The 72,089-nt window shown below is 38.2% G+C and overlaps 1 protein-coding gene across 3 annotated transcripts; it reads left to right on the forward strand.

The window, feature by feature from the left end:
* Positions 1 to 12,444: 12,444 nt before the first annotated feature.
* On the forward strand, positions 12,445 to 25,533 carry ARL14EP (ADP ribosylation factor like GTPase 14 effector protein). Of its 3 annotated transcripts, none has more exons than XM_003773660.4 (4): positions 12,445 to 12,616; positions 19,767 to 20,279; positions 21,743 to 21,864; positions 22,941 to 25,533. In XM_003773660.4, the coding sequence occupies exons 2-4, from the start codon at positions 19,857 to 19,859 to the stop codon at positions 23,167 to 23,169; spliced, it is 774 nt and encodes a 257-aa protein (XP_003773708.1). In that variant the 5' UTR covers positions 12,445 to 12,616; positions 19,767 to 19,856; the 3' UTR covers positions 23,170 to 25,533. The 3 variants fall into 3 exon arrangements, with proteins under 3 accessions (XP_003773708.1, XP_031799643.1, XP_012408005.1); XM_031943783.1 differs by having other exon boundaries at positions 12,468 to 12,646; XM_012552551.3 differs by lacking the exon at positions 12,445 to 12,616 and adding an exon at positions 12,857 to 12,939.
* Positions 25,534 to 72,089: the final 46,556 nt, after the last annotated feature.

The raw sequence follows: 72,089 nt of genomic DNA on the forward strand, positions 1-72,089 counted from the left end.
TTTCGGTGCTTTCACCTCCTTCTCTGAGAAGTTGGAGGCTGTGATCACCTCCCTTGAGGGGCTCTGACCTCCCTGAGGAGTCAGGGATGGCATGACCACCTGTGTTCTAAAATAAAAGCGGAGATGTAATGGGCTGAGGTTTGATTGATGCACTGAGGTCCCAAGTACGTGAGGCTAAATAGTAATTGGGCTATACTCTATTAATATACATGATTGGATAAAGAATGGTCCCTGCCCACTCTCTGTGCAAGTCCTGATGTGTTGTATAGGAAATGACGATTTTGGTGGGTGGAGGCAGAGAGAGACAGGAAGAGAAGCTGGGAGAGATTGGGCCTGGGTTCGAGACTCAGAGCTGCTGGTTGGTGCTGGTCGAGCTAGCTTCTTGACTCAGCTGCATACATTGCTATCGCCGATTCTCTTCCACCTCCGATCCTTCTTCACTGAGAATAAAGACTGACGGTTTTCCCCTAACCTGAATTCCTGACTCCTGCTGATTTAAAAATACACGATCTTCACATATCAGTTTCATCTTTCTGTCCTGGTGGTCCATATCAGCTTTGATGATATTCCTTTTGTTCCTGTTTCCAGGTATTTTTATTCAACTGCTCTCCACCATGTTTCTCCAGTCTGGTTTCTGGACTTGCTCACAGGTATATATTTTCTTAAAACATAATGCTCCTCACTGTACTCTTTTATTTATAATGTTGCTTTGAATAAGCCAATTTTGACACTTAATTTGCTTTGTTGAACTAAGATATCTATTTCATTGTTCTTGGGGTTTTGTATAGATTCATCCATCAGATATGTTTCTGCCTCCCTTCTTGGATTTTGCCTTTCTATGCATATTGACCAGACTTCTTACATTGTAGTTCTTACCTACACTATACAACTTGGTGAATATACTCCAGCACATCTTGCCCCCTTTTCAATGAGAAATCGTTTTCATGATCTTTTAGACTCTAGGAAAATACTTTTTTTTTAAATTATCCCTTATTAAGTGCACTGCTTCTCTGACTACCAGCCAGGCATTCCTATATCATAAGTTGTGATTCAGAAATCCAAATTCTGTTTTTAGATACCATCTTCTTAACTAATTATTGTCTTACCAAATCTACCTTTCTCTTGAAATCCTTGCCTTCAACTTGCAAAAGGTCTGAAAACACATGATTGCTAGAAGGTCTTCAGCTTCTTACCTTAAGTTTTATCATCCTTTGTATATATTTCTGGATTCCCTCTAGCAAGATAATCTTTGCCTTGAGAACCATTAGATTTGGGCAGCATTCATGTAACAGGAAAAGCTGGGATCCCCACATACAGACCCAAGACAGTAGTCATTAGATTTGACAAACCTACAGGAATGCTCTATCACATTCTTGCTCCAAGAGGAGAGTAGACCTCTATATTGTTATGTAAAAATCAGAAAAATTCAATTCAAATCCTGGCTTTGCCACTTATTACTTCCACAATCTTGGGCAAATTTCTGCTCCTCTCTGCTCTCAGATTTCTTATTTTAAAAAAATTAAGAGGTAGAAAGGCAGCATGAAAGGCAGATTCCAGAAAAACCTGGAAAGACTTGCACAAATTGATGCTGAATGAGATGAGAAGAATCAGGAAAACATAGTACTTAGTAACAACAAGATTGGGTAATGATCAGATATGGTCACCTCAGCTCTTCTAAGCAATAGTATGTTCTAAGACAATTCCGAAAGACTTGTGATGGAAAATGGGATCCACACCCAGAGAAAGAACTATGGAGTCTGAATGAAGATCAAAATATACTATTTTCATTATTTTGTTTTCATCATTTTCCCCTTTTCTTTCTGCTTTTAAAACATGGTTATTGTGGAAATGTGTTTAACATGACTGCACATGTATTACTTATTGCTTGTTGTTTTGGGGTGAGGAAGAGGAGGGAAGAAGGGAGAAAAATTTGGAACTCAAAATCTTATTTTTAAAACGCAAACATTGAAAACTATCTTTTTCTATGATTGGAAAAAATTAAATTCTTACCAAAAAAACAGAGGCAGTGTAGAATGGGAGATAAAAAGTTAATCTGGGCACAAGTCCTGACTCTGACACAAACAAGCTATGTGATTTTGGGCAAGTCCCTTAATTTTGCAGTTCCCAAAACTGCTTTCTTAGAACACAAATTATAAAGCAGTTGCTGATTCAAATTTGCAGAAGCAGTTTCCTCAAGGCCTCCACCCCTCTCAAAAAAAAAGACAATCTTGTACTAAATGGTATATAAAATCTTTTGTAGTTCTAAGTCTATGGTTCAATGACCCTATTGTTTGGGATGCCAATAACTGCCTCAATACTCTTCAAGAGAAAGTCACTAATCACTACTATTATTTCTCCTTCCTTCTTCCTCCTTTTTCTTCTTCCTTTTCTTTATTCTCCCTTCTTCTCCTTCCTTGTTCGTCTCCTCTTTTTCTACTTTCTTCTCCTTTCTTTTTTCTTCTTCTTCATCTTTCTTCCTTCTTCTTTTCTCTTTTTTCTTCCTTCTTCTCCTTCTTTATTCTTCTCCTCTTTTTCTTTTCTTTTTTTCTTCTTTCTTCTTTTTCTTCTATCTTCGTTATCTTCATCATATTCTTATTCTTCTTCCTCTCATCTTTTTCTTCTTTCCTCCTCTTCCTCTTCTTCCCCATCCTCCTCCTCCTCTTCCCTCTCAGTCTGACTCCTCCTTTTCCTCCTCCTAGATGAACTCTTTCTTAGCAGCCCCTATAAACATCCTACCTTAAAGGGAAAGCAGCTGTTTCCTCTTCAGATGCTCCAGTTTCGTCTTTCTTCAGTCATGGATCAAAACTTCTTTTTTAGCCTCAAATATTCATTCTATTTGTCTCCCTTATATGTGATATTCTTCCATCTTCCACACTCCTGCCTGAGATCACCATTCCTCTGTGTCTTTCCCTACTTCATTTTTTGACACTGAAGTCATTCTTAAGGAATACTTCATTTTCCATAAAACAAGGAAAATGGATAGGCGTCTTTGAGTTCCTTTCCCTTCTCTTTGAGGACATTTTATACTCAAAGTAGTGCATAGCAAAAATTCCTTCTGCTCTCCCTATTTTCTGAAAACAAAGTCCTCAGTTCTTATAACTCTCCTAGAGGACCGATGTGGCAACATTCTCTAAGGGCATGTGGCCCCTGAGCCATCACTCATCTTTTAATTCTGTTAGTCTTTTTCTCCCTTCACTCCCAACTTTCTTTACCTTCACCTTTCTCTTCCTCTCTGACATTTCTCCTCCTTTCCCTGAGTCTTTCTCCTCCTCTTCCTTCTCTTTCAGCTTAACTTATTTTCTTTCTCCTTCTCCCTCATCTAGTGTCCTCTATCAACTAGCATTCTCTTCCTTCAGTTTGAATTTTTCTCCTTCTTGAGGCTTCTCACATTTCTCCCTGGTCTCCACCCCAACCACTTGGAGGTTTTTGTCTTGCAATGTTTGGGAATTTCAGGTAGAAAATGCAAGCAAAAGAAATGTTCCCTCTTCTAACCACCATCCTTGGAATATGGACATGTCTATTCTTCTTAAACCACATCTACCCTCATGAGATAGAGAAGTCACTGTCTTCCCACAACTGAACATAGAGGAAATAATGGGGATGCCTCCAAGTCTCACCCACATCCATCCCCCTCACCATACCATCATAACAACCTGGCTTGTAATTTTAGCAAAGGAAAAACCAAAATGAAGGATTAGTCTTCATGCTTTAAGCTCTCTATTGTTGGGTAGTCTGTGAGCTATTAAAAAAATCAAAACCATAAAAATTTTCTCTCAATTTTAGCTCGAGAGCCTTAGTTGAGGGGAAGGGGAAGGAAAAAAGGATTCCTTCCACTCTGACTTTTAGACAAAAGTTCATCCCTTTTGTCTCTTTTATACCAAAAGCTATTCACTAGCTCATCCTATTAGACTTGCTTCTTTCAAATAAGGAGATATACATGTAAAAATAAATTATGATCTGTTATCATTTTATATCTAGAGTAACCTAGCTTCTAAAATACTATGTAAATCAGACATTATGAACTGATATATCTTATAATAAGAGTATGCTTTTTTCTTTCTTTTTTTCAAAGAGGGTTGGACAAAGAGGAAGAAATTAAATACTTCATATCTTTTTCACAGATCTCCCTCCTTCCCTCCTCTTTATCTCTATCTGTCTCTGTCTTTGTCTCTGTTTCTGTTTTTCTATTTCTGTACCTTTCTCTTCTTCTTTCCAGTTCACAGTCAGTTACTGTGCTATTACTGCTACATTCTCCCTTCTACAACTTCTTTTCTGCCTCTGAGCATCATTCCCCTCCAGGGGAGGTAAATTTATTCTCTACTTCTAGAAGATGATTGCCAGAAGTCCACTGGACTAGTCTCTAGCAGCCTTCTCTCTCAGTCACGAAAGAGTGGTTCTGTTTCAAAACCTAAACACTTTTCTTAAACTTTATTCACTGGTTTTGTGCACTTGTGCATCCTCAGCAACATGAGTGCCACATCTCTAGAACTCTTGGCTGACCCAAGGTCAGTGTAGGGTACTTTGGCAATCATAATTATGTAACTCTAGCACAAGCCTCCAACCAGAAATTATTTGCCAAAAAAACTAGGCAGGAATCTATCAGTCAAATAGCAAACTATTTAATAGAATAGAAAAGTAATAAAAGTAACGAGGGAAAACCAGGTCATAGAATTATTCTGAGTCTTCTCATGCATGAAAATATGCAGTTTTCCACTCCCTCCCATCCTGGTGAGGAAGAGGACCTTGTACTTGAAAACGCTTGAAAATAGCTCCTGGTGTTTTCAAGCACAAGGTCCTCTTCCTCACCAGAAAGGGCAGGGTCTTGACTACCACTCCCCTTTGGTGTCTCCTAGCTGCCCGAGGTCTCCCAGCTCCACAGGGGAGGCTCCAGACCTCTGTTTGACACCCCCACTGAAGTCTAGCCTTTCTACTTCCTCATACATCCCCTGACTCTCAAAGGCTTGTCTTCTGTGCCTGAAAGAGAAAGTTCAGTTACTCTATAAGCTGTTGCTGCCATCTGCTGGCATTATTGTTGGCAGCTTTGGCTTCATTTTTCTTGTTAGGTAAAGAGAGAGGAAAGGAAGGAAGGAAGGAAGGAAGGAAGGAAGGAAGGAAGGAAGGAAGGAAGGAAGAAGGAAGGAAAGGAAGGAAGGAAGGAAGGAAGGAAGGAAGGAAGGAAGGAAGGAAGGAAGGAAGGAAGGAAGGAAGGAAGGAAGGAAGGAAGGAAGGAAGGAAGGAAGGAAGGAAGGAAGGAAGGAAGGAAGGAAGGAAGGAAGGAAGGAAGGAAGGAAGGAAGGAAGGAAGGAAGGAAGGAAGGAAGGAGAGGAAGGAAGGAAGGAAGAGAAGGAAGGAAGGAAGGAAGGAAGGAAGGAAGGAAGGAAGGAAGGAAGGAAGGAAGGAAGGAAGGAAGGGAAGGAAGGAAGGAAGGAAGGAAGGAAGGAAGGAAGGAAGGAAGGAAGGAAGGAAGGAAGGAAGGAAGGAAGGAAGGAAGGAAGGAAGGAAGGAAGGAAGGAAGGAAGGAAGAAGGAAGGAAGGAAGGAAGGAAGGAAGGAAGAGAGGAAGGAAGGGAGAGGAAGGAGGAGGAGGAAGGAGGAGGAGAGAGGAAGGAGAGGAGAGGGAGGAGGAAGAGGGAGGAAGGAAGGAAGGGAGGAGGAGGGAGGAGAGGAGGGAGGAAGGAGGAGGAAGGAAGGGAGGAGGAAGGAAGGAGGAGGAGGGAAGGAGGGAGGAAGAGGAAAGGAAGGAAGGCAAGGGAGAAAGGGAAGGAAGGAGGAAGGGAGGAGAGGAAGGGAGGAGGAAGAAGGAAGGAAGGAAGGAGAGGAAGAAGAAGGAAGGAAGGGAGATAGAGAGAGAAATCACTAGAGAAGGCAATCAAGAACGCGATATGAAGCAACTTAAGGATAGAAGGCAAGGAAGGTAAGAAGACCAGAGAGGAAGGGTTGGGATTAGTTTAGTTAAGAAGTAATTCTTCTCATCTTTGCAGACTCTGAAAGCTAACAACTCTGAACGAGAAATCTTCATTCCTCTAGTAACTGCCCTTTACTGTTCATCCTTATAAAGCATTCCAGTAGAAGGATTTAAAAATTTCCAGATAGGAAGGATTTACTTAGTCCTTGTCGAAGAGGACTCTGACTTAAGAAGGGACTCATGACCTAAATACTCCTTACGAGAAATATCTTCAACTTCTGCCATCAGTGAAGGACCTGCCTTCTAGTCTATTTCTCCTCTATAAACAATCTTACCCCATTAGACATGGAATCCTATAACTTATCAGAAGTATGGAAGCGCATTTCTTTAGGTTCACATTAAGAATATACTTCTGCCATCTCAAACCTAACTCTGTCTCTTCAAATGTATTCTTTCCGTCCTCGGAGTAAAGTATTGAATCAGCCAATAAGGGGCCATTCAGTCATTTCTTTAAGAACCACACTACAGCCCATTATAATAGGTGTCTCTACTAACTTATGAGAGCCTGGTATATGACCATTAATCACATTTGTAGTTCCGTTCAGACTATTCAACTAATTAGTTATATCTAATCTCAAACCTAAACTTGTCTCTTCAACTGGCTGCTCCTATTTCTGTCCTCTGGGACAATGAAATAGATAATTCAAGCCTATTCATTACTTCTCCAAATACTTTCATAAAATTCAGTGTATGGGTGTCTTCTAAAGTCACTTGCATTTGATAGTTCTCTGTAATAGGTAGACAATTAATGCTCATTTCTATCTTTCCTTTTCCAGTTCTCAACTATTCTTAAAGTTCACTATCTTACATCTCAAAAGAGCCATTTATCTACACTACTTGTTCCAATTCTTCATCTGATAAGTTCCTCGATGAGTACAATGAAATAGATTACCCTACTAATTTCTTGAGATGATAACCTTCCTCCCTAATCTTTGACTTAAAGATTTCATTTGTCTTTCTTGTCTACTTAATATTTATATGTTTTCTTCTGAATAGGGTAGGACTGTCTCTTTTTTTAATTTTGTATTTCCAGTTTACAATAAATCATATAAAAGAGCACCAGTGTTAACAATCCATCAGCAGGCATTTATCTAGCACCTACTATGTTCCAAGTTCTATACTAGATAAGAGTCTGAGAATACAAATGCAAAAATGAGATTACTCCCTGACTTAATTTCTACTAGGGAGAGATAACATATATATATATATATATATATATATATATATATATATAGAAATACACAAGAAACAGCACAGTATTGGTGCTGGGAGAGAATCAGGAGCTGGGAAAATAGAATGTAAACTACTTGAGGTAGGATGGGATTGTCTCCATGTTAGTTTCATGTCCTAGCAATTAGCTCAGTGTCTAGCACATAGCAGGTGCTTAATAAATATTTGTTGATTAATTGATGGAAATACAATTTTGAGTTGGGTTTGTAGGGAGGAAGGGACTCCAAAAAGAGCACATAGATGACTGGAAAAAAGAAGGTGGCTAGTTATAGGACTCATAACAGGTCCAAGTTTTTCAGTGCCATTCACAAAATATTAAAAAGACTCAGGTAAAGGCTACTAAGATGTTAGGGAGGTCTTAGAACTGTAGACTAAGTTTTGGAAAGGACCTTATTATAAGTGATTGTGTCTCACCCTTTCTTAATACAGATGAGGGCTAAGAAGTTAAGTAGCTAAGATCACTCACCCCAAGCTCATTCAGTTATTGTCTGAAGTAGGTTTTGGATCCAAATTTTCTTGACAAGTCCAGTGTTCTATCCACACCATATGAATATTCTATGAAACTGTTGCAATTGTTTTAAATGGATAAAAGTAGTGCAAAATGAGGAGACATCAGTAGAGAGAAGTAATGCTCTCCAACCCTACTACTGTTATAACATAGTTCCTGACTAATAAATGGTAAATTCAATCCAGTTGAGTGAATAGCTTTTAAATTAAGATAAAATAGTAAAGACCTTTTGCATATTAAATAGTACTAGTAGAAGATCCCCGAGGGCAGGGCAAGTCTCACTTTTGTATCTGTATGAACACATAGCATAGTTATGGATTCATAAAAGGAACTTTGTAAATGTGTATTGAAGGGCAACTAGGTGGCAAGACAGATGGAGCACCAGACCTGGAATCAGGAGACTCATCCTCCTGGGTTCAAATATGACGTGACTGAAAAACAATGAAAATCTCATGAAAAAGGAGAGAACAGAATGTGAATAAATAGTAAACAACAAAAAAACATGCTCAGCTCTCCCTCTTCTGGTTCTCAAGCAATACTGCACCTCCTATCCCTGAGGAGCAATGTCCCTAAAAGTGACTAAGTACTTAGTGGGACATTCTACTTAATTGCATCTCCATCATAATGGGGCAGAGATGGGGTGAATCCATGGAAAATGACAGATGCTGTATTGTGATGGCAAAACACTAGAAATAGAGAGGGTATCTTACCTTTCCACGAGTATATGCTATTAAAGGAAAATCGAGATGATTGGACTGGTTATTTTTTGTTGTTGTCTAAGGTTCATTTATTCTGGTTTTTAAGCTCTTAACCAAAGTAGTCATAAAATTGTAGTAAATTCACAAAATCATAACAGACATTGACATAGCCTTTTAAAGTCCAAAAGTGGTTTGATCTCATTTAGCCTCACTAAGACTCTGTGAAGAAACTCTCAGAGGTTATCTCATTTTACAGATGAAGAAACTGAGACATTTTAAAAATCTTCATCCCTCTGGAGCACTCAGGAGCCTTCGAGAGTTACCTTTATCTTTCTGATACTCTCTTCCCTCTAGATTTCTGAGTCCCCACTCCATCCCTGTTGAACCCTACCTATTAGATAATTCCCTCTCAGTCTTCTTTGCTATATCTTCATCCTGGTCATACCTGCTAACTTGGAGTGTGTGGGGACTCTGCCCAGGGACCTCTTCTCTTCCCTCTAGGTGTTATTTCACTCATTGATCCTAGCAGCTCCAATGGATTCAATGATCATTTCTGTGTGAATGATTCTCAGATCTTCTTGTCCATCTTTAACCTCTCTGATGACCTCCAGACTCACCTCTCCAACTGGCTATTGGATACCCTGATGTCCTGGAGGTATCTTCAACACAACATGTCCAAAACTGAACTCATGTCCAAATCATCCCCTCTTCCAAACTTCCCTATTACCGTGAGCAAACTTGAAAATAGAAATAGAGTTCCCTAAACAATACATAAGGATCCTTGAACACATAGAGAAACAACACATTTATACATTCCTTTTTTATTAAAGAATTTTATGGATTAAATGAATTTTATTATTGTACATTAATACATTAAAATCAAGTAAGAATTACATTTTAATCTGGTTCAGGCCCTCCCAGGGTATCAATTTTTCACATCTCTTTTGTGGGGGACCATCATCTTTCTAGTCATCCAAGTTCACAACTTGGGTACCATTTTACTCTCTCTTATGCTTCTGTATCCAATCTGTTGCCACACACAGACACAGACACACACACACACACACACATATACATCTTGTTTGTACATATCTCTTTACTTGTTTTTGCCCCAATACATTGGGAGAAACCTAGGCAAGTCACCTAAACCAGATTACCTCCAAAATTAAAAAAAAAAAAAAAAAAAACAACGCACAAGTTGAATGGCTAGAAGGGAGGGGGTATTTTTATTCATACCCAAAGTAGGCAGTTCGGTACAGCAGCAAAGAGCTCTGGCTCTAGAGTAAGAGTGCTGGCATTTAAATCCTACCTCCTTTTGTTTGTTCCTTTTGAGAGAACCTGGGCACCTCACAACCACCTGGCCTCCGCTTCCTCATCTGTAAAAGGAGGAATTTGGACGAGTCGACCCCTTCCAGTTTTATAACTATGCTCCTATGACTCCACCTGACTGGAAGGAAATTAGACCCGAGATCTCTAACACAAAACACTGTTGAGAGTGTGGGACATTCTTAAACTGTTACTGTAAAAGAGCTTGCCCAGAACATACCTGCTTCCAGGGGGTGGAAATAGGGAAAGAAGCAGCTATTTAATAACTTCCTAATTTGGGTAGTTATTCTTGCCCACAGGGTTTAGAAAACCCTGCAATTTGGGAATAGAAAGTTCCTTAGGGGCCATGGAATAATACTCACAAAAGAAAGCAATCCTCACTCCTTCAAGCTCAAGTCAGAAATATAAATATAAATAGAGGTCATTTTAATGATGTCTAGATTTCAATTTTTTTGGGCAAAAGCCCTACATATGAAACTCTGGATTCTCATCTTCCTGAAGAAAAGAGAAGCCCTTGGAGATAGCGAATAGCATTCTCAAAGAGCTCTTTGCAAATACCATTTATTAATGACTGCCCAGTGCTAACAGAAACAGATATATGGAACAACTTTTAAAGGCAGACAATATGGGATTCTGGGCAAGACACTTAACTTTTCTGTCTGCCTTTGTCCTCAACCTAGTGTTGGAATCCTTATGAAGTGTTAAGTCATTAGAGTTGATAGAGACAATAATTATCTAATTTAGCATGGCTCAGTATGATTGATCTGATCTTTGAAGGAAATGCTATGGGCCAGAACTTGAAACAAGGTACTAAGTGGAACTGATAGAAACAATGTTTGTGTTCACACCTTTAGAGAGAAAGAAGTATTTAAGTACTCATTGGAGTTCACAAGTATGGGAGATTTACAAAGTTAACTCTAATGACTTAACACTTTGTAAGGATTCCAACAATGTAGGGGATGGCAATAGCCCCTACCTCTCAGGATTGTTATAAGAGTCAAATGAGATAGTGCTGGTAAAAAAATAAAATAAAATAAAAAAACACTTAGTAAGGTGCCTGGCACATAGCAGGCACTTAATCCCATACTTGTTCCCCCCTATTCTTCCTAGAGAAGATAAGATGGGTGACAGAGATCTGAGAACTTGGGTGGGAAAAAAATTCATAATTTTGTTTTCACTCTTGGTTTCCTTTGTAATTTTAAGTATTTTATTTTATTTACTAAAAAATAATTAAGGACTCCATAGATTTCACTAGGCACGTATTGTCAGTTTTCTTATAGCCAAATATGAATATCCTATTTTGAAACAATAACTCTTGAACAATTCTTTTCTCATAAACACCATTGTACCAACCATTCTCCACATCCCAACAGATCATATATTTGTCTGATCAAAAAGGTCGTTTAAAAAACATTTTTAAAAAATGAACTCCTCCCCTCTCCTGTATACTTCACTTCATCATTCAGTTCCTACATCTACGGGATGCTTTCCTTGAATTGGGAGCCCAGAATACTTCTGACAGTTTCATCATCAATTATTTTTATGACTTTTGAGGTGGGCATCCATGAACTCAGAAGAGTAAAGAGATGCCCAATACCTTCTCTCCCCTCTGTTTTCTACCCAAAAGGTGTGAGTTTACTGGACAAGGTATGTATTCAAGACTTGGGTTGCCATTGCTTTCTTTGGGAAGAAAGAGGAGGCTCTCTGAATTAATGTTGTTAAGATCATAGAATCATGAAATTGATGACAGAGTACATACACTTGGACTTGGCCTTTTAAAGAAAACTAGAATCTATCAGACTCGGGAAAGTATACATACACAAGAGAGGGAGACAGGAAGGGAGGAAGGGAGGAAAGAAGGAAGGGAGGGAGGGAGGGAAGAAGGGAGAGTGAATGAGAGAGAAAAGGAAAAAAAGAAGGAAGGAAGGAAGAGAGGGAGGGAGGGAGGAAGGGAGGGAGGGAGGAAGAAGAAAAAGGAAGGAAGGAAGGAAGGAAGGAAGGAAGGAAGGAAGGAAGGAAGGAAGGAAGGAAGGAAGGAAGGAAGGAAGGAAGGAAGGAAGGAAGAAGAAAGAAGGAAGGAAGGAAGGAAGGAAGGAAGGAAGGAAGGAAGGAAGGAAGGAAAGGAAGGAAGGAAAGGAAGGAAGGAAAGGAAGGAAGGAAAGGAAGGAAGGAAAGGAAGGAAGGAAAGGAAGGAAGGAAAGGAAGGAAGGAAAGGAAGGAAGGAAAGGAAGGAAGGAAAGGAAGGAAGGAAAGGAAGGAAGAAAGGAAGGAAAGGAAGGAAGGAAAGGAAGGAAGGAAGGAAGGAAGGAAGGAAGGAAGGAAGGAAGGAAGGAAGGAAGGAAGGAAGGAAGGAAGGAAGGAAGGAAGGAAGGAAGGAAGGAAGGAAGGAAGGAAGGAAGGAAGGAAGGAGAGAGGAAAGAAAAGAGGTACAGAGGGAGGGAGGAAAGGCACGAGTGAAACCCTACGAATGAATGAGAAATCCTCCTGGCTGCGAGCAGACCATGAGGGAGCAGAGCAAGTTTCCCAGAGGGGCGTGTGAGAGATTACCCAGTCTCGCGTGGTTCTCAGGCCCAGCCCAGGCCTCTCTCGTTTCCCGGGGCCTCGTGGACCTCCGGGGCCCGCTGCCCTTCCCAAGATGGCGGCCGCCTCTGCGGGCGCTCTGGGCAGGCGTGGCTCCGCCCCCCGTGCGTCTCTCTTTGGTTACGGCGCGACGTCTCCCTAGAAGAGCCCCTCTAGCTGAGGGGCGACGTCCTCTCTCTGGTGGTGGGCGGTGCGAGCTGGTCGTGTTGCTGGTCACTACGCGCAGAGCTGTTAGTTCATGGCTGCAGCGGGTCCCGGGGCTGAGGTGCGGGCGACGGCGCGGCAGGAGCCGGGACGGGCGCCGGGCAAGGTACTGGACGGAGGCCGCGGCCGAAGAGCGGTGAGGGCCGAGGGGCCGGGCACCCTCCGCGGGCGGCACGCTCCGAGCCCGAGGCCGGGGCGCGAGCCCAGCGCACTCGGGGGCTGCCCGGGAGCCGTGGGGGCGCCTCGGGCCGGGGCGGGGGGAGGGGGGGCACAGGAGGGAATCCCGCGGTCCCGAGGTCGGAGCCCGCTCCTTGGGTAAGTCTGGGCGTGTCTGCGCCTCCCCCCACCCGCCGCCGCTGCGCTCGGGGAGCCAGGGCTCCCATCTCCCCGGCGAGCCCGCTCCCATCCCCGAGGCTGTTTCCAGAACAGGTGAGTGGCGGAGAGAATTGCCCGCGCAGCGCAACAGAACCGGGGGTTGGGAAGGGGCAGCCGGCGCAAACCCTCGCAAATCCCTCCGCGCCATTTGTCTCGCTATGGGAAGGGCTGGACAAAATGGCCCCCGCGCTCCCCCGGACGCCGAAGTGCCAGCTCCGAACCTGCGGGGCGCCCTGCGTGTGCCTCGGACAGCAAAACCTGTCGCGTCCCCGCGGCCGCCCCCGTGAGGTTGTGCTTCCCTTGGGGTCGCGCCCCCGTCCCGTTTGGGGGTGGGGGTGTCGAGGGGTAGTTAATGGTGTGGGCATCTAGGTCAGTCTATGCCCACTTGTTATTGAACGCCAGCGATGGGAGCACAAAAGGACTGGGAGAAGATGAAGCACAAAGGAGAGGGGAGAGAGGAGCGCTTGGCCACAGCGCGTGTGGTGTCACCTCAAAGTGCCCCGACCCTAGACCCCATCATCTAAAACCCCAAAATCCGTTTGTTTTTAAATGGTGTTATAAGATTGCCCCGTGGGTGTGAAATTTGCAAAATGGTGGTCTCGGGGGCGTGGCCAAACGGTTTGGTGCAATGATGTAATGCGGTAAAATGCCGCATTGCGGACCTGGGCGTGGCCGGTGAGGTAATGGAAAAACAGAAGGGGAGGAGCCCGAGGATGCAGCGCGGGGGCGGGGCGGGGAAGGATACCTGCAGCCACGCCCAATCTGGGGTCTGGTTGCCCCACACACCAGGGATCCCCGAGAACGTTGCTAAATTCATCTGTGATCCTGAAGCAAGTCTGAGGACTATCGGGCAGCGCATTGCCCGCGGGAAGTAATCAACAAAGGGGAGGGGAGAATCCCCCCTTTTTTTCCTAGAGGCTTTATAGTGAATGAGAAAGAAGAGGAAGGCTGGGAAGCTTTCGTGGTTCAATGGAGGACCTGAGCTTCCGCAGAGGTGGCAGCGATGGGGCCAGGGGGTAAGGAAAGATGGCCGCGAGTGTTTGCAGGAGAGGGGGGAGGGGTTGAACGCACCCCCACCCCCCGAAAGGAGGAGTCGGGGCCCGGAAAAGAGATGGAGAAGGGGGTGGGGTCGGAGGCCTTGGTAGGGGAGGCTGTTTTAGTCTTCAGGATGGAAGGGCAAGCTCGCTCTGGCACCATGTTGCTCAGTTCAGCCCTGAAGAGAAGCCACTTGGGTTTAGGATCTAGTTGTAGTCAGATTTGTGGAGTAAATGCCAAAGGAATTAGGCGAGGGTATCAGACTAATGAAAATAAGAAATTTAAGTTTGCGGAATCTTGGAGATCAAAGTTTCACAAGACAGTCATGGAAACGGGGGGACATGACTTACTTCGACGCTGTTAGAACCCATAATTAGAGGAGTAACTTTCTTTGTCCTCTTCAAGGACAGATCCAGGTTCCACAAATGGGTGGGTGCTGTTGGGAATGGCTTTCCTCCTACAAAAATCAAGGATTCCGTAGATCCTTTCCCTCCCCCCTCCCCCCCCCAAAAAAAAGACATGGAGTAAAAAATGCAAGCAACCTTCCATGAGAGGGGGATTTTATCTTATCTTATGATTCTTAGCCATCATCTCTCATCTAATATTAGAAAAATAGCCATCTAAACATGCAGTCTTTTGTTCCCTCTATATGGATCTTTATGTTCTTTTGGGTGAACGTATATCTTTTTGAGGAGATTGTAGTTTTCCTGAAGTTCGGTGAAATAAGGAAATTAGTTTTTGGAGCTTCACCATTTTTATAGATTTGGAGGGAGGGGAAGCCTTTTGCAATGGAGTCAAAGAATGAGTATTTCCTTAGTAAATGGTTATTAAGCATTTGCCATGAGTCCAGAAAGGCAAAAGAGAATTAATTCCTGCCCTCAAAAAGATCACAATTTGGTTCTTTCCAGCTCTTAACTTTCTTTGACCAATATTAAAAAGAAGAATCCTTCTAGTTGATAATGGTGTATGGCATCCCTTATGACAGTGAAGGACATGTTTGGTGAGCATCAATTTTCCTATTTTTTGGTGCCCTGTGGAATACTGGTGTTAAAAGTTTTAATGTGGTTATTGCTATTAAGGAACCCTGTGTGAGTGTTTACAGTTCATGATTTTGGAAATTGTTTGCTACCTAACACAATTTTTTTTTTTTAATTAACCATTGTGTTACAGCAACAGAAAATTCTATTCTCCACATTTTTGTCAGTTGTGCCTGTGAAGGTATGGTTTGGTGTTAAAAAAAAAAAATTTTTTTTTTTTTTTAATTGTGATGGGTTGACCAATTTTTTTCCTCCCAAAAAAAGATCCTCTGGAGCAGATTTTACACGTGTTTCTCATTAAAATTTTAGAAGAGGCAAGTGAGTAGGTATAGTTGCTGCTTTCTTTGTTGCCTTTTTTGGTAATAACAGGTTCATCTTCGTTTACTATTGGAGACCTTTTGATATACTTTGAAGTTCAAAGTTGGAATACCTTTAAACATTTTTAAAGCCATTTCTTAACCTTTATTTGCAGGGGAAAACACCAAAACATTAAATTTTCAAAAGGAACAAAAAAGTTCTGGGTAGTAACATTAAAATGGTCTTGATATTTTATAGTAGTGCAACATGAATGAGCCCTGATCTTTCATAGTAGTGCAATATCTTTCATCTTCCATAAATAAGTAACCACTTGTGCACATTTTCTTCCCATATACTTGTGCTATTGCAGGTACAGAAGTGCTCTAAAGAAGTTGTTAATGACTTATGATATCTACATAGACTTTAATGCCTTTTAGGAAAGGGTGAGAGGAAGGGTCACAGTGGTAAATCAGCAAATTTAGAACAGGAAGAAATTTTAGAGGCATCTAATTCGATCTCTTGATTTTTTTTTTTACAAATGAAAAACAACTTGCCAGAGTCCACAGTTTAACTTATTTCACATAAGTGGTTGTGTTGACTAGGTCCCAAATCTAAATTTTTTATCACTATCATCATTATTATTCCATCCATAGAGCTTTTTCCCCTTTGAAATTAAGCAAAAGTTAGGTCAAGTTAGCCAACATTATTTTCAAGTTCAACTTCAGAGAGAAGTAACTCAAAAGGTTCAAGTCATTGACAAAATAAAATTTTTTTTCAGAGTAAAGTTCTCAAGTATCAGCATAAGAATTGTACCCTGGGAAGGCTTTTCTTGGTCTAGTATATGGTCAGAGATGTTGAAGGTGAGGGATTCAATTCATAAGAATTGGACTCCTCTCCTCCCCCCCCCCCCCCCCCCCCCCCTTTCCCCCTTCCCTACTAGGGATCCATCAAATACACACCCCAGAGTAAATATTACATTGAAACACCAGTGGTGCAACAGGAATTGAATCTGTAACAATGTCTTTGTCACCTTTAGGGAAAATACAATTTCTGATATTGTGTATTCATATCCACAAGATACTTTCTTTGAGTAGTAACCAATTGGTTACTTGGTTATTTGGTTAATTTCACCTCTTCCCTTTTGAGGATTTATGACAATCTCTTTAAAATACTTGCTCTTACTAAAATGATTTCTGATTGATAGTCTCTTAGCTCTTCCACTACTAAAATCATCTTGACCTTTATAGTCCATTCAGTTTCAGATTGTACATGAAAATTGCTCTAATGGCAACTACTGCATGAGTTTGATTACAGGCTGAAAGAGTAGGTTAAGCTATATAACTGTAGTACAGATCCCCTGTCCTCCTGGACAGCCAGTCACCACTGTGTCATGGGTGCTTTTAAAATTGTCATCTCCACGATACATTTCTTCCCTGTCTATGTACTTGGTCACTTTTATCTTTTCATTCGAACTTTTTTCTTTGTGTCATTTTTATTTCCCTGTCTAATGAGTGAGTATTGAGTGGAAATAGTAGTTCTGTTGGTTTAAAAAAAAATCTTTTGGAAAAATAATGGCATTCATGTAACTTCAACTTTGAATGCTTTTGGAAATATATGACTTGTTGCTGAAATACATTTGGATGGACATTCCATTGGTTGGGCTATGAAGTAGGCTCAGAATTAAAAAAACTGCAGGCTGTGTTAAATTTGGGAAAGTAATCAGGGCACCTTAGGAGATTTCAAGCTACTCTTTGCTGCAAAATCCCATCTTATTAATACCAATATCTTCCCAGTGATGCTATATGTGTGCAAATCATGCAAGACTGTGCCCTCAGAAGAAACAATCACAGGCACCTGTGGAAAGATTCATGATTGGGTTAAATGAACTGCAGCATATCTTCAGTGATAACTTACATCCAGGAAATCTTGCAAAAAAACATGAGATATATGACCAGAAAAGGAGTTGGAACTGGTCAAGGGATAGTATTTGAACAACTTGAGAATTGCTCTGGTATTCACAAAATATTAAATACTATGTGTTGGTTGGGTAGCTCTTCTGGATGATATTTGGACAAGCTGCACAGGATGAGAAGGTATGGGTGGAATCTGCATCAATGGAGAATTAGCCAAGCTGATTAGAATACTTACAGATTTTTGAAAAAGAAACTCCTTGGCTTATTTATTTTTAAGAATTATTTGCAGAAAGGTTATTGTTATTGAGAGGGCCTCTACTCATGTGAGAGCAAACTGACCCATTTGGGGCAAAACAATTTTGAATTTTCTGAACTTAGCCTGCAATCAGACACACTGAAGTAAATCTTTGTGATTACTTCTATCATTATTATGTCAATCATACTTGTGTTATGAGGACAGTCAAGGAACTGATCTTATCTAAGAATGAGTGGTAAGCAACAATTTCAATTTTCCCATTCTGGGAAGAGAAAAGATTGTGTGAAATAAGAAAAGGCTATACCTTCTCAGATATTTGAGCTGCCCAGAATCTCATAGTAGAGGCATTTTTGACTTAACCCTTAGACTATAATCTTTTGGGATACCTCCTCAGCTCTAAATTTGGCCAGCCTGGCCTTAATGATCCATTTCCATTAACCTGAAAAAATGACAAAAAAACCTTCCCCACTGTCAGAACTATTCTAAAGTAGGATAAGCTGCTTTGATAAGAGTTCCTTATCACTGGTAGTTTTCAAGTAGACGTTGGGTGATTACTTATAAGAAATGTTTTGAGTTTTAAGTGGGGTTGAGTTAAGGGGGGTTAGCCTAGGTGATATCTGAGGTCCTTGCCATTCTTAAGGAAACCCAACCTAGTTCTGTCATTGAGCATTTATTAAGTACTAATAAGTATCAGGATCTTTTACTTCCTCCAGAAGATGCTTAAATAAAATCAAACTGTCAGAACTAGAAAAAAATTGAGGGGGGAAAAAAAAAAGAAAAAAACTCAGGGCTCTCATCTAGTCTAACCTCTTCATTTAACAGATAAGGACCCAGAGAAGTGAAGAGGGTTTGCCCATTATCACACAGATAATAAGTGGTATGGATGTAAGCAGTTCTTATGTGCTATTTGATGTTATTCTTGTGTCCCATTATGCTAGATTTCAGCTCCTTAAGGAGCAAGCACTGCTTATCTTTAAAAAAAAAAAAATGTCCTTCCTAAATAAATGATGTGTTGAATTTAATTTTTGTATAAGCTGATGAGACATCTTGAATAACTACTGATTTCAAGCAAGGAAAATAAGGGTAATGAAAGGATTTTATTTTTAAATGAGGTTAGCAAATGATTTCATTATAATACTTTAAATACTTTTTGGTTAAGATGCTTTTTTTAGCTTTTCAAATAAGAAATTAGAGAAGTATATCTAGAGTCTACAAATATACACAGTTTGATGTTGCTGCTACCATCACCCCCTTGGATAAATCTTATATGGTCATTCTGAGAAATCACAGATTTGCATATATGAGTAATTCCCAATTTAGAAATGTTCAAACAGCCAATATACCAGGAAGCCATTGTGGAAAAAGCCTGGATGATTTATGTTCAGAATTATTAAATGGGAAGAAACTGTTGGAAGCAGAAATTCTGTATTTTAACTAGGGTTAAATTCCTAAGATAGGATAGCCTGCCTATTAGTGGCCCTTCTTTCCTTCATCTTTTCTCCCTTCCCTCTTTTTAATATATTTTATCTTAACACTGGCCTAACTTTTTTGTCCTTTTGGGAGATGGGTCTTCCTGAACTACTACTTGGGAAATCCTTTGGTTTTAAATGCCAATATCCTGTAAACAAGTGTGAAATTGAAGAATAACTGTTGAATCACACACCCAAAATCTTCTTAAGCAAATGAGAATTGATGGGAAGAAGGTGGCAGCAGCAGTTGTGTTTTTGTTTTTTGTATCTTTTACCTAGTTCTCAGTATTCTCTCTAGAAAAATATTAGGGAATTGGTGATTCTGAAGATATGTTTAGCCAGTTTGAGAATTTTATCTGTAGCAATTTTAGGGCCCAAGAAAGGGCAGTTTCTAAGTCTTCCTCTCTTCCTTGTATCCAGGATTCTGGTTACTAGTGTTAAATGAATTTCTCCTAACATGGGATGACTGTTCTTGGGGGAAATTTTCAAGTTCCAAACAGTTAATTTAAAAAAAAAAAAAAAAAAAAAAAAAAAAAAGAACCACCACCTTGAATATAACTGTCTTAAGTTATAGACTAAAAGTCACCTTTGTTGGCTGTGACAACTGGGTTGCATATGGATGTCATAATCTTGCAAAAGTTATTGAAATCTATAAACCTGCAAGTGTAATCCAGAATATGGAACATGGAAAAGAATTTGCTTTAAAAGCATACAAACAAAATAGTATATTATCCTACTTGCAAGAAATTTAAAGGGGGGGAATAAAATTCCAAAGAGTATATAAATCTGAATTGCTTTGTAGTGTCAGGCCTCTAGGTTTAAAAAAAAAAAAAATTTGTAACATAAATCTGATTCACTTTAATGCTTTCTCTAGGGTGATCCTCAATAGGACCTACTAGAGGCTACAGAAAAAAAACCTAGGCAGAATAAAAAACGGTGAAATAGGTTGTTCTAAGGAAATAAGATGGATCCCTGTTCAGTTGGAGTTCAGCTTCGTGCTACCAATGAATGTCATAAGACATACTATACTCGACATACTGGCTTCAAGACTTTGCAAGAATTATCATCAAATGATGCGCTTTTACTTCAGCTTAGAACCGGAATGACACTCTCTGGAAACAATACAATTTGCTTCCATCATGCAAAAATTTACATTGATCGATTTGAGGACTTGCAAAAGTCTTGTTGTGATCCTTTTAACATACACAAAAAGCTTGCAAAGAAAAATTTGCATGCAATTGACTTAGATGATGCCACTTTCCTAAGTGCCAAGTTTGGAAGACAGCTTGTACCTGGTTGGAAGCTTTGTCCAAAATGCACACAGATAATCAATGGAAGTGTGGATGTTGAATCTGAAGATCGCCAAAAAAGGAAAGCTGATTCAGACGTATGTATATGGGCCAATTTTTCACTTATTTAGGTCTGCAATTTAGAGTTTTGCTTGGATAGTATAGAAGCATACCTTTATTTTTTTTTTTTTTTAAATCATTGCTCGTATGCACCCTAAGTCAACATAATATTAAATACAAAAATTTAGAGAATTATTTTAGTGGTGCTCACTTGTTTGACCTGCTCTCTCTTTTCAGCCATTTAAAGTGATAGGATCAGACATGGTTTTGTAGCATTAACAACTATAGAAAGTACAGGAGGGAATAGCAGATGGCTTGCAATGAATGTTTCTCCTTGCTCCTTTTACTCACTTCCTCTTCTATCCTCACCCATGTTTGGATTTGTGTGGGTATATCTAGGAGCACAGCTCAGATTCTCCTCGCCCTGTTATTTAATTTTAGGCTTCTCTATGGTCACCAAACATGATTCTCTTTGTGTAAAGTTTTGATTTTATTTTTGTGGGGTGTAATACATGGTCTGTCTTGTTTTAAAGGTTATTACCTTGAAAAATTGGGTACCTTTTATTTGGAATAACAATTCAACACTTAAATAATGAAAGAGTTTAATAGAAACTTTTTGGCACAGGCTGAGATTGTATATTGTTGGTAATGAACTATATTTCTCCTCTCCCACTCAGCATCAATAACATTGCCATGTGTTATCAAGCGTTAAGCACTTTTTCATTCCTACTTCTAGAAAAGTAAGATTGCTGTTCCTGAGGACTTTAATGAAGCCTATTTTTCTAACATATGCACTGTATGTAAGGTGGCCTTTCCCATGTTTCCCGAAGCAGTTCTTCCAATATCAAACGTCAGTTCAGCCACATTTCAGAAAGCTGATGAATATTACTAGTTGTCATGATACAGTAACATGTCATCAGGGTGTTCTACTTGTAAATTTTTCTGCTATATAATAACACCTCTGCGTGGTAAAACTTTGTTTAATTTAGCCACTTTTGGAAGAATTTCCAATCTCTTTCACAGTTTATTCATTTCTCAAACAGAAGAAACTGAACTTGAATCTGACTCAGCCATCATTGTGAATATCTATTATTTCACTGCTGGGTTGGAGTTTTTGTTTTTGTTTAGTTTTGTTTTTACTTCTCTTCTTCATGGCTATCAACCTTTAGTTCTGCTGCCAAGTGTGTCTGCCTCTTATGCCTTCCTCTTGTGCTACTTTTGATTTGCTGTGGTACGATAAAATAAAATAACCAAGATTGTTAGGATTGTGTAATCTGAGAGTAAGCCCTGAATAATGGTCTAACGGGTGCTTCTACAGAATAAAGTTCAGTTTTAGTGCACTGGGCTTTCAGTCTTTGTTTCACTTCTGACAAGGCAGGAAGAATTCTGTTCTGTCTGTGAAATAGTCATTAAGTGGCATGTTGGCAGTCGTTAAGTGGCATGTTTACTGTTTGTGTCTTTGACATGGAAATCTAACTTGAGAATTTTTACTTTTCCTTAGGGAAGGACCGCTAAAGCCTTGCGGTCCTTGCAGTTTGCAAATCCAGGAAAGCAAACTGAATTTACTCCAGAAACTGGTAAGAGAGAAAAAAGAAGGCAAACTAAGTCAACCAATTCAGACAGGTAAGCGGTTTACATTAACATTTATGCTAAGAAATGTAAGCTATCTAACATTTTACTACTTAATTTTGTCTCATCTTCATTTCTGGGGTTTCCCAGATTGCTATTTCAAATTGCTTAAAGGAGGGGAGCATGGAGTAGAAATGTCCCTGAGTCTCAGTTTCCTTCATAAATGAAAATTTTGAAGGCAGTGAATGAATTCTGTAGGTCTCTTTCAATTTTAAAAATTCCAAATCAATTAATAACTAAATAAATTATATACAAAGATCCTAAAGTATAGCCTGATAGTAAGATTTAGACTCTTCAAAAGTAAGGTCAAGGTATTCTTCTTAAAATTATATCTGTGGGGGGTTTGGCTATATAAATAGTAAAACCAGAATTAACTGAGACAACTGACTTGGGAAACAATTTATTTTTTTTACCAAAAAATTCCATAAAGATTTAAAAAGAGAAACATTAAAAAATAAAGCATAATTAAAATGCTAAGTGCAGTGATAATGCTATGTTATACCTTTAATCTTTAAATTTTATTTAATGGATTTTTGTTTATTGGTTTCTCTGGGAGAATTTTTTGATGACACATAGCAGTCACTTGAAATACTCTTGTTCCTAACGATATTGAAATTAACATATCAAGCCCACCAAAAAGAGTAGCAAAATTGATGAGGGGAGGATATAAATTGAGAGGATTGATTTTTAACAGGAAAATTGATAGATTAAAGTTTCTCTTTAATTCTATATAGAAATATTGACCTGGGGGTTCATTCTTTCATCCATAGTTATTAAATGGAGATTTGTGACTAGTGCTTATATGATGACTTTGATCTAAAGCTATGAACCACTCTAGTAGGACTATATCCAAGTAGTTGGAAGTAGCCATATTGAATATCAGAAATCCTTTTGATCATGTTATCAATTTGATATAAATTGTTAAAAAAAAAATTTACACCCTACCATATTTTACATTATTTTCTTTATTTTTGTGCTAAAACTTAATTAGAAATTTCCTTTTTTGGTGATGTTAACTTGGAATTAAAATTTTATATTTCATTGTTAGAATTTTTTCCCCCTTTTTACAGGCAAGTGATACCACCAAAGAGCAAAGTCTATGATAGCCAGGGCCTCCTGATATTCAGTGGGATGGATCTCTGTGATTGCCTTGATGAAGATTGCCTGGGGTGTTTCTACGCCTGTCCAAATTGTGGTTCTAACAAGTGTGGAGCTGAATGCCGCTGTGACAGAAAATGGCTTTATGAGCAGATTGAAATAGAAGGAGGGGAAATTATTCATAATAAGCATGCTGGGTAATTTGAAGAGTTTGGATGAGCTGATCCTTGTAGCTCTGAAATTCTACTGTAGATATATTGAGAATCCAAGCATGATAAACCAGTGACAAGATTTGAAACATGTTATTACATATAAATGTCGTGTACTAGATGTTTAGAATTCATTGTTTTGTGTACATTATAGATGGACTTTAAAAATAAGCTTTAAAGTTTATTGTGGATAAATAAGCAAGCTGAGTAGTTGGGAAACAATGCCTGACTATATACAAGGAGATTTGTTAAACTGTTTAAAAAAACATTCTGGCATTAGTTACAAATGGATTAATAAACAGGGGGCAAAATCTTCAAAGCACTTTATATCAGATCACATTCCCTTTGAATAAAGAAACTTATAATGAAAATCCAGTTTACCACCCTAAGTATTCTTACTCCTTTTACTACCTAGATTTCTGTTAAATTAGAGATTTTTAATATTTTTAAAGAAACTGTAGCCCAATAAATTCTAAAGAAATAGCATTTGGCCTAAATTGAGCTAATAGTATTGTAGTTTCCATTCTTACAACCCATCCCTTCCCCAAATCCTTTTTCAAATTCAAGCCAAATTGCCTCTTCAAACAGAATCTAGGTTCCCTGTCCCTTCTGGAAGTGTACTTACTGACCTTAAGATCTCCGTTTCCATAATCCTTCAATAAGTGACAGTAGTACACCACTTAGGTATGGACAAGGTTAGAATCTTTTTTTTTTTTTTAAGTATGTTTATCATGATAAAATATACACAAAATGTAAGTTCATAAATCACTTTCCGAATTAAGAGTTGTATTTCAAATGTTATTTAAACAAAAACATTTAAGTGGTGCCACAACATCTTTTTAAACACAATTTACTTGGGAAATAACCTAAAGAACATTAACTATTCCTGCATTCATTAGATTTGGCAAGTTAAGCTTTGAAGAGCATGCCTTCCTAAGAACTCTAACTTTAAAGAGTTCAGTAAGAGATGTAAATTCTGTTCATTTCTTGAATGGTCATTTGCAAGGCTGTTGAGATTTGCTGCATTTTGAAATGATGAATCCACAAGTCTTGTTTCTCATTTAAAGTAAGTGCTAACAGTCTTTGAGGTCCTTTTTAATCTTGCTGCTAGACTTTTCAGGGGACCTGATTATTAATAAAGCAAATGCTAAAACTATAAATGCTAATTTCCATTTTGGTATGGATTGTGTTAGACAAGTCAGTGTTAACATGCTAAAAAGTTGACATTAGAAATGAGAAGTGTAAGTATCCAGATTTTGTGTTTTGGATACATATTTTGGTGTTGCTGGTTCAATTGTACTTTTGCATAATAGGTTAAGTTGAAAACTGTTTTATAGTGTTTTTTGTTTGTTTTTTTACTTTCTACAATACCATTGTCTATAATTAATAGCTGTGCTTCTGCAATGAATATATTGATAGAATCTAGTTGTAACTTCCCAATCCTTGCTGAGATTTTGCATTTTAGGGCCCAACAGCCCGAACTAATTTTGCTCTATTGATGTGGGTATGTACAATTTTGTTGAAAAACTCTTTTTTAGCAATTGTGTTTAAAAGTCCTTAGTTTCTTTATTATTCTACTGAACATAGTGCTTATGGTAATATAGGTACTATACATATAGGTGTTGTACTTTGTCAGAAGTATATTAAATATTAAAATAGCTTAAGAATGCTGTATTTCTTACATACTTTGGGGGGGGGGGAGGAAGTGTTGAGTTCTTCCTAGTTGAAGGCTTCAGAAGAGTTGTCAGTTCATTGTGGAGACAAATTGATAATAGCTATTGTCATTTACAGAGAAAGAAATTGTCTTGGAGGTTAAGGCTGTTGTCCAGGAAGATCTAATTCAGAATTGATTTACACTTTGATATCTAATTATCTTCATTATCTCATGGGTGTGGGTGCTCTGTCCATCCATATATAGATTTTAGGCATTCTATCTTCCATGTAGTGTCTAAGCTATATTGCTATTTAACCCAAAAGGAGTAAATAAATGAGTGTTTACTTTGTCACTACTACTTTTAGATATGTAAAACATTTTCTTGGGCTAAACACAAGTATTGTTCCTTTGTAGCTGTTTCGCTTTACAAGCATTTTTTTTTCTATATAAAGATGAAGTGTGGTGATGCTTGCGCTTATTGTAGCTATAGCATAACATTCTACCTTTGTTTAAATTTTCAAGCTTTTGGATATAAATTTAACATCTAGAAAGTCAGAATACTATTATGTGAACTACTTTTCCTTTTATAGTTACTTAAGGCATTTTTGTTCTGTTGTAAAGTTTTTGTGTACTTCATTTGCTTTTTGTTGTAACAGCTACTGGAATTTAAAAACAATAAACTTCTCATCCATTACTGCTTCATCGTGATCATTTCTAAAACCTTTTGGGTTTTGAATCGTTCACAACTACTATAATGATTTCATGGTATACCAAAAAAAGTCAACCGAGTTAAAATTCTTAAACTTAAGCATATTATTATTAGAACCAGCATTTGACAAGCTAATTATCACAGTTGTTTTTAAGTGAAGAGATTTAAGTTAATGAAAGGATGTATTTCTTTAAGAAAGATGGGAGGTTTAGGGAGATTAATTTATCTCCCTTGCATTCTTTGCATACAAATAAAGAAATAGAAGAGAAATGACAGGCAAAATATTTTTCTGAGCTGCTTCTGTTAATTAAAAATAATTGAGATTATTGGGGGAAAAATGATCTTTAAAAAAGACTTCAATTTATGAGTTCAAGTGATTTTTGATTACTTATAAGTTGCTTTTTTTTTAAAAAATTAACAGCTCATTAATCCAGGTGTAAGCTTTATTTTCAAAAAGGATTCATGAACTTAAATTTTGACAAGGTGGTAAAACTGGAATTCAGCATTCATATTTCCTATAGACTTATTCATGAGGAAGTCATTTTTTTCAAACAACCCTCAAAAACTGGAAGAACATTGTCCTTCCATCTGTCCTAGAATAAGATTTTATGTTTTAAAGAGGAAATAAACTGTGCAAACTATGCCTTGCCCTTGAAGCATGACAAAGTGTCTTGTTAACGACCAGAAATATAGCAAAAATAAAATTAGTTTCTCAACTGCATACTTTGTGTTAAGAATAAATCATTTAATTTAGTTGTGGAATTTAGAGAAATGAAATCTGTGAATTTGATTAACTGATAAAGTGAAACCCAAGTAAATTATTAGATGATGGAACAAATCATCTAAAACCAGTAAACCAGTATTGGTTAGGAAGAAGGTGTGAAATAAATCAAGAAATCCAAACATTAGGCACTTAACCAGCAAAGAAATGGTTGATCTCTATCCATTACTAGATGAATTGAGTAAATCGGATTTAATTTCCTTTGTAGTTATTGGTGGGTTCCCAATATCTTGGGGTACCTGATAGGTAGCAAACTGCTTTCACACATCATGGATTTAAACTGCTGCTGTAAATATGAAATACTGTAGTTTTATCTTTTCTCAAAGATTGACCATTTTTTCTTGGGTTGGGTTTCATCCTCATTGGACAATTCATTTAAAGAAAAATAGGTTTTCCTAATCCAACAGGAAATTTTGATCATTGGATCAAAGGTATGGAGCTGAAAGGGAACTTTGCAATTATATCCTAACCGCTTTTATAGATGAGTGGGGAAAAAAAAAAAGCTGTGATTTGCCCCATGTCACCTAGCTACCAGGTACCTGACGGATGATTGAGATTTGGTCATCTTGACTCCAGATCTGTTATGCCAAGGAATACCAATCTATAACCAATTCATATTGACTTAAAGGGGAAAATTTTTAAAAACTTTAAGCTTCTAGGGTGACGTTTCCCACATCAATAGTTATCAGTATACACATACATCATAGAAATCAATTACTTGGATTTTTATGCAAATTTTTTGTCCTTAAAATAATAACTCATGGGACAGCTAGGCGGTGCAGCTGATAGAATACAAGCTGTGTAGTCAGGAAAATCTGACACAAGAACTCGTGATATTGGGAATAATGAAGCAATTTTTGAAATTGAAAAGCTATCTGATAAAAGTTAGAAAGATCTCCGTACTTCAGAGCCAAGCCCTTTTGAACACTTGATTTCTGTCCATTCCCCTTACATCTTTTGGAAGTTAATCATCCCTATATTCAAATGTGACATGGATTCTAATCCCTTTATTACCCTGAGTGAGTCTTCTCCAGACATAGTACATTAAAATGGCAGCCTGAAACTATTCCTGAAAACTGACCAGAACATAAATTGACAACATTCGGTTCCCTAGTAGGCAACCCAGCATCACATTCATAATTGTGGCTGCTGTGCTCTTGCTCATAACATTGAGCTTGCCAACCACTAAAATCCCCAGATGTTTTTCAGGTGATTGTCTAACCATCACTGAACTTATTCCCTCTTTATATCTGATTTATGCCCAACAAAGCTCTCCACTGCTTCCCAATTACTAAAATTAAAAATGTTTGGGGGCTTTTAACTGTCATTCCAAGAGTCTCAGACTGGCACTGCCTTGTCTTTACTGCCACATTTCAGATTACCCATTTTCACATGGATCTTAAATTCTACTTTTCGTTCCTAAACATTGAGTGATTTACCATTGGCCTGGTTTTGTTCATGCTCAGAAGATCCTCTGGATTCCTTTTGAACTATTGGCCGGTCATTAAATACTAAGGCCACTTCTTCCATGAAGCCTTTCACGCAGGAGTCCCCAAACAATAGGCCGGGATCTGCAGAATCCTCAACCGAGCAGGGATTTCAAACTGGAAGGCCAAGGTGCCCTAACGAGACTGCATAGTCCAATAATTGCAATAAAATGAGGAAGCTGGGACCAACAGAAAGCAAGTGCTGGGCCCAACAAGGCATGCACAGGTCACAGAGCCGAGGTCTCCAAATTCACTAATTTACAGCTTACACTGATCTGTGTCTAAGCTGAGCACATCACCGACCCCATAGCAAGCACTGAGTGAATACTTCAGTCCTATTTTCTCTGGAACCAGATAGGCTGTCCTAAAAGTTAGGGTGCATGTCAGTGTACATTTTGCCTCTATCAACAAAGATTACAAGGGAATTATCCTTCCTAGCCCAAATAAACCAGCTCTTAGTGTTGGCTTTATCTGCCTTTTCAGGAATGAAGTTACTGAGAGAAGAAATTGTTAACTTCTCTGCATTTGGCAGAGATTTGTGGGTAATATCGTGGCCTTGTGCCAAAGTTATCCCATATCCCAAGTTCTCACCCTTATTTGTGGTGCCTCAGTTATTCTAAATATCCTAGCAGCTATCTGGGGTTATCAAATTTAGTGTCTCAGAATATTTTTTCTTTCTCTTTTCAGTTTAACATCCATTTGATTAGATTTGTAAGAGTCAAGGCAAATCGTTTATATTTACATTCCAACTGGCAATAGTTTTGTCATTTCTAGATCTTTTACAGATTCCAAATCTTCAGTAAGTAGAGAGCTAAATAGGTGATATATATAGAAATACTTCAAAAGTACTTAGTGACTGCATTTTGTGGAAAGATGAGTTAAAAGAAGATTGATAACCATTGGTTGGCTTAACACAGATAGGTACACCAAAGAATCAAGGAAAGGTGCCTGAGATTTTTCTCCTTTGGGCCTCAGAATATGTTGATAGCAGGAAGAATCAAACATTGTTACCTAGTTTTACAGGTGGGGATAGATAATGCCGTAATGGTTACGTTTGGAATCGAATTGAATTGGATCAGAAGATACCAGAATTAAAAATCTGAAAAACAGGCCCCATCCACTTATACAAAGCCTTATGGATCAATGGATGGGTGATGGATATTGTGCTAAAAAATCTAAAAAAAAAAAAACAATTTAGTTGCAAAGCTTGGATTTAATTGAAATTTCAAAGTGATCACTATATATAATAGCGCTGTGTTTCAGCTGCCCTGAGGAATGGGGGGGCAAATGGATACCTCTGACCCAAATCAGAACTAGATTGCCCACTGGTTGGAAGTCATTTACAAGGTGTTTTCCCTCCTCTAAAGGTTCAGTTAAATTTCAAAGCTAGTAGAGATAAAGGTGTTGTTAAGTTGTGGGGGAGACAAGAGAAATGGCACTTAGTGGTTAGAGTGAGAGACATACCAGAAAGATCTGAGTTTAAAATTTGTTTCATATACTTACTATTTGGATAACCTGGGTCAAGTCAATCTCTGAAGCTCCTTTTTCTTACTAGTAAAATAATATCCCCTGCCTCACAGGAAGATTATGGGGATTGGGTGAGATATTCTACAAAGTCCTTTGTAAATCTTAAAGCACTAATAATGTGTCTAGCTTCTGGGCAGGTTTCAATGCTCTTGGGCAAATCTCTAAAACTAGTAATTACAAAAAAAAGGTGCTCATATCAATTGGTGAAGGATTTCATCATCCAGGAAATCTCTGTACCAATGAAATCACAGGTCCAGTGCCAAACCTTTTAGTTCAACAAATACCTATTAAGGCTTTGCAGTGTTTTGCATATATGGCTTCCATCGGGATGTGACTAATACTCTGCTATTCCAAAAGAAGCTTATTGTAGCCCATCCTCATCCAGGAAGCTTGCATTAATTGCCCCCATCAGCACTAAATTTCCCCTCGGGCCTCATATAGCACTTTGTTCTGAGACTCTCTGATGCATTTAGTAGTCTGGCAGGCACCCTATAGTTCAGGAAGATGTTCCAAAGGTTTTGGAGAAATGATAGATAATACAATGGAAAATGTTTTGGTTTGGGAATATAAAGACCTGAATTCAAATCCCACTTATGATTCCTTGCTTGATGTGAAATTAAGTCACAACCTCGCTGGACCCCCAATTTCCTCATATTTAAAATTGTGTATTTGTTGTAGATGGCTTCTAAGATCCCTGTTACATCACAGTTGATGAACAAGATAGTCTTAAGGTTCCATAGATTAAAACTCAATAATGTAATTGAGTCCAAGATGGACAGGAAACCATGAAAGAAGAAATTATGAAGACAAAATAGAAATTTGAATCCTCTTCAAAAAAGAAGGATGAATATTTTTTTCAGGTGATTTCCTATATATTCATGCCCCCCCCCCCCACCAAAAATGTTCATCCTTTTTTGAAGAGGACCAATAACATATAAGGGGGTCTTGATTGGCCCCTGAATTGAAATTAAGTGGGGTAAAGTTGCCCAAAGTTACCAGTTTCATTCTCTCTCCAGAGTTACTGAAGAACTGTGGGAAGGTGAAAGTCAGAATAACAGGCGATGAAGGCAGTGGGTAATTCTGGGGTCTGAAGTGTCCAACTGAGCTCTAAGCTCATGAAAGCGCCAACTTCAGCCGCCTTCATGACCATTGGAATAGATTGTTCTAAATCATCCATTCCATCAGGAGAGCTCTTCCCAGCTTGAGGTGGACATCCCCCTAAGTCACTGATGGTTACCCAACTTAACCTGTGGGATGCACATCCATCTACTGTGGGATGCACTCTCTACACAGGCTTCTTGGAGCCACAGGGGAGAGTTGAGGTGGACACCCACAAGAGACCTGGAAAGGGTTCAGCAAGCCTCCGCACCAGAGGTTCTGGTCCTCCCTAAAGACCCTATACACCATGGAAAATATAAATAGCTTTTAATGAACTGCAAGCTCACTATAAGTAAACAGTGTGATATGGAAGACAATTTCTACTGCATAATGAATCAGGTTCACAGGAATGTCCTGGTCACTACTCTGGTCATATCACATCTAGAGTATTTTACTCATTTCTGGGGGCCAGATTTTAGGAAAGATGTGGATAAATGAGAATGTCCAAGGCAGGATAACCAAGACAGTCAAAGTCCTCGATTCTGTGCTAATTGAAGATCCACTGAAGGAATAAGGGTGGTTTAATTTAGAAAAAAATAAATAATACTTGGAACTGACTGGAAGAATAGCTATCTATAATTCCTTAAAAACTTGTCAGGAGGAAAAAAAAACATCTTATAGGGAATCTAATTCAATTCCTTCATTTTACTGATGAGAAGATAACTCCAGAGAAGTTCAATGACTTGTCCGAGATCACAGAGGGAGTAAGTAGCAGATTCAAGCTATTGTCTTTTGACTCCAAATTCAAACTTCTTCCCATTGTTGGACACTATACCAATATGCAGATTGTTTCTTTCCCAAATATATTAACTGTATTAATTATCTAGGGATAGCTAGGTAGCATAGTGGATAGAGTGCCAGGCCAGGAATCAGGAGAACTCATTTTCCTGAGTTCAAATCTGGCTCCAGACACTTACTAGCTATATGCCTTGAGCAAATCATTTAACTTTGTTTGCCTCAGTTTCCTCATTTGTAAAATGGGCTAGAGAAGGAAATGGCCAATTACTCTAGTAGCTTTGCCCAGAAAATCTCAAATGGGGTCACTGAGAGTTGTACATGACTGAAATGACTAAACCATAATAAAGGGAGGTAGAGTGTCCTATGTGATGACAAGGTGGCCAATGTCAATGAATCCTAGAGTTCATGGAAGGGAAAGTATGATGCTAGAAACCTGAAATGAAGGAAGGAATTTGCTTATGAAGAGTTTTCAAGGACAAATGGATTGATGCCGAGTGTGATAACAGCACACTGGAGTTATTCAGTGTGAGGGGGCAGTTTTTCAGTGGTGATAGGAGTAACATGATCAGACCTATATATTCAAGGTCAATTTGGTAGGTGAGCAGATGGACCTAAGCAGAAGGATCAACTAGCAGGCTATTGAAATAGCTCAGGCATGAGGTATTAAAGGACCAGGGTAATCATTCACTCTGAGGCAATCAGAGCCATTGGTCTGGGATCTTTTGTTGGCTAATCAATGAAAGCCATAATTTGGGTTTAAGGTATGGTGCATAAAGAAATGTTGCTTTTGAATCCCTAGATATCAAGAAAGGAAGGAAAGATGGAAGTGGGGAGAGAGGAAAAGGGAGAGAGAGAGAGAGAGAGAGAGAGATGAAAAGGAATGGGAGGGGGAAAGTAAACAAGAAAGAGAGGTAGGTAAAAAGAGGGAAGAAAGGAAGGAGGGAGGGAGAGAGGAAGGCAGGAAAAAGGACAGAGAGATGAAAGGAGGGAGGGAGGAAACAAACAAGAAAAGAGGGAGAGAAGAAGGTGGGAAGGAAGGAAAAGAGGGAGGAAGAGAAAGGTTTGGAGGGAAAGAAGGAAAGAAGGGAAAGAAGAAAGGAGGGGGAAAAAAGAGGGAAGGGAGGAAGGGGGAAAGGAAGAAGAAAGGGAAAGAGAGGGAGGGAGGCAGGAGGGAAAGAAGGAATGGAGGAATGGAAGGAAGGAGGAAAAAAAAGAGAAGGAAGGAAGGAAAGTAAACTGCCCAGTCCTCAATGGAGGCAGCTCCTGTTCACAGAGCTTGTAATTTGTCCTTCGTTCTGGAATATGGGCATGTCATGCAAGTGAATTGGATTTGAAGGCCGAAGTGCTGTGCACAGTCATCAACCTACCTAAAACTTGTAAGGAAAACTAATGAATTGAGTTTTGGACAGGTTGAATTAAAGATTCTGGGACATCCAGTTTAAGATGTCCAATAGACAATTATTGTTGTTTTATTTGTCAAAAAGAATCAATGACATGACAGAAAAAAATGGTTATCTAGGGCTAAATAAAAAATCTGAAAATCAGCTGCAGGAGTTGATAACAGAATCCAGTAGAATAGATGAAATCATCAAATGAAATGACATATAAGGGAAAGAGAAGAAGCCCAGGAGAAAGTCCTGGTTGGGGTGGGGAGCCCCCTCAGTGAGCAGGAAGCATATGTAGCAAAGGAGATAGAGCCTAGATGGAGATGAGTGGTCAGGCAGGTAGGAATACAGCTGCAGAGAGAGCAGTGTTATGAAAACTGAGACAGAATCAAAAATAGGGTGATCAGTCGTGTCAAAGACTAAAAGAATGAATGAGAATTGAGAAAATATCATTAAAATTGGCATTTAAGAGATCATTGTTAACTTTTGAGAAAGCATCTCCAGGTAGAAAGCCAGACTTCATTAAGTTAAGATGGGAATGGGTGAAAAGAAAATGTAGACTACAATTGTTGATGATCTTCTCAAGGAGTTGAGAGGATTGTCCATGTACACATTGAAAATGTTCAAAAAATGTGAAAAAGAACAGGAAAACCTTTGCATATGCTTTTTTACAGTAGACAACTTCACAACTAGCCTAGAAGTCGAGAAAAATTAGCAAAACTAATCCATTAATTGAAATAAAAAATCTGAAATTAACTAGTCCTCTATCTCTGCAAAAAAGAGAGGGAGGTGCCTCTTTAAATGTCTTTTTTTGATGCTACAATTGCTCATTATAATTTTATATTAGTTTCAGTTATTTTGTGGGGCTTTTTATAGTCATTTTGTATGTTGTTTTTCTCATTCTGTTTTACCTCATTTCATATTTGTTCATGTAAATCTTTCCATGCTTCTTGGATTTTCTTTTTAAAATTTACATCATCTAAAAATGTACATATTTTTTGAGAAATATTGCATTTTATTTTTGCTCTTAAAAATTGGTTTCCAAAGCTTCTATGTTCTTATAAAAAAAAGATTTATATTCTTGATATTTATGCATTAGTTGGGTTAGGATTTGGTACTGTGTCAATTAACTTGTTAATAATGATTATCATCGGTGGTTTTCAGAATCATTTGAGATCTGAAATCCTTGATGCTTATTGGTTCATTCTATGAGAACATTTGGTTTTTGATATTTTGATTGTCATTCTGTTTAACTTGATTATGTCTTCTGTGTCCCCTATAAGGGTCCCACATACAATTGGAGGGGAAGCCTATTGAATTAGTCTATCAGTATGTATGTTTTAGAAGATAAACTCTATACAGGGAGAGTGAGTTAAGTCCAGAATTTAAAATGAGGAGGAGAGAGGGTTGGGTCTTGCATTTGGAAATTACATGGTACATTCTTCCAATGATCCCAAGCACTTCTAGAAACAAAACCCCACCTTTTTTAACAGCAATATTCTTCCTGAGTTACTTTTTGAATGTAAATCGTGGAACTTAATAGTGTCAGAAGAATCCAAATTTCTGGTAACCGCAAACATAGAAGGTAGACATAAGCGGTCTGTGGCAAGTAATAGTAAGAAGCAATATAATAATAATTGCTAGGAATGACATAGTGCTTTAAGGTTGCAGTAATATGTCTACAGAGAGAGATAGTTATATCTATATATAGAGATATAGACATATATTCTAATTTGATCTTCAAAACAACTTTCTTAGGGAGATGTTATTAATCCCATTTTACAGATAAGCAATCTAAAGCTGAGAGAAGTCAAATGACTTCTCCAGAATCACATAGCTAGGTCTGTTTTCCATACAATTCAAAATTCAGATAAGGATATCATCAAGGATATGAATGGTGGGGAAGAGCAAATGGGAATTCACACAGAAGATCGAGATTCCATTCAGTTCCATTCTATTAAACTCAGTAAAAATTAGTTAAACAAAAAAAGAGAGAAAAAAGAAAGTCCCCTAATGCATTGTTGGTGGAGTTGTGAAATGGAATTGTGCTCTATGGAGAGCAGTATGGAACTATGCCCAGAGGGCTATCAAACTGTGCATATCCTTTGACCCAACAGTGCCATTACTGGGTCTGTAGCCCAAGAAAATCATAAAGAAGGGAAAAGGGTCCACGTGTGCAAAAATGTTTGTAACAGCTCTTTTCGTGGTAGCAAAGAATTGGGAAATGAGTAGATGCCCATCAATTGGGGACGACAGAACAAGTATATGAAGATAATGGGATATTATTGTTCTATGAAAAGTGATGAACAAGTCGATTATAGAAAGGCCTGGAGAGATTTAATGAACCAATGCTAAGCAGAACAAGCAGAACCAGGAATACATTGTACATGATAACAGCAAGATTGTGCAGTGATCAACTATGAAAGACTTAGTGATCCAAAGCAATCCTAATAGATTTTTTGGACAGAAAATGCCATTTTCAAACAGAAAAAGAACTATGAAGACTGAATATAAATCAACACATGTTATGTTCTCTTCTTTTTTTTTCCCCATGTTTTTTCCCTTTCACTCTGATTTTTCTTTCCCAACATGATTGCTAAAGCAAGATGTATTACAATAAATTTTTTTAAAAAAGAAAAAAAGTTTCTACCCTCAAGGAGATTATAATATAAGGAGAAGACTACACACAAAAGGAATCTAGAAAGGGAAGAGGATTCTAAGAGGTACCTAACAACATGGGCATCTTGTTCCAGAATGTTGAATTCAAAGAGAGCTGAAGATGGAGTGTGGAATGAACTGGAAGTCCAATTCCAGCCCTCCAGTCAGAGGGGAGAGAACAATGGGAAGGTACTGAGTATCTAAGATTTAGTTAACAACATCAGAAGTGACCAGTTTATCCTGGGAAGGACATCTTGGTCATGCAATGACAAATGGACAGTTTAAATGCTGCAATATGCATGAAATATCTAAGGGAAGTCCCCATGAATTCACCTGTGAAAACAATTTGGACAAAACTCTAACAGTGTGAGAAAATATGACTAGATTGTGAGCTGAACCAGTAGAGGGAGTAACTGTTCCAATAAGATCACAGACCCACAGAATTAGGGAGAGACAGAGAAGGGACCTTGGAAGACACTGAGCTCAACTTCCTTTTTTATGGAGAAATTCCCTCTAGAGCATCCTTGCCAATTTCTGCTTCCATGTTGGGGATGCAGGATGAAGGAAAAAAATCATCTGATTATTGTTAGACATCTATAGTTGAGCATATAATTGGATTGTAAATCTGAGACCATTAAAAAAAAAAAATCATGTGTATCCCGGGCAACCCACTGAAATGTTTGTTCCTAGTAACAATTTTAAACTCTCCTCAGCAATACATCCGTTGTCCGGCAGAGGGCATTCTTTTACTATAAACGCCCGTTGACACTTTTCTTTGACCAGTGAAATGGACAATTGTACACATTGTGGATAGAAAGGGTGAGTTTCTTAAGATGGAGCAGAATTGCTGTTGGGCTTCATTCACAGATAATAGTATTTCAGACACTGCCTAGTTATGAACTATTTTCCATTATTTTCTCTCTCATTTATCTAAATTGATCCCTTGGAGTTGACAAATGATCTATAGGAACTATAGAAAATAGTCCCCTAATTGTTCATATTCATCATTAATTTCTGCCTTCGAAGTACCGAGGAACGTGTGCATGCTGATTATGTAGTTTGGATCAAGTGGCCAAAGGTCTGAATTTTTCTAATATTAAAAAATTATATTCTTGACAGTGATTTTAACACAAACTAGTTGGAGTAAAGTGAGATGTCTTTTGTCTCCCTGAGTTTCCATTGAGAAATATTTTTAAAGAGTCTTATGACACACAGGAAGAAAGATAAAGAGAATCATTCATTATTCCATCTGAGCAGCCAGAAAATTAGAGGGGGGGACAACTAAAGAAACACTAAAAATTTCTCACTCCCTTCAATGAAAAATTGCATTGCCATTAACACCTTTGCTTATGCATCTTTTTTGTGACAAAAAACAATCCTTGGTGTCTGTATACTTAAATGGCTCTAAAATCGGTGGGTTTCTTGGTATGAAAGCTCCTTTACAGAATCAGGGAATATCTGAACTGGAAATGTGAGCAGATGATCTGGATTCAAGTTCCACCTCTGATTTTGTGACTTGGACACACTTAAAGTCACTTAGACTTTCAGAAAATGGCTGAAAAACAGGAGATTTGGCTAGATAATCTTTTGATTTTCCTTCAGGAGCTAATCCCTTTTTTCTTAAGTGATCTCCAAAACAGAGAAAAGTGAGATTTTTACCTCTCTTATTCTAGATATTTTTCAGAACTATAATATAGTGGCTATAGATCTGGCCTGAGAATCGGGAAGACATGAGTTCAAGTCCTTCCTGAGACTCTGATGTGCTGTATTATACTTAAATTTTTCAGAACCACTAATTAACAGTCTAGGATAATTAACTGGCAAATAGGTACTTCTCACTAAAAATTCCCTATACCAAAGAAATCATAGGTCTGCCCCATTCCTTTCCAAAATTTAGCTTTTAGGAGACTGTCACATTACACTTCTAGTTCCTATGGAACCAGGTGCCACTATATCTATATCTATATCTCTCTCTATATATATAAATATATACAGAGAGAAATATATATTTACTTTATTTGTCTTCTAACCCCATCTACCACTTCCTCTTTTGCTCACATGCTCCCTGCACATGTGCATTCTCTGTGCTTCACCACACACAACCCAGTTCTAAGCAATTCAATTCTACATTTCCAGACAACTAACACTCATTAGAATTGACCAGAAAACTAGTGAAAAAAATTTCTTTCCATGCTTTCCTCTCTCAATGACAAGGAAAAGGAGAACTCCCTTTTTAGTTCTAATATAACTTCAATATCTATGCTTAAGGAAATGGACAGTGAGTCCTAATTAAAACTCAAGGAAATAAAATTTAACAGTCATAAATGTAAAGTCCTCCGCTTGGGTATAAAAAATCAATTGTAAAATGGGAGACATGGATAGACTGATGTTGATCATAATGACTTACTCTAATATAATCTTGGGTTCAAGTCTTGTCAGTTGTGTAAGATCCTCTTTGATGGACAGAATGATAACTTGATACTCTGGGACTGGATTTTGGCTCTGGGGGAGGGTATATTTTGTTCCAAGCTCCCTTCAGGGAGAACCACTAGAGGAAGGAAAGACTTTGGGAAGAAGCCAAGATGGAGAGGAGCCATGTCTAAATAATGTTCTTATTTTCAGCTTATCAGAATAGAGACATTAGGGAATTTCCCCTTGGGACATTCTCTCTCTCTCTCTCTCTCTCTCTCTCTCTCTCTCTCTCTCTCCTCTCTCTCTCCTTGATCCCAGTGGGATCAATTCACTCAATATATTTGAATTTGTATTTTATCTGCTTCCCTTTTGCTATCTGCTTAGTTAAGTGGATTTGACATTTCATTATTCAATATTTGTTATGATCTTTGTGGAACTGTTATTTATCAAGCCTTTAGACACATTTTGGGACAATCTTTCCCTGTATAAGGTACTGGGAGAGTGGCTTAAAACTAAAAATAATTTCTAGACTAACTATTTATAGAGACAGTTAGATAAGATTCTAGCCAGGTACCCTTTCCTTGAGAAGAGTAGACTTGTTTCCTCATGGCCCCTTCCTGGCAGGAATAAAAGTTTCCCTTGAAGTACAATAGACAAATTCCCATTTTTATGTATTCATGCATCTCTGAAAGCCTCATTTAGATTAACCTTTGAGAAAATATAAATAACCTACATAGACAATGCACACATTCACAGAGCAGGATTTTTTGGTTTGAGGAGGGTTGTGTATTTTATTGGGGGAGGGGAAAGGGGCTAGGCAATTGGGATTAAGTGACTTGCCCAAAGTCACACAGTTTGTGAGCATTAAGTTTCTGTGCCAGATTTGAATTCAAGTCCTGACTCCAGAGCAGGTGCTCTATTCACTGCTCCATCTAGCTGCACTCCATACACAGTAGGATGACCAGGACTGTGAGAATATGTAGACCATGAATATTAATTGAAGGAATTGGGGAGACAATTTTAGTTGTGGTTAACTAATTGAAGGGTGTTTACATAATAAGGATTGGACTTGTTCTTCAAGGTCCCAAGGTATCAGATCTGGGAGGATTGACTGCAAATTGCAGAGGCACATTTAGGTAGATTTGCTATAAAAAGAAAACTTCTTAATGATTAGAGTTGTACCAAAGTGGAGAGAGCAATTTCAAGAGGTAGTGAGTTACCCATGACCAGAAACTTAATGATCCTTTGCTGGGAGTGTGGTACAAAGAATTCCCGAGTATGTACAAGTTGGACTAGGTGACCCTTGTGGCCCATTCTAACTGAGATTCTGTGATTGATCCTGAGAGTAATGGAAGGCTAGAGAGCCAGAGAATGTTTAGGGTTGGGAAGAGAGGAATGAACAATAATGGGAACTGGAGAGAGAGGGAAGGAATAAGAGAGGAAAGACAGGAGGAACGTAGGGAAAAGAGCAGTTAATGCTTGAAAAGAAGAGCAAAGGACAGAATGTCCAGTTTAAAATAGGAAAAGAGAAAGAAAATCAGGGGAATCTTGGTGTTCAGAGAAGCAGAGGCCCTTAGGCTGAAGCTGGTAGGAACCTTGAGAGGTTATTCAGTTCTTTCTCTCTGGCCCCACACTGCAAAGGGAAGATCAGGAGAGAAAAGTGAACTACAGTATAAGGGATTTCAGCTAAATGCTTCATTTGGAACTGTTAAATGGGAATCTTGACAGATGCGTACTTTTAAGGTAAAGAAATGTCAGCAAAATTCATTCAGAGCAAAAATAGAAAAGAAGGCAGCTGGCGAAGGTTTGTGTTAGGTAAAGTATTAAGCTAAAAGTAAGCTAGGAAGGTCAATGTCATGTGAACCGGCCAGGCCAGGAACAATCCAACCCCAAAGATAGCATTCTCTTTTGGCCATACTCATTCTTTAGCCTTAAATGTGATTGCAATTTTAATGTAAAATGTGGGAGGACAAGGGTGGGGAGAAGAGAGATGAGACAGAGACAGAGAGAAAAAGAGACAGAAAGAGAAAAAGAGATAGAGACAGATAAAGACAGAAAGAGAAAAAGAGATAGAGACAGATAAAGACAGAAAGAGACAGAGACAGAGAGAAAAAAGAGAGAAAGAGACAGAGAGAGAAAAAGAGAGAATCAGAGAGAGAGATGGAAAGAGAGAGAGAAAAAGAGACAGAGTCAGAAAGAGAGAGAGAGGGAAATTACTGTTTATATCAGTTTGTGAGAAGCCACTTAGGGAAGGGAGAAGCCTGGTGTGATGATTGAGATATGGTCATCAATATCTTCATGTGTATTAAAAGGAAATATGGCTTTCAGGATTCCCCCATCCCAGACCCCCAACTCCTCTGTCCTGCTCAGAGCATATCTGAAGAATCAAGTTCGGTTCTGTGTAGAGGGGAGCCACGGCAGCAAATCTAAGAAATGAGAAAGACTGTCACTGTGAGGAATCTGGAGTAAAGTCCACAGCGGGATTCACAGAATCACCCAAGGGAAACCAATAGTTTTACTAGTCGAGGACGGAGTCAAAATTTGTCATCAATAATCCAAGAAGGGAGAAGAGAATGAGAAACATGGCCTCTGTTGGTACTAAGATGAAAACATTTTCATGGGACCCTTTCAGATGTGCCAACTTTCCACTTCCTCGGTATTAATCATGGGCTCTCCATGATTTCCCCTGGGTCCCTGTTTAGGCAGAATTCTAGTAGACCCAAGCTTTTCTGGTTTAAAGAAATGTTTACACCTCAGCTGCTAAGGCTGAAAGCCCCTCTAAAACATAATTCTCAATACAGAGTGATAAATTATAGGCTACTTACCCCCCAAATCTCGAGGTACAGGCAAATGTGCTTCTAGCATCACTTAGCAATTGCTTGAGAGCTTTGAAAGTCTCTTGAAAATAGGAGGTTGAGAAAGGCTCTGCAGAGGAATTATTGATACTGAGGCCTGAGAAATGACATGCAATATCTTTTCCCCACTCTGGTAGGGGTGGGTGGCTGAGTGTGCTGGGGCTATTCAAAGGCAAACAGATTTACCTCCCGTTTCTCCAAGTGATTAACATCCAGTGTTGTGTGTTTGCTGAAAGGCTCATTAGCTAGAGAAGAACTTTAAAAGGTAGGGTGGACAACTTCAATTTAGATAAATCTTGGATAAAAACTGGATGCTTGCCAAATGGTTCTTTAAGGAAAAAAAAATAAGTAAATAAAGGCCCTGTCTCCTAAGTGTTGGAAAGGCTATAAGAGCTCTTTCCTAATGTGTCTGAAAAGTGTTTTGTATTCTTTCATATTAACAACAATCTTAGAGATGGACTCCCTACTTCTTTCTGGAGGTTGGATTCAGCCTCAACAACTATTTAAGGTATCATGAAGCCAGTCTCTTGGTCTCAGACCATGCAAGGAGGGGATCCTCTGATGTAGGGCTTTTTACTCTTCAATTTGGACTCTGTCCACAGGGCCATGACAAGCACGATTCCCTGGTCAACAGCATGAAAATAACCCTGATTGAATATTTAAGACAAATTTTATTGGGGTAGAGAATGTTCTAACCTTGTGATATAAAGTCCCATTTTGGGGGGTAAGGGGAATGGGAAGTTGGTAGAGGGGAGACACTATCCCATGGACAGAAGACAGGGACCCTAAGATCCTCTGAAGCTGGTGATATGGAAGCCACCATTTGGAGAAGCAGCAGAGTAGGGTCTGGCCAAAGAGAACTCTCTGGGAGATTACTATTTTAACTAGTTATTCCTCCTCTGTCGATGCTAATTTCAATTGTTTCTGCTTGCTAAAAGGAGTGTGAGTGTTGTCTAAATTCAAGGTCCCAGAGTCAAAGCCATTTACCTTACTCAAGTTATGAGTGAACTGTGAATTATGTGAAATTTAGATTTGGAACACCCATTATTCTTTGTGCTTCACTGTATCAAAGAAGGAGGATCTCTCATTGTGACTCAGGGCCTCTCACTCTAGCAGACCACCCAAGTGAGGTCATTAGCCCTTACCAGGGTCTCCCCTCTTCCTCAAAGCTGATTTATCCTTAGGTTCACTCTTCCAGGTACTTATATCTTATGCAGGCAAAGCAATCCATGACAAAGTAATAAGTTGCTATTTATGTTTATTGCAGGAGGATTGTGTGTGTGTGTGTGTGTATGTATGTATGTAAGAGAGAGACAGAAACAGAGAGGACAGAGAAAGAAAAAGATGTGGAAAGAAAGAGATCAAGTACAACAGAGGAGATAAAGACAGAGAGAAAAAGAAAAGAGAGAATAAGAATGGAGGTACAGAAAGAGAGCAAGAGAGGAAAAAGACAGAGAAAGAGAGAGAGAGGAGAGAAAAAGAAAGGAGACACAAAGAGATCAAGAGTAAGAGAGAGACAAAGAGAAAGAGAGAGAAGAGAAAAAGGAGGAGACACAGAGATAAAGAACAAGAGAGGAGAGAGAGAAATAGAGAGTGAGGGAGAAGATAAAAAGAAAGAAGACAAAGAGATCACGAGACAAGAGAGAAACAGAGAGGAAAGAAAAAGGAGACACAGAAAGACATCAAGAACAAGAGAGGAGAGAGACAGAGAAACAGAGAGGAGGAAGACAAAGAAACAGAGAGGAGAGAGACAGAGAAAGAAAGAAAGAAGAGAAAAAGAAAGAAAACAAACAGAGATAGAGAGCAAAAGAGAGAGGCAGAAAGAAAGAAGAGAAAAAGAAAAAACAGAAAGATAGAGAGCAAGAGAAGAGAGAGAGAAAGGAGAGAAAAAGAAAGACACAAAGAGATCAAGAGCAAAAGAGAGACAGAGAGAAAGAGAGAGAGAAGAGAAAAAGAAGGAGACCCAGAGATAAAGAACAAAAGTGGAGAGAGAAAGAGAGAGTGAGGGAGAAGAGAAAAAGAAAGAAGACAAACAGATCAAGAGAGAAAGAGAGAGACAGAGACAGAGAGAGAGAAAGGAGACACAGAAAGACATCAAGAGCAAGAGAGGAGAGAGACAGAGAAAGAGAAAGAAAGAAGAGAAAAAGAAAAAAGAGAGAGAGGCAGAGAGAAAGAGGAGAGAAAAAGAAAAAAACAGAAAGAGATAGCAAAAGAAGAGAGAGAGAAAGAAAGAGAGAGAGAGGAGAGAAAAAGTAAAAAAGGAGACACAGAAAAAAAAGAGATTGAGATCAAAAGAAAGCCATGTGGGGCTGGGTCAGTTCTTTTCCTTAAAAGATCCTGAAACAATCCTTGAGACTTAATTGGCTCGGAGGACTAAAGGATGGGACTGCTGTCATCACTTCATCATGGTCTGAGTACAAAACACCATGAAGAGTTAACATCTTTCTCTACTGCTTCTGGCTATCAGTCCACCGCAGACAACTCAGAGACAAGGAGCTGAGCTCAATTGGATCAACTTATGCTGTTCTCGTTGCATATCCCTGTTTAATATCTATCACCTCCTAAAACTAAATAAAATTTTTTGTTAACTGTTAGATGTTCTTGTTTTTGAAGAGCTATAAATATCCTTTAAATAAGTTCTAAAGGGAAATGACAATTCAATTATGGGACATTTACTAGTGGCTTAACAATTAGAATTATAGATCTTTCAAGTGGCAGGAGGCTACAGTGATTTGAAGTCAGAAGACCTAAAGCTCTGCCTCTAACTTGCTTCATGACAGGTATTTTTGCATTTCAGGGCCTCAGTTTCCTCTCCTATAAAATGGTATCTACTCTGTACCAGAGCTGCACTTTATAAATATTACCTCATTTGAGACTCACAGTAATATTACTATCTCCATTTTACAGTTGAAAAAACTGAGGCAGTCCAAGTCAAGTGACTTCCCCAGAGTTATATGGTCAATAAATATCAAATGTTGATTTAAACTGGTCTAATTTCAGAAATAGCACTCTATCTATTGGACCATCTAGCTAGCCAGGATTAAATGACCTCTAAATTCCCTTAAAGCCCTAAATCTGATACTCTGACCCCTATTCAGCTGGTATTTTGTTTTAAAATACATCTCCAAACCAGAGTTATATTTGAAGTGTTATTAATCTCCAAAGTTTAGTCTCTTATCCTTCAGTCTTCCCATCACCCCCATCCCCAAACCCCTGTAGTGTAAGCTGGAGAGCTCATTCATCACACAATTACAGCTCGGAGTTTGTTTGATATTTTGATATCATCATGCGAAATAGACCCAAATCCCTAAGGAACAGATGTGCTATTCCTCCCTCCCATCGGTCCCTTTCTTTTGAGCATACTAATTTCAGTCTGATGTGTGTGTGTGTGTATGTGTGTGTGTGTGTTTTTTCCAGTGGAATCACAAGACTCGCCTTCCAGACAGCTCTTGCGGATGGTGCTCCCTGCATGTCAGAATTACCACTGACATTTCAATTTTGCTTTATTATTATTTTTTCTTTCTTTGATAGTATGATGGAGAAAATTTACATTTGAATAAAAAGCAAACAGTGCATGTCAGAGTAAGCATCAGGGAATGTCAAATTGTTTTTTTTCCAATTACAACTCTATTTCAAAGAGGGTAATGCAATTAAAGGATAATTACTAGATGTGCAAAGCCAAGGTTATGATCAGGAATGGTTAGCCTTTCACTTTAAGTCCTGTCTTGCTAAATAAAATATTCCTGTGGGGCAAGTTAGCATTTGAAAATAGAATAGACTTATCCAGAAACAGCCAAATGCTTGGCAGTGTCTATAGAAATGCCAATTTCTGTGTACACTCAAAAGATTTTAAAGTCAGGAAAAGATTGTAGGTGAGCTTTGCTTTCCCTTGGCTTTATCACTCTGATTAATAACGTGATAAATTAGCTGGAGAACACAATATTAATTAACGGTATATTAGTCCCCTTTTATTGCCAATAACATAACAAGGTCTGAAATAAGAGAACCACTGTACTGCTGATGTGGTCTTTTTTTGCCACTGGAGCCATGGTTGGATTTCTCATTTGTCTGAGTGGGGCATCAGCAGCCCAGGAAAACCAATTACTTTGCCTTCTACTAAACTCTAGGCGGCAGTTTGGTTCATCTGAATTTTATCCAGATGTTATTGTTTAAAAATTAAAAAAAAAATCTGGCCTCAGATGGGGCACTTAGGAGAGTCCCATCCTGAAATCGATGCTGTATAGCTCCCCAATCACCAGACCACAGGTTGCCATGCTGCCAAATGGCAGCTAAAGGAAAGCCCAGATCTGGGGTTTGAGTACAGATATAAGGAGTGGAGGAGTTGATCAGAAAGAGAATTTTATTGCGATCCAAGAAGAAAAGAAATCCAGAAAAATTTTCTGAGTACTCTTTTCTTTTTCCAGGAGCAAGCCCTCAATTCATATGGATATTCAGTTAAGAGAAAATGGTTCAGAATCTTGCCTTGACCAATACTGTCCTAAATTAAGAAAGATTTTTTCTTACCTATTCAAATGAATCCTTGTTTTTAGAAAAGAGAAAGAGCATTATTTTATTTTACCAGGTATATACAGTAGCAATTCATATTTATATCACATTTTGAGGTTCAGAAAGGTTTTTGTTTTGACCGTGACCTTTATTCTCTCTTCCCCTCAGTTCTTTCCCAGAAAGTTACCTCCAAACCGAATTCTCTTTACTCTCCCTTTCTCCACCCTTTAGTGAATCACTTCAACTTATCTTCTTGTCTTATTGTTCTGTCATGGATCATACTTTGCTAAAATAAACCCCAAATCTTGATAATTCCCATTTCCTTCACTTTTATGCATGGATGAAGGGAGATTAAGGAAATCACAAAATTTATGCAATCCAATCTCACCTGGGTTCTAACTTCAGCAAGGCAAACATTCTATTCCACCCTTACTTGATTTGCAATCCCACTCACCAGAGCAGTTATCCCAAACTTTCTAGTTTCTCTTTAAAGTTCCCATGGCATTTCCCCTGAATCCATCTTCTCAGCGGAGGACCTTACCATTTATCATGAGTTCCCTATTCTCATTTCTTAACATTTACACATTTCCCCCAAATATTCCTCCCTTCACTTAGGTCTTAAATGAAAAGGTTTCTCTGTTCCTGCCAAGGTTAAACCATATACATGCATCTCTGAGCCCATCCCCTGCCATCTCCTCTAGCAGATTGTCTTTATTATAATACCCACTTTCTCATCTTTAATCTTTCCCTATGTACCACTTCTTTCCCTGCTCCCTGCAGATGTGCTCAGGTCTGTTTTATCCTTAAAAAAAATCACTTGATCCTAACATCCCCACTAGGTACCCTCCTATATCCCTAAACTCCTGGAGGAAGCTCTCTACACTCAATGCATTCAATTCCTTTTCTCTCTGTGTTCTAAACCTCTCTACAATCTGACATTCGACCTCATCATTCAACAGAAACTGCTCTCTCCAAGCTACTGGTGATCTCTTAATGGACATTTTCTAAATTGCATTTTCCTAATCCTCATCCTTCTTGACTCCTTGGCAGATTTTGACAGATTAGTTTCTCTTCCTGTATATTCTTTCATCTCTTGGCTTTTAGTACACAACTCTATGCATATTATTCTCAAATCTACTTATCCCAGCCCTGGTCTCACTCTAGAGCTTTAGTACATCACCAATTTTTGGCAAATCAAACTGAATATCTTATAGACACCTCCAATTTGGCTCATTGGGTTTCTCCCCAGATTCTCCCCTCTACTGAACCTCCCTATCATTGTTGGCTTAGAGTGAGAAGACCTGAGTTCAAATCCTGCCTTTGACATTTGCTGACTGTTGTATCAATATGTCATTTCACTGGCTCGATTTCCTCATCTGTAAAAGGGGATAGATGATCAATCCTCTTGCTTCTTCTACTCCAGAAGGTTATTGAGAAGCTCAAATGGGATACTACTTGAGAAGTGCTTCTGAAACGATAAAGCAGTAAGCAAAAGTCAAGGACGATAAAGACATTGTCTGTGATCTAAGAAAAAGAAAAACCTTCAGAGATTGCCCCTTGGGTTATGTGACACCAGATAAAGACATATCACTGTGTTTCCTCATTGCCTATTTTTATTCCTTCAATTTCTTTTCCCTGCCTTATTGCTACAGCTAGCATTTCTAATACAACAGGACGCATCCCTGTGAATCCTGGAGGGCCAGAAATAGATTTTCCATCTTTGGAAGCTTTTAGGCTTTCCCTCCCTCTCTGGCTGGCTGAATGGCATTCCCCATTCTGTCTCCAGATGAGGTAAAAGCCCCACCGTGACCCCCATTCCTGCTGGGCCTGCTGGGCCAATGTGGTGTTTATTTTTACTTGACCATATTTGTAGGTCCAGATGGATACTCAGGAGCCATCAAAGATCCTGTTCATTCTGAATAAATCTAACAAATGAACAATGAATAAGGGATGAGTCTTTTGCCTCAGAACTGGCATCAAGTACAGAGGATGGCCAGGTGTAATTGGGGTTTCAGCTGTTATCCATTCATTTACATGCATGTAGGTATGTGTTTATTCATTCATGCATTCATTTCTTTGTTGTCAATATTCATAACATAACCCCAAAATGGAAATCAGCAGCCCCAGCCAAAAATTTTACCTTGTAGTACCCGTGCTGAGAGGAAGTGGAAAGAAGTACAATCACAGGACCTGGGTTCAAGTCCAGAAATTATTTTTATTACCTGTAGGACTATGGGTAATAATAACATTGAATGATGACTCTCTCTTTTAATCTATGACCCCATAATTCTCATTTGGTCCAATCCACAAAGTTTCCATCTTTATCTTCTAGTTATCTATCTAAGCTCCCTGTAAACAAATATCATTAAATGTCCAGTGCTTTGCATATGGTAGGTATATAATAAATGCTTAATGAAGGAAAAAATGAACCCCAAAGTCAATTTTTTCCTAATTCTTTTTTTTTCCTTTGCAGAAAAAGTCTTTATCCTATATATTTTTAAAGAAAGAAAAAAAAGAAGCAGAAACCTCACTTGGCTACAATATTTTTGATGTCCTTTGACCAGGGAAAATTACCAAAAAAACTTGGGGATTGATCTGAAGGACACAGGTCCCAATTTCCATTAAAGTGTATTAGTGCCAAGGTCTGTGCAATTAGCGAAAAGTCAATTCCCATTACTAGTTAACACTATTGAATATCTGCTTTCTTTAATAAAAAGCCATGCCCTGTACAAAGAGGATTAATCAATAGGTGGCTGCATTTAGATCTGTTCCGACTTCTCCTTCTAGCAGACACCGAGAAACTCTTCATCATCAGGACTGCCGCCTGCCAAATACCAGCTTTCCACTGGCAACCTGCCCTGAAATATTCCCTGGATCCTACAGTGACCACTTCCTTGCTCTAGTATTTGAGTAATCAGGGAAAATGAGCTTTACTCCTGATTCTACCCTCTTCCACCCATATTAGAAACTTAATGTTTCTTAAGAAAATGGATTTTGTATGCTAGTTGTGACATAGCTATGGGTGGGCAGATAGGTGCCATAGCAAAGAGAGTGCCTGATTTGCAAGCAAGAAAAAGTGAGTTTGAATCCTGTCTTAGACAATTGCTAGCTCTGTGAGCCTGAACAAATCACTTAGGTTCTCTATCTCAATTTCTTCATCTATAAAATGGGAATAATAATAGCACCTACCTCAAAGGGTTTTTTGTTTGTTTGTTTGTCTGTTTTTGTTTTTGTTTTTTGGGGGGAACTAATGATATCATATCTGCAAAGTGTTTTATAAACCTTAAAGCAATATGTAAATGCCAGCTCAGGAAAATAGGTAATTCAGTCAATAGACTGTGAGACTGGAGAAAGATTCATCTTCCTGAGATAAAATCTGGCCTCAGACACTTACTAGCTTTGTGAGTAGGAACAAGTCATTCAATCCCACTTGCCTCAGTTTTCTCATCTGTAAAATGAGCTGGAAAGGAAATGGCAAATCACTCCAGTATTTTGCCAAGAAAACCCCAAATGGAGTCTTGAAAAATCAGATGTGACTAAACAAAAAATGCTAGCTGCTATTATTATAGAATGGAAAAGTCAGTTCCTGCAATAGTGGCTTACTATAGACTTTTTGGTGTTGCTTTAATTCCTCCCAATGAGGAGGAGTCTTTTTTATATTAGTTTTTTATTGATATCTTTTTTTCTTACATCATTATAGTTTTCTTTAATATCCTTCTCTTTCCCAGAAAGTCATCCCTTATAAAAAATCATATTTTTATAATAAAAAGAAAGCAAGAGAAAAAATAAGCACTTGAAAAAGTCTCAAAATATATGCAATGGCATGCTTCTTTATTTGAGTTACACATACATATATGTATATGATTCTGTGTGGATGTGTGTGTGGATGTTAATTCTTTTGTTTTAATCATTCTGAATCTGTTCAAATAATCTTCCTGGGCTTCTTTGTATTCATCACACAGATAATTTCTCATAACATTGTATTAATGTTCCACAGTTTCATTAGCTATTCTCCAAATGATAGAAATCTACTTTGTTTCCAATTCTTTGTTATCATAAAAAAAATCCTCCTATAAATAATTTGGAGAACTTGGGGATTCTCTTATCATTGGAGTCTCTGGTTCAAAGGGTATGGACATTTTAGTCATTTTGTTTCAGTAATTCCAAATTCCTTTCCAACTTGACGGTACCATTTCATAGCTCCACCAATCATGTATTAATGTGCCTATCATCACATAGCTCCTCCAATAATGACTGTTATTTGTTGTCATCTCTGCCAATTTGAAAGTCATGAAATGAAATCTCAGGATTGTTTTGATTTGTATTTCTCTTGCTGGTGATTCAGAACATTCTTTCATGTGGTTGTAAATAATTTGCAATTCTTTTTGTTGAAATATAATTTATTGTATATAACTTATTATATATATATATATATTTGTTTGTATATAGATGGTAAATTTCTTATTAGATTGTAGGCTTCTTGAGGGCAGGAACCACTTTTTGTATCTCCAGCACTTAGCACAGAGCCTGGCGCATAGTTGGAGCTTAATAAAGTTTTGTAGATTATTGTTCATATCTTTTGATCACTTATTTATTGGGGAATATTTATTAATCATATGCATGTTATATATACATATAAAATACAAACATATACACGTGTTTATGTTTATGAGTGTATATCTTGGAAACCAAACTCTTATCCAAGAAATTTGATACAAAAGATTTTTCATTTTGATTTGAAAAGATTTTGTTTTGTTTTGTTTTTCCGTTTGATACTAAGATTTTTTTTTTTTTTGTTATTTCCCTTGAGGGAGAAGGGAAATCTAAGACAACACAAGATAGGGCAAGGAATAAGAGAATTGAGGAAGTAAGTATCATTGGGACATCTGAACATTACATTCTGGGAAGGACAGTGAGAATCAGCCAATAAGCATTTATTAAGCACTCATTCAATAAACATGTGGCAACCATTGTACCATAGGTTAGGGAAACAAACACAAAGAATAAAGCAGTCCTTGCTTTCAAGGGACTCACAATTTATTGAGCAACTGATATCCCATTAACAAAGGGAAAGTAAAGCAACCAGTTTGATAAAGCTCCTAGAGATTATATTATTTGAGATTAAGGTAGAAATAGTAGCAGTTATTCAATCATTTCAGTCATGTCTGACTCTTTGTGACTCTATTTGGGATTTTCTTAGCAAATATAATGATTTTTCATTTTTACAGAGGAGCAAACTGAGGCAAACAGGATTAAGTGACTTGCTCAGGGTGACACAGCTAGGAAGTACCAGATTTGAACTCAAGAAAATGACTCTTGATTCCAAGCTCAATGCTCTATTCACTGTACCACCTAATAGTCAAGGGCACTTAAAACTGGATAAGAGAAGAGCTAGGAACTATTTCCCCCATCATTGTTACTTATCACTGCTGTCTTCAACTATCTGAAAGACTGTTCTGAGGAAAAAGTATTACTTTTGTTCTCCCAGGCCCTCAGATGACAAACCTAGGAGTAATTGCAAAGAAGTTGCAAAGAAGCACATTTAGGGGGCTTTGGAGATTGTTGTTAAATCCCTCATGTTTCAGAGGAGAAAACTGAGAAGTGACTTCTCAAAGTCTCATGGGAAGAAAATTATGGAGCTGGATTTTTAAACCCAGATCTTCTAGCTCTTTCCAATATACTTTTCTGTCTTTGCTTAAGGACTTTCAGGAAAAAAAAGGTACTTACAACCTTCCAAGACAGCCTTTTCCATTTTGGACAATTCTAATTGTTAGTGTGTTGCACATCTTAAATCTATATCCCTGTAATATCTACCCATTGGTCCTAAATCTTGGCACTGGGACCAAGCGGAATAAATCTAATTGTAAAATTACATGATGGTTCTGACATCTGACGTCAGCAGTCACATACCTCTTAATCTTATCTTTTCTAGAGTACTCTTTTCCAATTCTTTGTATGATGGGATTTCCAATCCTCTCATTCTCCTGAGGATTGTCTTCCTCTGGGCATGCTTTGATTTATCAATGTCCTTTCTAAAACATGGTACCCAGATTTGTGACAATATTCTTCCAAGTCTAGAGTGTATGAGATTGTATGTCCCAATGTCTTTCTGCAGTCCATAAACCTAAGACCTGTGATTTCACTGATTTCTTCTACTCAAACATAGTGCAACCCATGTAATTAAGTGGGTAGGTCTTAGAAACTTGCCAGAGATTCAGAGAAGGTAAATGGCTCTCCAGAGTCACAAAGCCAGTATATTGGTTCAGTAATTTTAGAAAATTAATTTGGCTCTGGTTGAAACTGATTAACAAGGTGAGATTGTTTGATTGTTTTGTTTTATTGGAATAGGAGATTGGTTTGGTTCATGTTTTAGTAAAAGAAATTATTATTTAGATTCTAGCTGATGTAGAGCTTGGTAAATCAACGTAGTGTGTTCTGGGTTTGGGTTCCCACCTGCAACCAGTCTAAATACCTGGTATTTATTTATCTAACAAATTAACCACATGTAATGAGCAAGGGGTTGGTTAATCTAGGGGCAGCATAGAAATATTCCTGTTGCTGGAAACCTTTCATTCATTTTTCTCCCCAGGATCTTATGACAGGTATGGAAACCTGCATTCTATCAGCCGGAGGTACACACTGCTGTGGACCCTTTCCATGCCCTTGGGAAGGTAGTGGTGAGATGGAGGCAGGGGGAGGGAGTGGGACTCAGTGTGACGCAAGTCCAGCTGGGAAATCCAGCAGGCAGCTCTAGACTGGATCTAAAACAGTTCCGTCCTCATCCAACTTCCCCAGTGCTGTTCTGCCAAGGTAAGTACAAGCCATTAGGTAAACACGGTCTTGGACCAACATAACCCAATTCAATTCAACAAGTATAACTCCATGTTTCTAACCACACCTGGGGCCTTTTTGCATGAGATTCTTCTCATTGGTGGAGAGAATGCTGTTGATGCAAGAGTTAGTGTGAGAGCTTTGGAGAGAATATTCTTTTTTTTCCCCCTTTGAAAGGTAACAAGAGTAGTTCTAGACTCTCTCCAAGTACATGAGGGGAAATAAAAAGATTTTTGAAGTTACAGACGTGTAGGGAAAGCCAGTTTCTCAACATGCCCCACTTTTCATTTTGCCTCCCTAGAGCTTTTGGGAATTTTTTTTTTTTTTTGTGGGTGAGATCAGAGTTTCCCTCTGGCTCTTTCTCTCTGTCTTTCAACTGAAATCTCCTAGTGCCAGTACGAGAATTCATTCACTCTTTGGGCATATCTTAATGTGTATAATATCTCTAATTTCTCTCTGCTATTTGTTTGGATAAGTGAGTTTACATGCTATTCAATATTTGCGATTGTCTTTTTCGTAATGAGTATTTGGTGAGGAATCAAACCAGTGAGTATAAGCTAAGGGCTACTCTCCCCCTTTAAAATGCAAGCAAATTGTTTTCTAAATCAATTATTCCCCTAGACTAATAATATTTAAAGGGAGATCGCTATCATTCCAGCCCAGAACCCCTCTCAGAAATAACAGAAGAGAGTGAGGACTCACGGAGTCACAGTCTCTGTTGAAGAAGCATGGGCAAACTTCAGATCATATTTATCCATACTCTTGTAGACAAACCCTTGTGGCCATGCATAACCTACATGGTCAGCACACACTTTACAGAAGCATTTATTAAATGCTTACCCTATTGAAGGGACTGTGCCAGATGTTGGAGATTCAAAGCCATCCTTTTTTGTAAAAGTCCTTTCCTTCACGGATTTTACATTGCACTTGACACAGACACCCAGAAACATACCATATTTTCATCCCACTGAAAAACTCAGGAGATCTAATGGCTCCATTGCCACTGCTGGCCACTCTTGGACATTATGGCAAGACACTCTCCATTCAGCATCATGTGGAGCCTTATTACATGCATCTTAAATTAGATCACTCTGCTTCCCATCAAAACCTAATTCAATCCCTGGGATCCCAGATGTGGGACATATAGGGAATCTGGTCCATCATGTGAGACGCCATCAATGCCTTCTCTCGTTTTAGTACCTTGAAGGACATCATTTTCACATATTCCTCTTGAAGAAAGTTATAGATCAGGCCCTTTCTTCTGAAATGGATTAGTTCCCTCTGAGCACATCCACCATTCAGGAAGTGGCCTTTTTCATTAAAGTCTTGGGGATTATCTAGGAGAAGAGCATAGGCATGACTTGGGTGCATTATTTCATGGGCATGAAAATGTGGTATAGTGATAGTGATGATGAGAAGCTCATCAGTAGAAAGACTCTAGAGTGAGGATTTTTGTACAAGGAACCACTGCTCATCTTCCATTGTAGATCTCAAAATGAGGAAGTAGACGCTCCTTTCTCAAATACTGACTGAAACATTGCCACATTTTAGGAGGTGATCTTCATGAATTTCTTCACATACAACAAATCTACTACCTGCTGTTTGATCTTATTGTGATGAAGTAGTCCAGTTCTTAGACATATGGACTATCACAAGGCAACTGTTCCAAGCTCATAAGTTCCACCAGGAAAAGTACTGTAGAGTGACAAATAGAGTGCCAGATTCTCAGAGGCACAAAAGCTCACCTGTCACTCTGATCTTTAATACTATTTCTGGGATATTGGTATAAGGAACTTCCAGGTGAAGAGACTCTACCAATGAAGATCAGCTCCTTCTCATTCTTAGCGGTGCACACATCATGATTTCTCCAGGGTCACACAGCAAAAATGAGGTTCAAATGTGGGTCTTCTTAGCTTCAAGACAAGCTCTCTACTTACAAAACCATACTCCCTCTATTTTTTTTTTTTTTTTTTTTGGTGAGGCAACTGGGGTTAAGTGACTTGTGCCCAGGGTCACACAGCTAGGAAATGTTAAGTGTCTAAGGCTACATTTGAACTTAGATCCTCCTAACTTCAGGGCCGGTGCTGTCTCTACTGCACCAAATAGTTGCCCCCATATTCCCTCTATTAATGGGCTAGAAAGGCCAGGAAGTTAGATGAGGAAGCAGCAAATGTCTACTTCCAGAAACACAAAATATACTTAGCTACAGGTCAGTTTCATACTTAGGTTTGGAACTTAAGGAGCAAAGGACCGTGCAAAAGGATTAGTCAAGGCAAAATGAAAGCATGAGTGCAGGTTGGAGAATAAATACACAAGAGCCAGGATGAAATACCTATTTGACATTCATATAAAAACAAAGAAACATTTCTTTAGAATTCTTTTTTCTTTCTTCTTCCTTATTTTTCTTTCTTCTTTCTTTTTCTTTCTTGTTTCTTTTTCTTTCTTTCTTCTTCCTTCTTCTTTTCTTCTTCTTTCTTCTTCTTTCCTCTTCCTCTTCTTCTTCTTCTTCTTCTTCTTCTTCTTCTTCTTCTTCTTCTTCGATGCTGGAAGATCTTATTGTTTAGGTGCTAACATGCTCCTCTGAGGAAAGTAGATGAATGAAAAAGAAGGGAAATACATTTGGATAGTTTACTCTTATCTACTTCCAAATAGATAGATATAAGTATATCTATATCTATCTAATAGACAGATAGAGATATATTTATATCTCTCTATTAGATATATCTATGTTCTAATTATATATATATATATATTATATATATATTATATATATATAATTATATATATTTATATATATTATATATAATTATATATATATATAAACTACATCTATTATCTATATGTTTACCTATTAGATATATCTATTATCTATAGATACATCTATTATAGATGTACATATACCTCTATCTATATGTATCTATATCTTTTATATCCATATCTATATCCATCCATCCATCTATTCATCCATCTATCCATCCATCTATCTATCTTTCTATCCGTCTGTCTGTCTGTCTATGAAAGTATAGCCCTTTGGAGGGCAGCTGGGTGATGCATTAGATACCTGGATTCAAGTCTGGAGTCAGAAAGAACCAAGTTCAAATCTGACCTCAGACACTGATTACCTATATGACCCTGGACAAGTCACTTAACTCTGTTGTCCTCAGTTTCCTCATCTGTAAAATGATCTAGAGAAGGAAATGACAAGTCACTCCAATATCTTTGCCTGGAAAACTCCAAATAGGGTAACAGAGTTGAGCATGATTGAAATAACTCTAAAAAACATGATGTGTGATCTTTGCTCCAGTAAAATACATGGCTAAGTATAATTCATATAGTATTGATACACCAACTATTTCCAACACAATAAGGCTCCAGATTAGATTAGCCTTCCTTTAACTTTCCAAACTGAAGGTTCTCCCAAGAACATTTCTCAGCAGAAGAGAAGTATCTCCCTAGGCCCAAAAAAGCAGTAGTAGAAAAGTTGCTCAGGAAGAAGATGAGGAGATAAACTTTTACCTTGGATTCAAGAGCACATGAAGATTCTGGTCTGAAAGAAATAAGATTCGTTTCAAACATGAACTCAAGGAGAAAAATAACAATCCAGCCACTAGAGAGCACACATAGGCAGGTTGGGACACAACCAGATCTCTAGAATAATGTATCAGAAGTTTTCATAAATTTCAGATGACAAATCTCTATATTACAGATAGAGATTTGAAAATATGCTTGCAAAATTAACAAATAAACTCTACTAGGACTGGAGCCTTACCATAGACATAATTACTGACTATAATTACATGAACATAGTAACACTGATCCTAAAAAATTAAGATATTGCCATACCAAATCCTCATAGTTCCCTTTTCCACATACCGTATTAAAGCTACTTTGCTTTTTCATCATGATCCCAAATCTCCCACCTTCAGACTGACTAGGCAATCCCCTCTGCCTTGATTTCCTTGTTTGACATCTAATGAAACAGTTGAAATCTGCACTATCTTCTATAATCAAACCCTTTGTTCTATTTTCCTGTCGTCGATCATATCTTGCCAAATCCCAACCCTTGACTATTCCCACCTTCTGCTCTTACTTATGAGCTACTACGTGGAACTAGAGGAAATCATGAAATTGTGCTGACTGGGTCTACTATAAATTCATGCTATCTCAATTTGTCTCATTGAGGCAAAGAAATCTCCTTCTCCTCTCTCTTTGATTACCTAACTTACCACAACAGCTATTCAAAAACTTCTCTTTTTTCCCTCAAGCTTCTCTTGCTTGCTCTTTCCCATCTTCTCAGCTGAGGTCCTCACTTCATATCTCATTGAAAAAAGGACACCATTCACAGAGAGCTTCCCTTTTCATCTCATCACATATCATCAAATGTCTTCCCTCACTACCCCATTCTTCCTCCAATCTCTACAGAAGAAGAGCATAACTCTTCTGCTTGCAAAGGCAACCCCTCAACATGGCCACTTGATCCTAGCTCTTCCCCTTTTACTCTAATAGATTATCCCAAGAATCATGTCTAACATCTTATCTTCAATTTCTGTCTATGTATTGGCTCCTTCCCTGATTCCTGCTAACAAACCCATGTCTCCCTTACCCATAAAGAACCCTTACTTGATTCCCCTACCCCTGCTAGGTGTCTTTCTTCCCCTTTGCAGCTAAACTTCACAAGAAAGCTGTCTGCAACTGTTGCCTCCAATTCCTCAACTTTCTGGACGTAGGACATAGAATATTATTAGAGAAACAGAAAGAAAGTCTCTCTGATTGGATTGCAGAGAGTGGGAGGGGAGTAATAAATAAAAAGATAGCTTGGAGCCAGGTTCCAGAGGGCTTCAAAAATTAAATATATAAATTTATCTTAGAGGCAAAAAAGCCACCAGAGTTGATTTAATGGAGGAGTCACATGATCAGATATGTACTTAAGGAAAATTATTTGAAAGCAATGTGTAGGATGGATTGGAATAGTCAGACACCTAAGACAGGGAGACCAGTTAGGAGGCTGTGACAATAATCCAGGGATGAGGAAGACTTGAATGAAGATGGTGGCTATGGGAGTGGAGGAAAGAAATTGCATGTGAGAGGAATTATGGTGGGAGAAATGGTGAGACATGGTGCCTGATTGGAGAGGTAATATGAAGAGCAATAAAGAGTTGAGAATGGTAAAGTCGGAACCTGGAAGACTGAAAGAACAATGATGAATCTGAAAGAAATGTTTGAGTGCCTTTCCCAGACTCCTCCCTTAGGAATATCTTTCTATTTCAGATCATCTTTATCTATCCTGGAGATATGAGAGATAACAGAGGACAGAAAGAAGTTTCAAGTGTGCTTTGGCCCATGGAGTCCCCAATAGTGGAACGCAACTGTAGGAATGTTGTTCAACAACAACAATACTTAATCTCTGATGTATCAAGTTATTGACATATTTTCTTCCCCTTTAGAACATAAGCTTCTGGAAAGCAGAAGCTGTTTGTGTCTTTCTTTGTATCACAAAGGGCATATAATGACTTTAAAAAATACTTATTGCCTGATGGATTATTTTTATATAAGGCAAAATAAGAGAACAATTATAAGGAACACAATTGTCCTAGAATTATGATTATGGAAACTACAAGGGAAGAAGGGATCCTGTGCTTTCCCCCTAGGTTCAGGGAGAGTGATGGAAACAATTATATGATCTAGTCGCCCATATTGGAGAGTTATGGTCCAAGCTCACTTCCTGGACTTTCCCTCACTTCTTACAGGTATCATATTTCTCTCTGTAAAGATGTATTATTGTTCTTATTCTGACCTTCACATTAAAGCAAGAAGGGGATTTTCAAATTAATTTGTTTTTGTTTTTTAAAAATTGTCTGGGCAAACCAGTAAATCAGGGAAAAGTGAAAAACATTCATCCTTGTCAACCTGTTGACTTTGTTGTTGTTCAGTCATGATCCCATTTGGGGTTTTCTTGGCAAAGATACTGGAATAGTTTCTCATTTCTTTCTCCAGCTCATTTTATAGATGAGGAAACTGAGGCAAATAGGGTTAAGTGAATTCCACAGGGTCACACAGCTATAAATGTCTGAGACTGACTTTGAATTCAGGAAGATGAGTGTTCTTGACTCCAGCACTCTAGCCATTGAGCCCCCTAACTGCCATATCTGAGCTTAGGGACTCTTCTTTAATACTGTCTCTCAGTTCAGCTCTCCGGTTCATGAGCTCCTTATGAAGGTGGCAAGGTACTGATTAAGCCCATGTTAAGAATAGGATTAAGAATGGAGTCAATTCAACAAGCAAGACACTGGACTAGGTGAAGGAGATGCAAGAGTTCCTATTCTCAAGGAGCTTAAATCCTACTGGGGCAGACAATGGCACAAATGCATGGTCCACGAGCTTTGGAGGCACAAGAGCTTGATGGACATTTTCCTATTGACGTGATAAGGAGGAGGCTCAAATCTCAAGAAACTTCATAGAAAAATAAACACCAAGATTTTTAATCTTTCAAATGGGCACTGACTGACATTATTCCAGGGTTAGACAAAATAATGAGTCAATTATTTAATTGACCTTTTGAGACTGCACAACTTTTTTTTTTCTAAGTCCAACCACAAGAACCTCCAGTTTTCAGCCCAAGTGCTTCTACTTCCAACTCTACCTTGATTTTCTGTGATCCTGACTTATCCATAATTCATTTTAAATGACTTCTTTGTACAGACAGAAGTTCTCTCTCTCTCCCTCCTCTCTCTCTCTCTCTCTCTCTCTCTCTCTCTCTCTCTCTCTCTCTCATCTCTGTTTCTGTCATTCTCTGTCTCTGTCTCTTTTTTTCTATCTTTTTTTCTCTTCCTGTCTCTTCTACCTTTGTCTCTGTCTGTCTCTGACTTTCTCTTTCTGTCTCTGTTTTTTCTTCCTGTTTTTCTCTGTCTCTGTCTCTGTTTCTCTTTCTGTCTCCGTCTTTGTTTTTGTCTGTCTGTCTGTCTCTCTCCGTCTCTTTCTCTGTCTTTCTCTTCCTTTTTTTCAATCTCTGTCTCTCTTTTTGTCTTTCTATCTTTCTCCATCTCTGTCTTTCTCTTTCTATCTCTGTCTCCCTGCCTTTGTTTCTGTGTGTCTTTCTCTCTCTCTCTTTCTGTCTCTGTCTCTGTCTGTCTCTGTCTCTCTGACCCTGTCGCTGTCTCTGTGTCTCTGTCTCTGTCTCTCTCTTTTCCCCATCCAGACTCTTGAGGCATTAGAAATATATTTCTGTATCATTTTCCTACTGACCAACCATTCCATTCCCTAATGGCCTTTGGTTTGTACACACAGACTCAGAAATAAAAGGAAAACAAAAATCCAGAAAATAGAACTACCTCCAGCTGGCTTCACTGTCTATTCCCAGAGTGTCCCACTGCCTGTGTCATGAGGAAGGGAAATTGTTCTATCAGTGACTATGTTAGATTCACGACCCCTCTACAACCTTGAATTGGCCTTTAGTTGTCACTGATGGGATCTGAAGAACAGCTCCTGTCCACATGATTGCTGCTCTCCAATGAATCAGAAAGCACAGGGCACCGAGCAGCACATTAAACTAGCAACAGAAATATATCACTGTACTTTTATATAGATGTATTGCTTTTGCTCAGGCATATAAATGATTGGGCTACCCACTTATTTTTTTTCAAGGACTATAAATTAAAAATAAGCTAAGGGTTTTTAAATTATGTTCCTTTTTTTTTCATCTGGGTAGCTATTTCAAGGCTACAGCAAAGCATTTAAAGATAATCTTATATGGATATTTCAAACACTGTCTTTGGAAAGAGAATCCACTCCTGCTGTGTGCACTCAGGTTAGTGAACTGGCTGATTTATCATGTATGTTCAGGTGGTTGAGGGTCCCTTCTCCATTCTGTGCTTTTGGAAAAGGGCTCTTTTCCCTTTCGGGGAGTACATTTGCTTCACGACCTGTTTTGGGGGAGAAAAAGCAATATAATTCAAAAATTGAGAGATGGTAAAATGAACTGAGATTTTAACCACATTACTAGAAGCCTATAATTAGAAATGGAGAGAGCTATTAAGGTCATTTGGTTCAATCACCCATGTTTTACCATTGAAAATGAGACTCAGGGAGCTTCAGGGGACTTGTGAAAGTCCATACAAGTGAAAGAGGTAGAGATATGAACCCAGGGCCTGTAATTCCAAATCCCCTGCTCTTGTCCAGCTCCTGGCATGATTTCACAGCTCAGTCAGAGCAACTGCTTAGAGCCAGAGACAGGAAAATCTGAGTTCGAATAGCGTCTTTAGCATTCGCTAGCTGGGTGAGTTTGCCTGAGTCGCTTAACTTTTATGAGCCTCAATTTCCTCATTTATAAGTGACATTTCTTAACTTCTTTTTTCCCATTTATCATGCCGTAGTAATTTCTGGAAATTCTTTCCTCATCCCACTCAAATTGAACAAGAAAATCTTGTAACAAAGAAAAACAATTCAGAAAAATCACCCTGTATTACCAGTAAACATGGGTGGATACATACACATACACACACACACACACACACACACATATATATATATACATATATTTATATATATTTATATCCATGTACATATATCATGTAAATATATATCTTGTATTTATTTATTTCATATCTACCTTGTGTGCATATATGTACACATATTATGCATATATATCTTCTATATTTCTATATCATATAGCCTTATAAGCATATATATATATGTGTGTATATGTATACACACATATAGATTATATATACCTATATGTTCATACATACATATATGCTGTAAGCATGTATTAGGCACTTATTATATGCTAGGGCTAAACTCTTTAGAGATATTTTCTCATTTGATTTTCACAATAACCCTGAGAGATAGGTGCTATTATAATCTCCATTTTACAGCTGACTGGAGGTTAGGTGACATGCCCAGAGACATATAGTGAGAAAGTACCTAAAGTTAGATTTGAACTCAGGTCTTTGTGACTCCAATCCTGTGCTCTCTGCCCTATGGCACCACCATCACAGCTACATCAGATCCTGCATAGCTGGTGGGAATACCCACATCAATGAGCTCACTAATTCATTATTTTAAAACAGGGAGTGAGTGCAGTATAGATTATGGAGCACTGGATTTGATTCAGAAAAATCTGGATTCAAATCCCACCTCAGAGGCTTATTAGCTGTGAGATTTTTGGCAAATCGCTGTATCCCTTTGAGCCTCAGTTTCCACAATAATAAAACAAGATTGTACTTCCAGATACCTTCTAGCTCTATCTATCAACCTGTGAATGTGAGAAAGTTTAGAATGACTAACATCAACCTCTTCTGGTGAACACTACAGGTCATTGGTCCCTTCTTGGTCTTCTGACCAGTGATTCAGTCAACTAATATTTGTTAAGCACCTACTATGTGTCAGACACTGTGCTAACTACTAGGGATACAAAGGTGAAAAAATAAAAATAAAAAACAAAAACCCAGTCCCTGTTTTCAAGACGTTTTCTGTCTAATGGGACTTTGATCTTTACTTAATATTTCAAATAATGTTTAATATGGCTCTTTCCCAGGAATGACAGAAAAAAAAAAAGTTTGGTTCCTCTCCAAGATATTTTAAACCATTTAATCTAATCCAACAAACATTTATTATAATCCAAACTTGAGATATCCTTTGGATCTTACTACAGGCAAAATCAAGCTCATTTTATAGCCAAATGTTCAAGGAGTGGGTGAATTAATCACAGCCACACAGCTAATAAATATTAAAGGGAATATTTAAACCCAGGTCTTTCCTTTTCCAGAGCCAATACATTAATCATATTATCTTGCTGTCACTCATCAAAGGGTCTTGTGCCCCTACTATGCACAAAATACTTCCATAGGCATTAGGAATCTAAACAATCTTGATAACAAAATCCTTGCCTTCAAGGAGCGTATAATCTAATTAGGGAGACAGATAACTAAGAAAGATAAATGATAGTAAGTGCTTAATAAATATCTGTGTTGATTGATATAGTAAATAAGTGTTTAAGGAGTAGGAGGGATAGTATTCCATCTATTTATCTTAAAGATGTAGAAGGGGAAACACAGATAGATAATTATAATTTATAAGTACAATAGGAAAAGTACATTGGAGTATTCGAAGAAAATGGCAGAGGAGGAATGCATTCTAAGGCAAGCTGATCCTAAAATCCTTGGCTGCTGATTTTTGCTTAAGGAATATACATTTTTAAAATTTCCTAAATTTCCCTTTCTAAAACTGATAATCATGATAATAGCTGATATATGTGTATATATAATTATATATACATGTATATGTGTGTATATGTAAACACTGTAAGGCTTGCAAAGTACATGTACAAAGTACATCTCATTTGACCTTCATAACAAACCTAAAAGGCAGATGTGGTCAATCCATCCTCCACTAAGCTGCCAAAGTGATTTTCCTAAATCATGGGTCTGATAATGTCAGTGCATCTTTCTAATCAAGAAGCTACACTGTAGTTCTCCACATTAGGAGACACAGTGGATAGAGCACTGAACCAGGAATACTTGAGTTCAAACTCAATGGGAGACTTAAATAGGCCAGTGACCATGGACAATCACTCAACTCATCTGCCTCATTTTCAACTCTAACATGGGAATAGAGCCAGCACCTATGTTGTAGGGCTGTTATGAACATCCAATGTGTCCCTGGCACATAGTAGGGACTTAATAACTCTTTGCTCATCTCTCCTTCCTATTTTTCCTCTAAGATAAAAAATAATCTATTTTTCATTTAAAGCCCTTTTTAACCCGGACCCTTACTACCTTTTCTGTTTTCTTAACACTTCCTTTCCCACATTGTATAATACACAGGTATACTGGTCTACCTTGGGACAGCTAATAAAGCCAGACCTGGAGTCAGGAAGACTAATCTTTCTGAGTTCAAATCCTGCCTCAGACTGTGTGACTTTGGGCAAAAGTGACTTCTCCTAACCCTGTTTGCCTCAGTTTTCTCATCTGTAAAATGAACTGGAGAAGGAAATGGCAAACCAGTGGTGACCCAAATGGGGTCACAAAGATTCAGACATAGCTGAAATGACTGAACAGACTGCTCTACTTGGAATTCCTCACATAGATTTAAGGTTGGAAATAATCTCAAAGGTCATCTAGTTCAACCCCCTCATTTTACAGATCAGGGAAGAAACTTGAGTCCTGGGGAGATTAAGTGACCATCCCAAAGTCATAAATGTATCAAACATCAGAAACGGGATTTGAACCCAACTGATACCTCATCTTTTAGTGAGAACATCACTACAAAGTGGTAGGTCAGCTCACCCACTTTCTGCTATTTCCTCCCATTCTGGAAGGCAGTTCTGTTATTGAGTGAGCTGCCATTTGTTTTTTGAAATGCCCACAAATGGTCCACATTTTTCGACAGTTCCTCAAGACTTCCTGAAAGATGAGGGCTAGCCTCCTTGTTGAAGAAGAGGTATTTGCTTTCTATTGTCCTCCCTGGGCTCTCCTTGTTCTCTCCTTTTTTCTATGGTACACTTGGGTCTTTCCTGTCATCACTATATGTACCGCTCCCTTCTTATTTCAGCACAAAACCAAAAGGAGTTGTAGATGGCAGAGGAGGGGGTGATGGTGAGATGAGAAACACAACTCTTAAGCTGGACAGAGGATTTGGAATTGAGATTAATCACAGTGGCAGGAGAAGCAGTTGAGAGAGCATCCTACAGCAAACAGCTCTGCTGAAACACCTCCCTATGTTCTTCCCAAAGAGCTAATCACCTCCTAAGGGAAGGGCCGGGGCTCTCACTGGCTATGGAAGCAGCTGCTTTGGAAATTAACCTTTTCATGGGGTCACCACCACTGCCATGGAGAATGAGCCCAACTGGCTGCCCAGGAAATGGACCTGGACATTGCTTTTGTTTTTCATCCTGTTTAACAGCCGTAAACAGCCTCCAACTACATTTCTCCACCATGTTTAATTTTATAGAAAGTAGATTTCACTTACAGTTCAGTAATACGTCCTCATTCTCTTGGACCTATTAAAATAGCAACACAGCAGGACAGAAAGAATGGCAGGTTCCTGGCCACATGGAATCGTTGCAATGGGACAAAGGTAGATCCTGGTCTCAGAAATGAGAAAATAAAATCAGCACCTTTTTCTATTCACCAAGCTCTCCAAAAATAGCTTTTTTAACATGGGGACTTCCAGTCAAAGGACTCAAGTGACATTCATTCTCCATCATTTTAGAATATCTCTGGGAGAGATTTAAAGCCAACGGGGATTTTCCAGAATCCATTGAATCCAGCACATTCATTTATAAAGAAAGAGAGTGACTTATCCAGGATTACACTGTTAATGTGAGGTAGGATTCTACCTCAGCTCTTCCAAGTCCTGTATTCTATCCAATACACCACACATTCTCTCACTCTGACTTTAAAGGACTCTTATGACATAGGACACATACCCCTACTTTGAACATTCTCTCTCTTAAATAACCCAGTCTTTTATTATCCTTAACTTTTAAGGTGACAGATTTGTCAATTCCTACTCTAAGAATCCTTTTCTTATTCCCTTAAGTTAGTGCTTTTCTAGATTTAATTTTTAGATATTTATTTGTTTATCTGGTATACCACCCACTCCACAAGGAAGGGAAGCTCTTCTAGAGGCCAGAACTATTTTCCATTTATCTGTGGATCCCCAACATATGACATAGAGCCTTGCACATGGTAGAAGTTTAATAAATAACATAGCTTCCCCAAGGCTAATTCAACAATAATTTAAGATAATTCAATATTTATTAATATAGCTTTCAGCTTTCCATTTGGCAATCTTTTCACCATCCATCCTTGATACTGAAACTTCTCGACCAATGAAACTCCAGGGATCAAAACCTGGCAGATTTAACCCATTCAGTTTTGGATTACCCACCATAGGATGAGCTGCCCTCAGTAGTAGTCAGTGAACACAAACTCACAAAGCCCACCTTATCTAGCCAGCTTCTGACCCCCAGTAGCATCTATAACCATATACTCTGACTAGCTTTTTGCCCTTTGTCTTATCTCTTTGCTCATACTTCTTGCCCCGAGAATTCTAATCAAATAAACAATACTGGAAAGTGTGGGGGACTTCCTTCAACATCCCTGTGACTTGCAGGTGAAAACATTGTCTACATTGTCTCTTTCTATTCAGAAGTAAGTTTCTTGAAGATATTTTTGTATTTGTACATGTGTTTGGTATATAGTAAGTGCTTAATATTTTTCATTCATTATTAATCAAGACTATATGCTAGGCACTGACTACATGCAGGAAAGAGGGACAGAGGAAAGGAAGAAGAGAGAGAGAAGGAGGGAGAGAGAGAGAGAGAGAAGAAGGGAGGGAAGGAGGAAGAGAGAGAGAGTGAGAGACAAAGAGACAGACAGAAAGACACAGAGACAGAGACAGGGATAGAAAGAGACAGACAGACAGACAGACAGAGAAAAAGAGATAGACATACAGAGATACAAAGAAACAGAGAAGGTACTGCTTTCTAAATATTTTGTCCCCTAAGAAGACTTCAACATTCTATTAGACGGGAAATAATATATATGCAGATAAATAAATTCAGGATAATTTGAGTAGGAAAGGGAACCAAGGAAAGACTTCATGAAGGAGGTGGAACCTTTGGAACTGAGCCTTGAAGGCAGGGAAGGATTCTGAGAGCTATAGATAAGGAGGGTGTTCATAAGGCATGGATCATAGGAGCCTAGAGCTAAAAGCTAAAGGGATTCAGGAACCATCTAATAAGGAGAAATGAGCCCTGTGCTATTTGCCTAAAGTCACATTGGTAATGTCAGGGTAAAATTTGAAACTAGGCTCTCAGACCCCAAACAAACATGTATGAAGGTGGAATGTTGAGTTTGGGAAATACTGAGAAGCTCAGTTTGGCAGGAATATAGTAGTCAAATGGGAATTATATGTATGAAATAATCATGGAAAGGTAGTTGGGAGCCAGATTGGAAATCTTTATATTTTCTTATTCCAGAAGAAATTTTAAATGATTTTTTTCCTAATCCTATCATATGATTCCTTGATAGTTTGAGTGGTATGGCTCTAAAAAAGTAAATTAACTTTGGTAGTATTGTTACTTTTATTATATTGATCCAGATTACCCATGAACAATTACCATCTCCCCAGTTATTCTGTTTTGTCTTTATTTCTGTATCCTTTGCTAAAAAACAAACAAACAAAAAAATAATCCTCAGTAGTTCTAAGTAGCTTTTAGATTAAAATACATATTCCTCAATTTAGCATTAATCACTGATCACAGATCATTATAACATCATCATCATCATAATGGGAAAAGTCTGAAAATACTGTGAGAATTACCAAAAAGTGATAGAGACTGACATGATCATGTGCTGTTGAGAAAATGGCTCCAATAGATTTGCACAAGCCAGGATTGCCACAAACTTTAAATTTGTTTAAAATAAAAAAAGCAATATCTCCAAAGTTCAATAAAATAAGATAACCTTAGTCAACTGATGAACATTTATTAAATTTTGGTAGGCTAGGCTAGAGAAAGAGTAATCAAAGTGAAAAACAAAAGAAAAAGTTAAAAATGAGAATGTAATTTATACATTGAAAGGACTACAATTAGGATCAGTAGAAAATTAAGACAAGCAGGTCAGCTTTGAAAATCACTTGTTGAACTTATTATATACTTACAAAGAAAACAAACTGTATATAATAGATATTCTCAGGTTCATGTACAATCATTTTTTTCTCTTTGTATATGAGAGTGCTCATCTTATTTGGTTGCGTTCATAACAAAATAAAACAAAACATAAAGAATACTGTATGCTACGATGATTATAGAACTATGTATAGAAGAACTTCACATGTTTAACATATATTGGATTACTTGCCATCTAGGGAAGGAGTGGGGCAAGGGGGAAAATTGGAACACAAGGTTTTGCAAGGGTTAATGTTGAAATATTATCCATGCATATATTTTGAAAATAGAAAAAAAACTTAATAAAAAATTAAAATTAAAAAAAAGAATACTGTATGCTAGAAACAAAAGATGTGACTTCATTAGAACTGAACCATAGGAAAACTGTTTGCCCATGATATGAAAAATGGATTGGTGTTGAGAGAGACTTGACCCAGACAAACCGATTAGAAGACTATTCCAATAGTCCTGGTGAGAAATCAAGAAGGTCTGAACTAAGGGGTTGGTCATGTGATGGCAAAAAGGGGACAAGATCCGAGGGGAGGTAGAATCAATATAATAATAAGATGACAATTGATTGGTTATAGAGAAGGAAAAAGGAAGAATCAAGGATTACTATGAAGCCAAATAGGAAGTCGCTGGTTGGAGTTTAGTCTTACTGCCCCAGTTTTTGTTCTACTACATAAAACTCCCTGTTCCATAATAAACAAAGATTTCATACAGATGATGTACATGGATTGAGAGACATTGTGGGTTTGATTCTAGACCACTGCAATAATGCAAATATTGCATAAAACAAGTCACACAAATTTTTTGGTTTCCCGGTATATATGAAAGTTATATTTATACCAAACTACACTCTATTAAGTATGTAATAATTTGTCTAAAAAAATCAATGTATGTGCCATAATTTTAAAAGACCATATTATTTTTTAAAATGCTAACTATACTTTGAGTGACTCACAATTTTTTGTTGCTGGTACAGGGTTTTGCCTCAATATTGATGGCTGCTGACTGATCAGGGTGGTGGTTGCTGAAGATTGGGGATATCTGGCAATTTCTTAAAACTTGCCACATTAATTCACTCTTCCTTTCACTTGAACATTTAAAGGCCATTAGAGAATTATTAACTGGCCTAATTTCAATATTTCTGTGTCTCAATAAATAGGAAAATCCAAGAAGAGGTAGAGACATGATACAGCTGGTTGGTGGAACAGTCAGAACATACACAATATTTATTGATTAGATGTGCCATTTTATGGGTATGATTCGTGGGCAAAGCAATTGCAATAGTAATAACAAAGATCACTAGTCACTGATCACCATAACAAACATATTAATAATGAAAAAGTCTGAAATACTATGAGAATTACCAAAAATGTGATAGGCAGGATCTGATCATATGTTGGGAAAATGTTGCCACTAGATTTGCACAATGCAGAGTTGCCACAAATTTTCAATTTGTAAAAAAGTGCAATATCTGCAAAGTGCAATAAAATAAGATATCCTCATTCAATTGAAGAACATTTATTAAGCACCTGCTACATGCCAGGTTCTGTGCTAAGCACTGAGGTTACAAAGTAAGACAAAGCAAAGCAGATGGCATTTCATGTGCCTTGTGTCTCTATACCCTAAATAGCAACTCAAAGTCTGGTACAGGGAAAAACAAACGAACAAACAGTGGATATAACCTCTGGCTGAAGATGTTTGCAGTCATGTAAGTGGAAAAAAACAGTCCACTCAACTTCAGAAAAATTCTGATTGCTTGAGCATACAAAATATATCTGGCACCTGACAGGCATTTAGAGTCATTACTAAAGGGTAGTCAGTTCAGTAATAATTAATTAGTTGACTCTCCTCACCCCTTTTCTCATTTGTTAGCTTATTCAGTAAATTTTTCACCATTTGATGTGCTCCTCATGGTAGGGGCTAAGGTTGTGAATGTCTCAATTTTATTTAGTAATGGCAATTGAAACAGTGGAAGAAAATCACAAAATGTCTTGACCCAGTCCACTCAGCCATTCACTGTACCACACACACGAGGGAGAAGGTTGACAAATTTCCAATATCAAAACCAGCTGTCAGAACAACATAGGGTAATAGCTGTCCTTGTCAAATGGACCAATTAATTCACTGGATTGTCAATGCTGAGATAATTGATAGACTCCGCAATCTGGCTAAGTAATGAAAGTCAAAGGCTTTACTAAGACCATCTCACCTCCTAACAGGTCTCATGTTAATGAGATTGGGGCTGTCACATTCTCAGCACATCAGAAATCACCGCCAATTTAAAAGCCAGAATTTAAGACAGGGAATCATAAAACCCAATATATTTCCAGAATTGCAGAATTTCAGATTTGGAAGGGACCACAGAGGGAATCTAGTCCAATATTTCACTAAACAGGAATCCCTTTTTAAAAATTCTCAACAAGTGGTCATTGAGCCTGTAATTAAGGATCTTTAAGAGGTAGCCAGCTGTGAGTCTCTGTCTCAGTTTCTTCAACTGTAAAATGGAATTAATGACAGAGTTTACCTTGCTGTGAGGGTTTAAATGAGATAACTTCTTTTAAATGGTGCCAGCTGATTTTCAATAACTGCTTCTTCCTTTGTTACAAGGGAAAATTTTTCTGGTTGAGGGATATCAGGAAATGCATATACTATTAATAAATTAATTAATAAAACTTCAAAAGAATAGTATGCAAAGGCTATGAATACCAAGAATGATAGAAAGAAGCTTTTTTTTTTACAAGCTTTGTTGAGGTCAATAGGAGGGGGGAAGGAGGGTTGGAGAAAGGATGGGGCAGGATGATTTGGGTTCAAATTTTTTTTTTGATGAGGTAATTGAGATTAAGTGACTTGTCCAGGGTCACACATGGGGTTCAAATTTTAATGGTTGACAGTGTGAAGACAGAGCTCTTGAATATTAATTCTGCTTTTCTCGGTTAGGGAAAGGCAGCTTGATCTAGTTTATGAGAGCTAACCTTGAAGCTAAGGAGCCAGGAAGTCAAGACACATATTACTTATATGATGTCAGCCAAGTCATTTAACCTCAATGTTCAGAATAAAATTGAGACAAGAAAGTTGAGTGGTTAGATGTGCAATGGATAAAGCTTGGAATCAGAAAAACTGCTCTTCCCAAGTTTGAATTCAGTCTCAGACATTTATTAACTGTGTAACCTTAGGCAAGTCACTTTATCCTTTTTGCTTCAGTTCCTCATCTGTAAAATGAACTGGAGAAGGAACTACTCCAGTAACTTTGCCAAGAAAACCCCAATTGGGTCACACAGAGTCAGACATGACTGAAAAATTATCAGCAAAGACTAGAAGGCACACATCTGCACTTCAGAAGAAGTTCCTTCACGTGTGACCTCCATATCATTGAAGTCAGAGGTATTATTTCTTTGTATACCAATAAAAACAATCTTCAGACTATCTTTTAAAAAGAGTTAAACTGGCTAACAGGAAGTATTAAATAAGGAGATGACAAGAAAGTACAGAACCTCATTTGGATGGGACTTTAGAGGTCACCTACTCCAAAACTTTTTAAACTGTGGGTCCCATAACTGAATGTGGGGGGCATGAACAATTTGAGAACAGTAAAAAGTTTCTGAATGGGCAACGACAAAAAATTAATTCAAAATCAAACATGTGATGAATCCAAGGAGTTTCTGGCAGCACTTGCCCATGTTGCATTCCACAACTTCATTTCAGCCTTGCTTCTGAATACACAGCACACTTTTCACTGCTTATGTACAAATATTGCCAGAAACACCTCAGCTCAGATTCAAGACAGGATCACAAAAAAATTTCTGGGGCAAAAAGGAAATGTGAGTGTCAAAAAAATGTAAGAAACCCTGATCTAGTCCAATCTGTACTGGAATGATAATTGCCTCCACCACATTCCCAATAAGTCAGTTTGCAGTTTTTGCTTAAAGATTTCAAGTAAGGAGGAACTCATTAACTCCCTCTGTCCTCAGTTTCCTTATCTACCAAAATAGAGGGGTTGGAACAGAGCTCTGAGCTCTACTGAAGCTCGGGCTTCTTATTCTGAGCCTGTTCTCTCTTCTTGGACAGTTCTAAGGCTTACAAGGTAGGTTTTCCTTACAATGAAATCAAATTTGTTTTGGTCCTACCCTTTCTTTTTTTTCAACTCTGAATTTAAGAAACAAAACAAGTATTTTCATGATAAAGAAGGATAGAAAGTAAGAAGATTGTATATGAAATAGCCAATCTTTTATGTTCAAGTTGCCTTTCCTTTTAAATATACAATAAAGTTATCACATAGCTTTCTTTTTTTCTCCTTCCCCTACTATAGAGATGATAATGCCCTTAATAACCAAGTAAAACAAACTCAGTTTCTCAGGCACATCACAGTCCTGCAAATACTAAATCCTTGCCTTCCCCATAGGAGGGGGTTCTCTTCTTAACCCTCTTCAGCTTATGAATGATCCATACAGTTATTAACTGGCATCAGTCCAATAGTGCCTTGGGGCCAGTAAGTTCCTTAATAATGCAGCAAGAGCTCAGGATAGAACTAACAGCAGGAAGAACAGGATCAGGATGAGTCAGACATGGTAAAGTCTGCCCATGTGAGAGCTGTAACAATCCTTTGCTGGGCTCGGCTGGGGTACATATTGAGGCTGATCTCACTATGTTCTAAGTTCCTTCATTAACTGCCCTCACGAAGTTCATTCAGGTCACCAGATCCCAAGGAACTACTGCCCAAGAAACTGAAAAATCTTGTAGATTAGATGGGATTGCTAATCTGCTGGTGACTGATGAACAAACCAAAGGTAAAAAAAGTATCTTGTAGGACTAGAGGTGGGCAAAAGTTGTCTTAATTATCCCCTGAAAGGAAGAGATGGGGGCAATTTGGGATTCTTTAAAACAGTTTCAATTGCCAGGGAAAAATGGGTATATTGTCAAATAAGTACTTTGTGAGTATTTAATTAGAAAAATCAGGAGTGAAACAGCTCAAAATGAGTCTCAAGAGCAGATTGTTAAATTTCCGGTGTGAGTGTGTATGTACACTTTAGAAATCAGCAAACACTACAAATCATGTTTCATTGATTGTGATAGAAAAAATTTAACATGCATTATGTGTGTATGGGCGTGTATTCTCAGAGAACAAGTGAAATATTTACCTGCCTACCCCCAGAACTGGTGATTCCTAAAAGCCATTATGGATTTATCAAGAAAACTTCATACTAGACTAGTTTCATATCATATTTTGTTAGAGTTACCAGATTCATAGCTCAGAGAAATAAAATAGGCTCAATTTCAATCTGATATTTGACAAAGTCCACATTGATATCTTTAGGGACAATATAGAAAGATACAGTCTGGATTATGAGATCTTAGCTTCCATTTTGTCAAGTATCCCTTTGGCAATCTAGTAAAGCACAGGGACCCTTCCTCAGAACAATGTGGTTTTTTTAAAATGTATAAAATAAAATTCATAGGATTACAAAGGAAAGTGATTATATTGACATGAAGTTATCAAAATATTAAAAAAAAATAAGTTCTAGATCCTTTGAAAT

Source organism: Sarcophilus harrisii, chromosome 6, assembly GCF_902635505.1.
Source record: "Sarcophilus harrisii chromosome 6, mSarHar1.11, whole genome shotgun sequence".
Taxonomy (NCBI): Eukaryota; Metazoa; Chordata; class Mammalia; order Dasyuromorphia; family Dasyuridae; genus Sarcophilus; species Sarcophilus harrisii.

Excerpts from the sequence above, each read along its gene's own strand:
- ARL14EP (XM_003773660.4), top strand. The coding sequence starts at position 19,857 with ATGGATCCCTGTTCAGTTGGAGTTCAGCTTCGTGCTACCAATGAATGT. Across the intron at positions 20,280-21,742 it reads AAAGGAAAGCTGATTCAGAC|GGAAGGACCGCTAAAGCCTT; the intron begins GTATGTATATGG and ends ACTTTTCCTTAG. Across the intron at positions 21,865-22,940 it reads AAGTCAACCAATTCAGACAG|GCAAGTGATACCACCAAAGA; the intron begins GTAAGCGGTTTA and ends CCCTTTTTACAG.